Below are 72,089 nucleotides of genomic sequence, written 5' to 3' on the forward strand. Positions count from 1 at the left end.
TTTGTTTAATGCCTGTGTTCTCCCATTAGGGCAACAGACATTTATCTGCTCTGTTCCCAGTTGTATTCTTAACGCTTTGGAAAATGCATGGCAAATACTTCTTGCTGAGTGATTGAATGAATGAATCTACACATTACTTTTTCCCTGTTGTGGATTGGGAAATGTATGAGTAGAGCTGGATATCTCATTCAAAATAGGAGATGCTTCTTCACTCTCTCTTCCACTCACTGCACTGGCTCTGTCTAAGACACTTACATAACCCCTTATTTCCAATAGAACAATGAGCAGTCTCAGAAATTAAGGGATTCCATGTCACTGTCTCCACATTCTTTTTGGTCTGCCATTTACCTTGTCCTTTCTGCTTTTGGGTGAGCATGGGTCTGTGCCACTCTTATCTCAGAACATTCCGTCATTTTATGACTTAATTTGGGGTTTAGTCTTCCAGACACTGATCACTGGTCCATTTTGATTTTCTCTTTTCCCTCTCCTCCCTTCTCCTCTTCTTCCTTTCCTTCTGTTCTGTGCAGGAAATGAGCAAGGGGAGAAGAAAAGACATACATACATAATACTTTAAGAGTAAACAAACTTTAACCCACATAAATGGCAATGTAGATAAAATAAGCAAATTGATATAATAAGCAAATAATATAAAAGGCAAATTGCAACAAAAAGAAGGGCTGGGGACAGTGGTTCACGTCTGTAATCCCAGCACTTTGGGAGACCAAGGTAGGTGGATCACTAGGTCAGGAGTTTGAGACCAGCCTGGCCAACATGGTGAAACCCCGTCTCTACTAAAAATACAAAATACTAGCCGGGCATGGTGGCAGGGGCCTATAATCCCAGCTACTTGGGAGGCTGAGGCAAGAGAATTGCTTGAAACTAGGAGGAAGTGAGCCGAGACAGAACTACTATTGCACTCCAGCTCGGGCAACAGAGCAAGACTCTATCTCAAAAAACAAAAACAATAAAAAAAAAAGGAGAAGGGAAGAGACATATGTATTACACTCACCAGACTATGGAGGATTTACCACTAGATTGGGAAGCAACAGCCTGGGCTCCAGAGTCAACCACTCATCTTTGCACAGATGAGGAGAGGCCTTATGAAGCTTCAGCATGATCTGAGACCCTAGCCCTTTTTGTAACGAGTTGTTTGGCATGAGGCCCAGTCATGAGGGCCCTTCTCGACTAGGCTCAAGGAACACAAAAAGGTCAACTTGTTTTTTGCAATTGTCTGTTGTTTTTCAGTAACTAACATACAGGAATAGTTGGAAATAGAGATTTCTCCAAAACAGTGCTGAACGAACACCTCAAGGGGCTCACACAACCCGTTCCTGGACTTGGTGACAATTATTTGTGTCCATGTTCAATAGAGTTCAAATTTCATATTTAACTTTTCCTTCATACCTCCTCATCTTGCCCCTCCCTTCCCTCTCCTCCCCATCTCTTCCCTCTCCTTCCCATCTTTCCTCTCCCCTCCACATATCTTCCTCTCATTCCCTTCTCTCTTTCCTCTCCTTCCCTCCACTCCCACTTCCCTCCTCTCCTCTCCTCTCCCCTCCCTCCTCTTCCCTCCTCTCCTTTCTCTTTCTCTTTTCTTCCCTTCCCCTTTTCTCTATTTTTTCTCTCTTTGTGACTGGATTAGAGTTTGGTTAACCATCCTTTTGTTGTTAGAATTTAGATGATACAGAAAATAAGAAAAAGTAAAGAAATCCCATTAAGCCTTTTGAAAATCTTCAGTCAAGTCACATCATTCTCACCACACTGCTTCCTGAATTCTTTGTTTATTCTTTGGCATGCCAAATCTCTTTATAAGTTTAAAAGAAATTAAGCATTTAAGTGTTTTTTTTAATCACAGTAAATCAAACTTCTAGATCTATCATTGAGAGAATAGTATTATGAATCCCCATGTAGACAGAACCTCTAGTTCCCAGAGTCCTTGTTTGTTTTCTTTCTGCCCCTATATAATTAATGACTTTTTTTTTCTTTGTTTCAGAGAAAAACCAGTCTGAAAACAGGGCCTCTGCTGCTTTGAGTTCTGGAATACTGTTCTAAGAATATAGTAATACAATGGTGTGAAGGCAAATGCTTTTGATGTGCAGATGGCTGGTTTTGTTGACAGAGAAAAAAACAAAGCAAACAAAAAATGTGACTTTCACTGAGGCAGAACTTGAAGGAACTTACAGAGCAGATTATAAAAATTGTGAAAACTCTGGAACTGACTGATGCAGCCAAGTTCTCACAGCAGGAAAATGATGGTTCTGAGAGGCACCAGAGTGCTAGGCAACAGCTTGAGTGTTAAGGTTAGAGGCATAACGTGACTATTCAAGACGCACAACATGACTTCTAGATCCAGCTCACCCCTTGGTGTAAAATGTCAAGTGGGAGGGCACAGAAACCTAATCTCATTTAGGAGAATGTAAGAAAAACAGAACTTGAATCCTTGGAGCCTTGGAAAAAGCCTAGGGAGCCTGTAAGGCCCTCAAGGAAGTTCCATAGGCAGCACGGAGTTAGGATGCACTGTAGTAAGAAAGTCATAGGGAAGCAAAGAGCTGGCTCAGGTCACTTCTCACATGTCACTACCCACTGGAGAGAGATCCATAGTGCATTATTGCCACTGGCCCTCACGGAACATGGAAATCCTGAGCTTGGAGGAAGCCGGGAGTCAACATGAATGTACATTCAGAATGTGGACCTCAAGACTGGAGGCCACAGAAACATCTGATGGCATTATGGAGGATGACAATAAGCACATCAACATCCTCAACATCTGGATCTAATGAGAGCATCAACATGCTGAGGAAGTCTGCAGCAGAAGACAGCATGGGAGCCAGACAATTCCCCCTGACACCACAGGGCCACACAGTCTTCTTTCTCAAGTGTCCTCTTGAGATGTTGAAGAAGAGTATAGGAGAAACCCTGAGAAATAAGCACGCTTCTAAAATAGCATGTGGTTACCTGAAAGACACTGCTTTAAACCACAGGCTCACCCAGGAGGCTGAAAACTCTTCAAGGACTAGTGCTGGGTTTACTCAGTTTTGTGTCCCAAGCAGCTATTACAAACCAAGGTATTGAAGAGTATCTTAGTAAAGGACCATTGAGCAATGAATAAACAGTCTATATAAAAGCATCAACATTTATAGAAATTGACTAGAAGGAAAAGACTGAACTCACAGAGGAAATGATAAGGGGAGAAAGCAGATACCTCTCATTTGGTTCAAAAACAAATTGCACAAAAATGGGGCTCTCAGCCCTGTTCCAAATTACTTACTGTGAATGAGAACCCAAATTCAATTTAATGTAATAAGAATGAGCTGTAATTACAAAAGGAAGAAGAGGTAGAGGAGGGAAAAAAAGCAATTTGGGTCTGTTTTATTCAAGTATGTAGATGTCTCTGGGTACCATATAAAGATAAATGTTAATAACCTGTGTACATACAGTAAAGTGATTTTGTATTGATTTCATTAGAGGAGGAGTTGAATAATTAAATCTGGAAAGACCTGAAGAATTGATGAAGAAATTGATAAATGTCTTTGGATATAAAATGGTTGTCATATGGGAGAAGTCACAGATCTGTTTGAGTCTGCTCTAGGGAACAAGAAAAAGAACAGAGACAAGGAATTGCTAGAAGGAAGATTTCAGTTTGTAGAAGAAAGACCATTGGAACAGGATGCCTGAAAAAGAAGTGCACAAATATAGAGGTGAGAGCCCTATTCCAAATCAATTACTGTGAAAGAGAAACAAAAGTCAATTTAAAGTAATAAAGTTAAGCTCCCCATCACTGGAAGTATCTTGGGGGGTGCTGAATGCCTGTTTGTGGGAGGTTTGATGGTAGGAGATAAGTACAAAACCAGAAAATCTCTTTCAAAATTGGCAATTAATGGGTTCTCTCTCTGAGATGTTCATTCAGGCAAAACCAAGGAGAAGAACACCTGCAGGTATGCTTTGCCAGAGAGGTGCTAGGATGCAAGGAAGGACACAGGGATGGAAACATAGGCATCCATGGTGGATTAACTACAATCCTGCATGTCCCCCCATGTGTTTGCAACATTACTGTTGCTCCTCCCATGAAGAAACAGAATCTCTTTCCCTGCCTTTCCAATTTGGGCTGGCCACATGGCTTACTTTGGCCAATATAATGTCATACAAATGATTCTGTGTCCATTTGGGGTCTAGACATCAAAAGACTGTATGCATCTTTTCTTACACTCTTGGGATCATACCACTACCATGGAAACAAGCCTAGGCTAGCCACTTGGAGGGTGAGAGACCAGCTAGAGAAAAGCCCACTTATTTCAACTGCAAACATCCTAGATTTGCCAGTTGTCAGTTGACCTCCAAACAGGTGAGTGGGTCCAAATAGCAGCAGCTGCCTACCCAACTGAGGGCTGATTGTAGATGTATGAATAAACCCAACGAAGACCAGAAAAAATTTCCCAACTGACCAGTAGACTTGTGAGCAATATAAGTGCTTGTTGTATTAATCATTAAATTTTGGAGTGATTTGTTACACAGCAGTAACTAGCTCATATATCTTTGGAGACAGACAGACTTGCATCTCACCATTGTGTGAACTTCTTTAGCCTCTCAGCTTTGGTTACTTTATCTGTCAAATGTGGACAGATTAAATGGGACCCATTACATTTTTCGGGAGGATTAAATGCATAATTTATATTGAGTCATTTTCATAGTGCCCAATACATCGTTAACATTCAACAAATTTTGTGCATTGTTAGTATTTTTATGAGTGAGCTGGAGAAAATTACCACTGGGGAAGTAAAATCATCACTGGGGAATAAATTTCATATGACATTGCTTTCTTTCACACATCAAAAAGGTGAAATAGCTATATTCTGTATCTTTTTTTGATTGATGTGTTTATTTAGAGAGAAATCACTTTCTTTACACATCTGTGTCCTAGGCATATGTCCAAAGCAACACAAAGAACTTTAGATGATGACATACTGTCACCTCCTTTTGAACAAATGTGGCAGCCATGTACGTTCTTCATTGTAGGTTCTCTTGGGAAGGCTCTTTCTCTGCCTGGATGATGGTGTGTGTCAAAATTTAAAACTAGTCAGAGCCAAGGAAAGGACATGTTCTTGTAATTTTGAGGCCCTCCCAAGCAGAGGAACTATAGAGTACTCAAAAGGTCTTTTTATAAGAACACATTATAAGAAGGGAGGAAGGGAGGGAGAAAGGAGAAAATTACGGTCCATACACACAGTGGAATACTATGCAGCCTTAAAACATAAGGAAATTCTACAATATAGATAGCATGGATGAACCTTGAGAACATTATGCTAAATGAAATGAGCCAGTCACAGAAAGACAAATACCACATGATTCCATTTTTATGAGATATCCAAAATAGTTACATTTATAAAATCAAAAACTGGAATGGTGGTTGGTCAGGAGCTAAGGGGAAGGAGGAAATGGGAAGTTATTCATCAATGGGTATAAAGTTACAATTAAGCAAGATGAATAAACTCTAGATATCTGTTATATGACATTGTACCTATAGGCAACAGTGACTATATACTTAAAAATTGCTGAAGGCCTATCTCATGTTAAATGTTCTTATTATAATAAAGTTGAAAAAGGGACAATAAAATAGTGAAAAATAAACATAGAAGGTAACATGATAATATAAATAAAATGAAAACAAAGGTTTTAAATTCTGAAAAACCTGGATTTGAAATGTGGCTCAGATGTTTCCTGGCTCTGTGGCCTAGAATAAGGTATTTGAAACACTGTAAGCCTTCCTTTTCTCATTCATTAAATGGAGAGGAGAGTGCCTGTTCTGCATAATTCTCGATTTTTGAATGGTAAATGGTAAATGGCCAGTGAATTTGGCAGTATCTAAAGAAAAAAAAAGCAGAATTAAAGATAAGAAAAAAAATGAATGTTTTATTGGGGTATGATTTGTATGCATTTAGTGTACACAGGTGATAAGTTTAAATATATGCATACACTCATGAGACCATGGTCACAATCCCAAACCAAGTGCTAAACATACCCGTCACCTCTAAAAAGTTCCGTCTGTTATTTTGTCTTTGTTTTGTAGTAAGAACAAAACAAGATAAGATCTGCCTTCCTAAACGTACTTTAAAGTCCCCAGTACTTACTGTCAACTGTAGAGTAGATCACTAGAACTTACCTGTCTTACATCAGATTGAGCAACAACTCCCCGTGCAGGTCTGGCATAGAATAACAGAGTAACAACCCCATAAAGGGAACGACCATTCTTATGTCTTCCCTGAAACTTCTCTTCTCTAGGCTGAACCTCTTGGACATTCGTAGATATACATTGTTTATATTTTTCAATATAGTCTCACCATAACTGTGACAATGAGGTATGATATTGGAAACTATGGGTATCAGGACTCATAAGGAATGTGTGATGGCTGAATGGTTATGTGGCATAATTTGTGATATCTGCTTATATCACTGACTACCCTTATCTGAATATAGTCCTAATTAAAAATATGTATGTTTAAAATCTTGACTGGCATGCACAGTAGTGGCTTATTTCACTGAGAAAAGTGGTTTTCTTTTTTCTTAAAGTGGAGACCGCTGCTAGATAAACAATCCCAGTAAGAGATGAGTTTGACTTTGTAGAGTGGCTGGTGCCCAAGAGCTCTGCCTCTCTAACCAAAGGGCACACTTAAAAAACTTGCCTGATGCTGTGGTGGAGTTCCATGCAAAACAGAGGCTTACAAAGCTTACATGACCTAGACCAAGTCACAAAGTGAACAGGTGGAATTCTGAGGCCCAAGGGCTAATCATTCACTGCAAAGCAGGTCTAATTTCCAATTATATAATCCATGGTACTTTCTGAGCCAGAGAGAGCATTTGGAAGGACATGCACCCTATCTGAACCATGCATTCTATCCTTCAACCATCACTAAAATGTTGCTTGCAATTTTTCACTCTGATTAGTAATTTGTAGTTGTGGACTTCTCATTATCATATCTATCGTTGAGTTTTTTGAGAAACAGAGTCTCAAATGGAGACTTGCATGAAGAAAGTTCACTGGGTAGTGTCTTCGGGAACACCACTTATAAGAGAGTGAGGGAAACAGGATTGGGCAGAGGGAGAAGTTGAACTGTGAAGCAGATGCAGTTGATGACCAGCCTATTCCACAGGGAGCTCTAGAACTAGGGTGGCCCTGCAGAGTTTTCCGGAATTAGAGCAAAGGGCACCTCTACAATAACATTGGATTAGACTGACCCTGGGAAGGGAGTGTAGCTGTGAGCAAATAGCGGTCTTCAAATGAGGGCAATGCAATTAGCATCCAACACTCCCAGCAACTGGGGAAATTAGTGCCTTGGCTCCGAAGAGGCTTCTGAATGACACACCGGAGCATTTGCAGGTCTCTGTTCAAGGAAAATTAAAGATGCATTTGACACGCAGTTAATTTAAACAAAGAAAATCTGAAAGCATGAAACCAGTGCTATTCCCTAGAAGTCAGGAAAGGAGCATGATGACATGGAAATGACTTGAGATTATAAGTTAGACAGACATGGGATTCCATTTGGAATACTCCAGAATTATATTGTATTCCAAAATGAATATAATTTATCTTGGTATGGTTATGGAATAATTCTAAATTTCTTAGGTTCTCTGAGCACAAGCTTTTTCACTTATAAAATGATGATGTTAGCAATAATATCAGTTTCACAGCATATTTGCAATGATGTAATGAGAAAAATCACTTGCAGTACCAAGCACAGTGCCTGGCATATTGAAGGCACTTGATAGCTATTAGTTTTCTGTCACCTAAACAACAGTGAATAGGTTGTATGTATGTCATTCTTTATGCAGAACTCAAAGAGTAGAATGTACCAAATCTTTAAAGAATTCACAACTGGTTGAATGCAGAAAAATACAGGCAAAGAATGGGAAGAGAAATGCTGAGATGGAAGGAAACATGCTGTATGATGTGAGTGCAGACCTGAGAACTTGCAGAATAATTCAAGGAATGAGGGAGAGGAAAGAATCTGACCTGTATCCTGAACCATAAAGAGGGATGAGTGTGGTGACGGAGTCATGAGGGAGAAAATTCAGGGAGGGGTCTCTCAGGCTCAAAAGCATGAAGACAACAGAAAGCACAGCATGTGTGGGCATCTGCAGGTATTCAGTACATTTGCAGCATAATATGGGCAAAGAGTAGGCAGCTAAGGGAAAGCCTCATTTCAATACTCGTGGTATTGGCAGCTCCTAAGCCATCACTGTGGCTTGGGATCACTTGCTTTAAACTCACTAAGAAGCTTTAAAGAATGGAGGTGGTGGAAAGCATTCACAACCTGTTTAAATAGAGTCTACCTGGGGCTGAAAACCAGTTGGCATGGAGCTCACTTGTTCCACCTTGTTAACAGCCCTGGATTTCATGTTTAATGGCTTTAGCCAATTTAGTACAGTCTTGCTAAGGAGACCATGTTTCCTTTGGATGATCGGAGGAGTCACCCTTCCACAATGTATGGTGAAATAGAATCAAACTCCAGATGGGAATTCTGAGTTCACTGCAAGCCCAGGATGCTCACAGCAGAGTTAGCAGGAGCAGCCTCACAGAGGGGGATGCGCCTATCCTGAAAGGCTCTTGCCTGAGGCCAGATTTCATCCTTCACTTACCCAGCTCTGGCTGATTGGCTAGGGAGAAAGGTGCCCCATGGCCTGTCTATGACATGCTTTCCACTGTAAACTTTGTTTTTATTCTCTGTGAAAGAGTACTTTATGCCCTGAACTTTATGAATGTTAAAAAAAAAAAAAATTCATTTTCAGATGAAATTTTTCAAGCTTGGACTCAATCCAAGAGGATTTTAAAGAATTGGCAATTGGAAGTAAAATGTTCCAGGAGGCTTTCAGAAATGCAATGTTAACCAAAAAATAATTAAACTTCCAGAGTGCCTGGTTTGTAAGGTTCAATGAGGGTGGTGGGTTTACTTGTACACATACCTAATTCTGGTCCACTTCCACATTTCCTGAAACAGCATAATATTCTAGGCTTATACAGAACTTTATTTTTTCCAGAATTCCTTTTCTTAATTAGCTTCATTTTTAACATATTTTCACTGCGAAGTAGAGTGAAGAGACAAAGAAATTGACACACAGGCAAGTGAAGTGAATTGGCCAACGTGGCCAATATTTAGTGGGAAAAGTATAATCAGCGGACACAAGACACAGCTGGGGCTCATAGGCACTGCTGCTGTTGATCAGATGAATACCTGTGTCTTGATTACTTATGAATTCTTTGGCTTAACTTGCTCATCTGTAAAATAGGATAGTTGTAGTACACAGAATGATGTGTGAATCAAATAATCATGATTTAATCACCACTTTAATGGTGGTAAAATATCTATTTACAAGTTACTGTGTCACTTAAATGTTAAATAGTATTTAAATGCAATTAAACATCTAGTTAGAAATGTAAGTGTGAATTCAACCTGTCTTTTGGGTCTTGAGTAGGCATTACTGTTTCAAATGAATCACTATTAGCAATCATCAGTTTATCAGGGAATTGGTAGGTTCAATACATCTTTCAAGTTCTACAATGATTATAAGATCCATTCCAGAATTCCCTATGAACTCCTCAGTCACTTTTGCCCCTTGTCGAGTGGGGTGGAACAAGATCCATGTGGAATGTGCTGTTTTTTCTCCGCTTCCTGTGGAATGGCCTCTTATGTAACTGGAGTGACATTGTTTAACCCTCATGAACTGCATAGCTATTTGTTAGAGGATACAACTATAGAAAGACATCCAAGCCCTCGAGGACTCTGTATTCTCAAAGACATCAAAAGCAAAGCACACCTACTACTCTAAACATCTGCCAAATCATGTCTGTAACAAATATAAAACCCACCAAAAATCAAAACAATGGCTAACCATGCACACACAAAATATAAAATTTCCAGATGTACCATATCAAGGAACCAAGCACATAAACATAATGAACTTCCTATAAATAGAGTCTAGTTCTTTATCATTGTATGTCTCTAATACAAGGATTTTAAAGAGGAAGCAATGAAATTTGTATGTCTGTTTCCTATATTCTCAAGTAGACTATGGAAACTGGGGATATCTTACTCATTCCTATGCCTCCAAAACAGATGGATAGGGTGGAGCAATGCACTTAGTAAGCCCCTATTCAGTGCCAGGTGCTATACCAGATTCTTTACATTGATTATCTCCATTCATTCTTTGAAATAATCCTTAAATGGTAGATATTACCATCATGCTTGTTGACAGACAGGAAAATAGACTGGAGATGAGAAAAGTAACTTGCTCAAGGTCACATATATAGTAAATGGTAGAACCGTAATTCATGTTTGAATCTGTTTCCTATTATAGTTCTTTGCCTTTCATATAGTAATAATACAGTATTTAGTACGTAATATTTAGTTTTGCCTGATAAATAGTATGTGCTTACAATATGTTAAATTGTTAAATTGTCATATTACTAGGCCTAAAATAATGCTTGTATAAGATACAGCATTCTGAATACAAATAGTATTTAAATGCAATTCAACATCTAACAGAATTCTATAGAATTAATTCTTAATTAGGTACTAAGTCTTAGATATTGATAGTAATAGCCATGTACCAACTACCCATTCTGGAAGGGCCAGATGTAGCATAGTTATAAATTTAACTATAATAAGGGCTTTACACAAATTAATTTATTTAGCCTCTTGAGATAGACACTACTGTTATTTCTATCACCCTTATTTTACAAATTAGGAAAATGGGGCATGGAAAGTTTGTCAAAGCAGAGCTGAGATTCAACCTCAGAACTCAGGGAGCTCCAGTTTCTTTATGTGTGTGGCTCTCAAACCTGACTGCACTTTAGAATAACCTACAAATTTTCCATACTCTATAAAGCCTGGACCTGACTCTCACAGATTCCAATTCAATTGATCGGGGGTGAGGTAATGGCATTCATGTCTTTTGCAAGATGTTCATGTGATTCCGCTGTACAGCCAGGGCTGGGGAGCCCTGCACTAGAGTAGACCTGTGAATTCTGCTGTGCAGAAGCCTTGTTCCCTGTGCAAGCCAGAACTGAGTGTCTATCTATCAATAAGCCCACTCTTCTCATTGACTTCTACAAACCAGGCTTTCTGAAGTTTTAATATAAATTGAATTTACAAGACTACTATAAGAGTGATTGAACCCATCATTTGGAATGGAAAATGTATGTGGTTTAGATGTTAGGCACTTTGCTAGGAGTGTTGTGCAGCTCTATGAGGTAGGTAGTTTTACTATAGATTGGGTATGTCAAATAGGTTTCATCTCTCATCTCCACTAATCAGCCTCCCAACCTGGCTGAATACTGGAGCTCACAGCCTTGCAACTCACAGTGTGGTCTGTGGGCATTATCTGGGAGCTTGTTAGAAATGCAAAATCTCAGGTTCCCGGCCAACATTCACCTAATTAAGAGGTCAAATCTGCATTTCAACAAGGTGATTCCAATACACGTTAAAGTTTGAGAAGCACTGGTCTAGAACCATTTCTTTATCACATTCTGTGCTCCCATTGGAACAGGAATCAACAGGAAAATGTGCTCTGGTGAATGTGCTGTATCTGCCTGGGCAGAGGATGGACTCGTGCCACGGGAATCAGGCATTTATCAATTCAGCTTCATATACAGACCCAGAGGACACTGCAGAGAACATGTAATGTGTTCTCAATTTAGGCACTTGTCCTTCCTTACTAAACACTTGCTGATATCCTATACCTGCATGGGTAAGAGGTCCAGCTCATTTTGGTCTTGTTATTTATTTTCAGTAGGTCCAGCACTTCTCTTGACTTGCATTGTCCACACTGGCGAGGTGCTGCCAGCTCTCAAGGCTTGGGTTACCAATTACAAACCTTCTTGTCTTTGCTTCTTACAGAATAGCAGCATGGCGCTGCAGCTTAGGTGACCGACTGACCTGGTTTGCCTACAATGAAGGGGTTTCTGGTGATGTGGCAGAAGGCCTGGACAGTCTTGGAGAAACTGGAATGGATGGTCATCTTCATTGCAGCTCCTGTCTCTTTCATACATGTTGGGTCTGTGTTTGCTGTTTCTCGTAGGGCTACTTGCTTCTTTGTTAGATCTATATCCTGCTTTCTGTCAGCAAGCGATTATTCCCAGCCTTTTTTTTTTAATCAAAAAATATTACTTCCAATGTATAGTCCACATTAAAAATAAATACTCTATATCACATAAAAATGAATCCATACATCCTGTAGAGTACCTTTAAATGTCTCCTTTTCTCATCCCACTGACATGAGTTTCTAAGTTTCCATCCTTTAGTAAAGACGCATTTCTAAATTGGGTTTGTATCCTCAGTTACAAAGGATTCTAACAGCTAGTGTGTGACAGTGATCACACATACCATCAAGGGATGTGGCAGGCAGTTGTGGAATGTGCTGGTGCTGGCATTTTTATATGCCAATGGCTTTCATGGTCTAAATTGTTCTTATTTCTATTAATGCTTCAATTTTTGACAAACCTACAACCATAGAAACAAATAATAAATTTGTTTTTTGGGAATTATCCAGGATTCTTGGTTAAGTGGGGAATTCAGGCTTTGATAGCATAAATGATCATGGATACGTACTTTTCCTGGTGGCTCTAATCATAATGCTGAGCATGTGGTAGGCACAGAAATACTTACTCATTGACTGAATATAGCACATCACAATGTTGATTTTTTTCCAATATAATTTTAGAACTAGGCATATTGTATTCTATTACATTAGACTATATATCATTCTTAAATAGAAGCAGCCTTGCTAGATAACACATGTTGGAGGAGAGTCCCTTTTCCTTAGCCATCAGTGTTTCCATCTATGGAAAAGAAGTTCCACCATACTAACATTACTATCCTCTCTCCACCCCCTCCCTCACTTCTCCCCAAGGGAGAGGTGTTTAATATGGTTTCTGAGTTTGGAAAGAAAATTCAAGCATGTGTAACACCATTCCTTAGGTCCCATGACCCACTATCCACAAATGGCCTGCTCACAGAGTACATGCCTTCACCATTGTACCTGGCCATGCAGAAAATTGTATGAAACAGTTCTAGCTGAAGCCTCTAAAGCCTGAGATTTTCCTGCCTTGCCTAGTCCTGGTGGATATCTGTCTACTTCTGGGGTTTAGATTAGCATGTCCACATGCTGGAAGGTATAGCCCTCTTCTACAAAGGGAGGTTTTCTAGAATTAATGTAATATTTTTATCTTACATTTGCAGAAAGAGACAAAAAAATGTTATAGTTGAGTGATGGACAATTACCTCAAACAGCTAAGATTCAAATCCCTGCTGTATTACATACCAAGCTAGAGTTGAAGTGATTAAATGAGCTAATGTACAGAAAGCATTTGTAATGTTGCCTGGTACAAGGTAAATGCTCTACAAGTGTCTGATATTAATGTCAGCCCATTGTTTCCCTGTTCAGTTGGTTCAGAACATGTGCTGGCTCTGCCTCACACCTCAGTAACTGAGAGTTTTCCTTTATTTATTTATTTATTTATTTATTTATTTTTGGAGATGGAATATTGCTCTGTCACCCAGGCTGGAGTGCAATGGCATGATCTCGTCTCACTACAACCTCTGCCTCCCAGGTTCAAGCAATTCTCCTGTCTCAGCCTCCTGAGTAGCTAGGATTATAGGCATACATCACCACACCTGGTGAATTTTTGTATTTTTAATAGAGACAAGGTTTCATCATATTGGTCAGGCTGGTCTCGAACTCCTGACCTTGTGATCTGCCCACCTTGGCCTCCCAAAGTGCTGGGATTACAGGGTTGGGCCACCACACTTGGCAACTGAGATTTTTTTAAAGAATAACTTATAAACTCTTTTCAACTTCAAATTACTCTGTGATTAGGCTTATCTAATCTGGTGAAAGAACTTTGACAGTTCTTAGCACCAGAATTCTTTTTCCAATTGTAGAACTAATCATGTTCCTCTGTAATTCTTAATGAGTGCAGACCTCTTAGTGGGACTTCAAACTCTCACAGTCAGACTTCAGCATATGTTTCCAATCTTGTCTTTTATACACACTGTGCTATGGCGTGAGTCTACCATTGCTCATGGATCCTGAGTCACATGCAATCTTCACATTACACGGCTCTGCTCTTGCTGCTTGGAGGGCTTTCCCCCTTCTCTGCTTGTTAGATAAGAACCCATCCTTCATGGCCCAGCTCACAGGCCTACTCCTTTGTGAAACCTTTCCTTCTTACTCCCCATTCACGGAGGCCTCACTCTGTTGTGAAAGCAAAAGAACATCTCATTGCTGTTGTAACCCCTGCTTGCTTGAATTTTATGAAAATTACATGAACTCTGAGCTTCTCAAGGTCTTGGCAAGAGGTCATATTCTCTTTACTTTTGTATACTCATCCCACCCAGGCCCTGACACAGTGACTTGCTCTTCAATGTTTACGAGTCCATCAAGGAGTTCTGTTAAAGCCTTTTCCAAAATACCAATCAAACACACCTATCTCTTTCCATCTTCACTTGATCACCATTATCTCTGATGGGTCTACTGTGGAAACCTAAATTTTCTCTTTGCCTCTGTGATGGCCCCAACTTGGGTTATTCCCCATATGGCCATTGGAATAATGGACTTAAAATATAAATCGAATTAGGTTACCTCCCGACCTAACAATACCGAAACCTCAATTTTGACCTTTCTGCACCTGCCCCTCTGTCACACCTCATATTTTGTAATCCCGCATCTGCACCCTCACTCACTGAGTGGCTACCATTGCTCATGAACTCTATTGACACTTATTTCCTTTTTCCCTTTCAGTTTCTCAGACAGGCCAAACTTTTCTCCACTTCAGTCTCTTGCACACTCTGTTCCTTCTTCCCAAAATGCTCAGGGCTTAACTTTTTTTTAAGGGATAGGGTCTTGCTGTGTCTCCCAGGCTGGAGTGGGATGGCATGATCAAGGTTCACTGAAGCCTTGACCTCCTGGGTTCAAGGACTCCTCCTTCCTCAGCATCCTTGCTAGATAGGAGAGACCTCCCTGTGGTCCCTGTTGCTGGGACCACAGGCATGCACCACCACACTGAGCTAATTTTCATTACTTTTTTAAAAAAGACAGAGGTCTCACCATCTTGCCCAGGCTTGTCTAGAATCCCTCCCAAAGTGCTGGGATCACAGGCCATGAGCCACTGTACCTGGCCTCTTTTTTTTTTAATGACTTGATTTTATTGTCCTTTGAGTTTGAGATCACAAACCTCCTCCTAAGAAAAGACACCCTGATCTTCAACCTAAACTGAACACCCATTCTGTGTAATTCATTATACTGTGTAGTTGTACCCCTGAGAGCCTCACTGTTTTTTATCACTGCATTCATAACAATTGGTAACCTTTCTTCAATGTGGGTTTTCTGATGGTATTATCTGTTTTCTCCATTAGGCTAAAACTCCATGATGGCAGGAGTGAAGCCCGTCTTGTTATCATTGTGTCTTGAGAAATGAGCACACAGGATGCATGAGACAACTGTGCCCAGTAAAAAACAGTTCATAGATAGACTCTAAGGTCTTAAAAATTCTCCGAGCAGAAACAAGACCCAGAGATCCCCTGGTGAAAGTTCTTCATTTTAAAAAGGGGAAAGTCAAGATCCAGAATTTGTAATGAGTTCTCCTAATGCCCCAAGTCAGTGTCTGCCTAAAGTTCTCTGGTTTTTAGGGTATCCTTCATTAACATGTTCTCTTGCCTTAGGCTTGTTGAAACTGGGCAATAACTATAGATTGTTAACAAAGTAATATAGTAGGAAAATCAAATGCTTCCTACATAACCTTTCACTGAGAAATGAAGCCAAAGCCTAAGGAAATGCCATCTGACTAATTTCTAACCAATGCAAATCTTCTCTCTTAGTCACCCCTAACAAAAATGTCAGTGTTCTAGAAGCACAGTGAGAGCTGCCAAAGCCCAGGTTAGTTTCAAGTCAGTTTTTGAGATCTGCTCTACCTAAGGGTCTAGGATCTACTGCAGAGTGGAGCTGCACCCGTTTCTTGGGCAAATAGGGAAAACCCAGCACCTTCAACACTCTCTTTCTTCTATGCATTGGAGGGTTTTCTACCAATATCTGTGACATACTTGTTCATTGTTTGCCTTTATTCATGTCCTGGTTCTTTTCCTCTCCAAGCATCAATTCTGTCATCTCTAAAATAGAGTAATTGATATTCATGGTCTTTTTAGCCTTGGCATTCTTTGAACAGGATTCTCCAAACAGAAACAAGATCTAGAGAGTACCTGGTCCTGTTTCTGCTGTACAGAGTTAGTTCTCAACTTCAAAGGATAAATATGATTTGCTGAGCACGTTACTCAGGATCTACCATATATAGAAAACTAGATATTCACTTCAGCTCCTAATTGCACCCTCTGTTGTCCTGAGTAAGTATGAGATGCTGGTGAATCCTGGAGCTAACACTTTGTGTTTTCTGTTCCTTGGGACTTTGTTGTCTGCTAGACCATTTATTCAAAGGGGGAGGAGGATGTTCTCAAAGCCAATAATAAGGCTCATGGCATTGCACGGTATATTTGATGGCATGGAACTCTTTCGGATGACCAAGATTGCCCATCAAATGAGAAGGCACCAAAAGCACTCATTTATTTTAAAAATATACACAAAGCAGCCCTTTCTCATATGCATCGTTCTAGGTTCTGGGAAATAAGAAATCGTTCAAAAAAGATTACTGCCTTCTAAAAGGCATTGTTCTAAATTCTGAGAAATAAGAAATCATTAGAAAAAGATTCCTGCCTTCTACAAGTACATAGTCTAATGGTGAGATAGGCAGGTAAGCTATTACAATACAGTGAGATATGCACACGAGTAAAGCTGTTTTCCTTAGTGTGCTCAGAGTAAAGGGTATAACTAACTCCATCTGTGGGCTTCAGAAAGGACTTCTCAGAGGAGGATATTTGAACTAGCTCTTGAAGGATGACAGAGTTTGCTTCACAGAGAGAAAGGAGAGGACAACAGCAGGTAGTAAAGCAGCAACCCATAAAGGCACTGAGTCTAGGCCTGGTCTCCTTTGGAAATGATGAGAAATAAAAGAGAATTTTGTTGTGACATCAGTAAGGAAAAAGATAAAGGAGGGGAGAGTAGAGATGAGGCTGATGGGCAATTTGGAGGCAGATAGAGGAGAGTCTTAGATGCTGTGTTAAGAGTTCTGGACTTCATTCTACATGCAAACAGGGAGATCAGGACTTATGACAGGTGTGTGTGTCCTTTTATGTGCATGTTCGTGGAGATGATATAATCAGGTATGACTTTTAGATAATCCCTGGTGGCAAGGGAAGGGTGGAGAATGTGAATTAGAGAAGCCTGAGAGAATATGGCTGCTTGGGAACAGTGAACAATCTGGCAGCTGCATTGCTGATGGGTTATGTGGAGGTAAGTTTTGGAAAAGTGTTTAGGGCCAATCAATCAGTAGAGGACCATACATTCATACTAAAGGGTTTGTATCAATAAATAGAGCTAAAGAATCCTACACTTAGATTTTTTCCTATGGTTTACATGACAGTTATTAATGACTCTCCTTCTAGAAGCCTTGCCATCATAGTGAGCATCAAGAAAGGAATAATCTAAGGTGAAGACATGCTTTTTCTACAGGAGGCCAAGTTCCACATTCTGTGCATGCTTTTGGCTAAAGTCAGGTCATGCCTCCAGAAGTGCATGCTTGATTCTCTCAGACCCTATGGCTGTGACCAATCGCTTTCTTCTTAGAGCCTCCATTAGCCACCCAGGGAAAGGTAAGTGGCTTCATGTTTGGCCCCATCACTGCTGGGGACAAGCTCAACTGCATTCTCAAGGAGTAGATTAAATACAACTGAATTTGTGAATGCAACAAAGGACAAGAGAACCCGACTGGACCAGAGTAAAATCAGGACCTTTGGAGGCAAGAACTCATACATTTATAAATGAATACACATACTTTTTCTCTCCTCTTCCCACTGGCAGCATATCTGAATGCCCTGACACAGCAGTAGTGGGTCTTAATGCTTATGTTTGTCCACCCCTCTCGGCAGTGATTGATTTCATTTTTGGCTTGTTTTCACGACTCGAATGTGGGATCTTCAGAGGCCCTAATTCCTTGCAAGTTCCATTTGAGGGTGGAAGAGCTAGAACAAGCTATAACCGGTAGACAGCTCAGTGACTCAGGAGCTTAAGCATTTAACTAATTAGTAAGAAAAAATATGGTGAAGATTTGTAGTTAATAAGAAGGAAAGAAGAATCACTGGGACTAGAATTATGCAAGCTTTTGTTTCTTTTAGGGACTATATCAGAATTATGGGAGAAGAAAGTCTACCTTTTACCTTTGAGGAATTTTCAAAGCATATATTTTTTTTTTTTTGCTTTGTCTGTGACTGACAATGGGAACAATTTCAACACCTCAGAAAAATGCCTAATCATTTCCTCTTGTGAAATCTGGGTGCTTCTGAATGAAGCCATGTTAGGAATGTGGACTTCCATCCATGAAAGTCAATGGTCAGTCTCATTTTTGGCCAAAGGCTGTTACTAAGTTGTAGTACCAGTGAGCAAAATGGCAAGCATCCTGTGACCGACATGTGTCTTTGCAAGGCAGGGAAATCGTATAATTAAGAGCATTGCTTTTCATCAGATGGGCTTAGATCCTAACACTGACTCCTTCTGGTTACAGGATAGTCCTCTCAGAACTTCAGTTTTCATATCTCTAAGATGAGGCTAATTATACCTACTTCCTAGTGGGGGTACCAAGGATAAAGTAACAACACATGAACGTTCTGTAGCCTTGATTTTCTTACCTAGAAAATTAGGCTAGAAATACCTCTATCCTTGGGATATTTGAAACAAAAGGACAAACATATGATGAGTCTGAGTGATCAATACATTGTGGCTTTTGTGATTACTATTCTGAAACATGGGTGTGGCCTAAATACTTTTCTGTCCTCTCCACCTAGCAAAATGACAACCAGACTTACAGATATGCCAACAAGCTAGTGTTTAATAAGGGTGCTTGATGGTAAATGATGCTTTTTTTCTGACATCTGCATTTTCTTTTAACTTGATGCTTTTAAATGCATCATTGGATAAGTGTTGACTGTTCCCATTCACAAGAAGAGGCCTGGAATCTAAGCATGAAGGACCTGTCCTGATGTTGAGAAGTGTGGATAAATTTATCTGTAAAGTTAGCTTCTTTTCTTGCTTGTCTTAAGGTTCCTTTTTTTTTTTTTTTTTTTTGAGATGGAGTCTTGCTCTGTTTCCCAGGCTAGAGTGCAGTGGTGCAGTGGCACAATCTCAGCTCACTGCAACCTCTGCTTCCCAGGTTCAAGCAATTCTGCTGCCTCAGCCTCCCAAGTGGCTATACATGGGACTATAGGTGTGTGCCACCATGCCTGGCTAATTTTTTTTTTTTTTTTGTATTTTTAGGACAGATGCATTTTTGCCATATTGTCCAGGCTAGTCTTGAACTCTTGGCCTCATGATCCACTTGCCTTAGCTTCCCAAAGTGATGGGATTACAGGTGTGTGCCACTGCATCCGCCTTAGGGTGGCTTTTTCTTTTTCTTCCCTTCCTCCCTCTATCCCTTTGTTCCTTTTACTCTACCATGCCTACTCCAAAAATAAACAATAGACTAGATCTACTCCCAAACCAGATGCAGGAGGAAGAAACCATCATTTATTAAATGGCATCTGTACACCAGGCTTTATATCAGGCACACCCTCCACCATACCTAGAGGTATGTATTTTCCCAGAAAAGATAAACAAGTTGCCTAAAGTCACACATCACATTACTAGCAAGCAAATGTGAGATTCAGACAAAACACTGCCCACTCCTGAAATCCATATGCCTATTTCTTCACGTTTCCCTATGAAACTGGTCAAGGTGAGGAGTGGGGTGTGTGCATGTGTGTGTGTGTTTGCACTTGGAAAATTCCAAGTATCACTTCTCTATAGACACTAGACTTGTTCTTTAGCTATGGCCTCGTCCCTTATCCCAAACTCTATCTTGACCCTCAGTTCCTACATTTGCAAAAGTAAAAAAAACTTTAAGGTCCACCAGCTTTTACTAACCTCCCCCTTGCTCTGATAGCAGTGTAATAATTTTTGTATCCTTCCCAGTGGGGTTTCAGTCTTTTCATCTGCTAAGACCATCTGCTAATTCATTAAACATGGTGCCTGACAGCATGGCTGGTACCCTGCAAATGTCTACGTGATGAATAAATGAATGAATGAATGAATGAATGAGAAAATGACCAATACTGGCTGCCCCAGGCCAACTATACCTTGGCTTCGGCTTGTCATTCTAGATTTGTGATACTGGCTTCTAGCAGAAGCTCAGAGTCCCTTTTTTGTTCTTTTGTTTCTTTAATTTACTCCCCCTGGCCCTCCACCAAGATGGGGAGAACGGCTTGTCTGAGCATTCAGGTTTGAGGGTGCTAACTGGATAGCAGCCAATTAGAATTAGATCCACAAGGATTTAATGAGACTTTTTGTTGTAGATTTGGATATTGCTTTCAAATTGTACAGGCTCAAAATCCAAGGGAAATATAATAGTTTTATGGCTCTGCCCTGCTTTAATTTGAGGCAAGTTGGCAATACCCTGTCTAGGAAAAAGGAATCTTCCATGTAGTCCTGTCTCTTACTGAGTTCTACTTGGGCTTTTAGCAAACAATTCAGACAATATATATTATTTTTATTTGTCCTCAATGATTTAATGGTAAGATGTCATTATGGACAAGAGCAGGATTCAGATACTTAGGTGTTCTTGGCCAAATATTACATCACTCTGCACTGGCATCCCAAGCTCACCAACACCTTTAGCAGGACCTTCTTGTATCAATAGCAATTCTCAATGTTCTACCTGATTGCTTGGAATCCATGAGGTAGCCATGTTCTTCATATCTAGCTCCCCATCTTATTTTTGTTGAGATGGTGTTAAGACTATTTGTGAGGCTTCTGGGGAAGAGGAGTAAGGTACTCATCCCATTGACTGGATAATTTGGGTCTCAAATTGAGTAATCATTACATATTTTGACCACTTCCTAGGAGAACTTCCTGGAATTTGCGCCATGTCCACTGCACTTTTTTTGCGCAGATATCTAGGTTGGAGAAACATACTACTAGAGAAATCTATTTGTTTTCTTAGTACTCATGATGTGGTTCCTGAGAATTGCTGATGGACCAAATTAATCTTGGCCAGGTACCTGGCTGGAATCCAAAAATTCCCCAAGGCTTCTTGAGGTTTAGGATCATCATTCTTAATAAACACACTAAGGGAGAAACCATGGTGAGTTTACACCAAATACTGTGGATCTGGCCCAGGGTACATGAAGAAGTCCTTCACTGACGTCATTTACATGACAGATTCTCTATAATCATTTAATTTGTTATAGGTCTAGGATTTTTAGTCCCACTTCCCTAAATGATTGAACATGTATGATTCCCATTTCAATCATATTACCTGAATGAGCAAAAATAGCTCTAGGCTGATTAATCCATTCTAGTTGCCAAGGACAAGGAAAAAAAAAAATCAGCAGGACGCTTAAACTATTTTAGGGCAACTTCAAGCCATAGTCATTGAAGTTCTGGCAGACTGTGAGATATTTTACGTTCTGATAAGGGATAAAAATTCTTGCCTCAAATGGCTCCCATCACACTAAGATCTTGCAACAATAACACTACTGATTTAGACATTAATCTTAAGTATCCAGGGAGCCCTAAAACATTGTATTCCACTAGCAAGGACCATGGTAATTGCCACGTAAATCCCCTCCATAATGTGGCCCTTATTATGACCAGCTAGCCAAGGCTTGCTTTTAAATCATACCAATTGAACAGAGCCTTGTAGAAACCCTATCACCTACACATACCTCTGCTTCTTTTCATTAACCTGTTATCCTCTTTACAAATGGGATTCTTCACCCACTCCCTTCTTCTAGATTAGCAATGCCCTGTTAAGTAAACGAACATGAAATTCAAAGGGAAACAGAAGCAATAATCATTACCAGCTGCCGTGTTAAGCATTGCAAAAACGCTCACGATTCACAGAGAAAAATCCATGCTGTTCTTTGAAGGCATTCAAGCCTTAATAGCTAGCTGGATGAATGTTTAACTTCTAGGCCAGGTACTACTCTGTTCCAACAATAAGTCCTGTACATTGGGAAAGGTGCTGAGACATGAACTTTGGTCTTCTCTGCAATCCATCTGGAACATTCAGTGACAACATCAACTTTGAAGTTGCACTGACCTGGCCGGCCCTGCCACTCACCAGGTTGGGTAAGTTATTCACTCTTTATTCATTCATTCAATTCATGGAGATTTTGTGTCATACACTTGCTAGAGACAACCTATATATACATTAAAAAATCAGTAAAATAATGGAAACTGAAAGAGTAATTTAACCAGAATCGGAAGGTCAAGGAGAGCCTCCTGGAGGAAACAATATCTAAGATAAAACATGGAAAATTAGGAATATCAGGCCAGATTTTCTCTTCTGTGAAATGGGCCTGATGCTCTCTTGAAAAGCAGTTGTGACATTAACTCAGATGATTTTCTTAAAATGGACAATGGCTTTGGACTTAAATTTGGCATTTGACAAATATTAAAGTTTTTGTCTGGTTCTAAAATTTATGTTTGTGCCCCAGAACCTAAAGTACAATAAATAAATTAAAAAAAAAGAAAATTGTTTTTTATTTTATACAACTAGAAAAGATTATAAAATATAAAGAAGGAAAAAAAGTAAAAAAAAACACTCATATCTCATATCCTAAAGATCTTTACTTTCTGTTAATACTTTAACTCACATATTTTCAAACACCATGTTTCTTTCTTAAATTTTGGGGTTACCCTTTTCATGTAGTTTGGACCCTTATTTTTTAAAGTTAATTGTGCATGTTAAGTTTCCTCCCATATCATCAGTAATTGTAAATATTGTTTTCAGTGGCTATGTGTTACATCATATGGATTTATTATAATTTAAACATTCACCTATTTCTAGTAATTAAGGCTGTTTTCAATTTGTAGCCATTAAAAATCCAATTTTTGACTATTATAAATCATGCTTAAATGAACATCTTTGTGCCTATTTTTTGATTATTTCCTTAGACTAGCTTCCCAAAATTGGAATGACTGGGTCATAGGCTATGAATATTTTTGAGGCTCTGCAGTCATATTGCCAAGTTCTCTTCCAAAGGGGTTATAACAATTTACTTTCTGACGAAGAGTGAATGAGTGGGCCTGTCTCTCCATATGCTGCCAGCTAGATTGAAGTTACTATTATGGTTATTCTTATTACCATGTGCCATTCAGTCCTCAGGGATGTATCAGGTTTTAAAAATTCAACTTAGAATCTTTTTTTTTTTCTTCTGAATTTAAAAGCAGGACTGGTACATTATAGCTACTTGGAAAATAGAGAATAAAGCAAAACAAAAGCATGAATAATCTCATTGATCAAAAATAACCACTCAATATTTTGATATGTTTATGACATAGAGATGTATTCTTTTTATGTTTAATGTTATATGTTTTAAAATTTACATGTCTGCATGTCATTAACATTCTTTTTTAAATGCCATTATAAACAATTGCCTACATAACCATTGTTCTAATAGATCAATTTCCGTTTTCTCTCCCTAGCTACAGGGATGTTATGAATTAAACATCTGTATCAAACTGTTTAGACTAGGATTTCTCAACCTTGGCACATTTTGGGTTGGGTAATTGCTTGTATTGAGGGTGCTGTTCTGTGTGTTGTTGGATATTTAGAAACATATCAGACTTCTAATCATTAGATGCCTATAGCACCCTCCCACCTACCCCCAAAATTGTGACAATCAAACATATTTGCAGACATTATCAAATGTCCCCTGGGAGACAAACTCACCCCAGGTAGACAGCCAGTGTCCTAGACCTACCACCTTTTGCTGCTCCGAGTTGTCTGTCAGCTTGAACTTCAACAACCCTGGCAATGGCACACTGCAACCAGCTGACACAGCGCATGCAAACTTTGGACAGCTCCATTTAAAGAGCTCCCCCTTACACGGATCTAAATCTTTTCCGAACTTCTTAGCCACTATCACTACTGTCACTTGCATGAACTACTTAGTCATATATTGCATTAAATATATGTACATATATATATATATACAGAAATATTTTGTCTTTTACACCTATCTTTTAAACACTAAAAGACTGCTAACACCTGCAAGTTAATGAGCCTCTTTATTTTTCCCCCATTAACCAGATATGCCTTAAAGTCCCCTCTCAGCTTGGTTGTTATCTACTGAATATGTGTGTCTCTTTTTGTCCACTACCCTCCCTTTTGTATGGTATGAAGAACTGAATTATTTATTAAAGTACGAACTAAGTAGAGCAGAACAGAGCAAAGTCAGGTTTTTCTGCTTCTATCTCACTCTACAGACTATGAACCTTATGAAATTGCCTTTATTCAACATTTTTTATCTACCAAAATGAAAACTTTATGTTCTTAAAATCTAATATATGTCAAACACCAAATTTAGTTTTTTGAAGACTGTATCACATCAAGAAGTCATATTCATTTCGTATTTTTATTTTCAACACGACTGTAAGACTTTGACAAACATCTCCCCAATTTTGGCTTGTCTGATTAATCTAAGGAGAGTCATGGGACACATTATTAATGACCTTGTACTCCATGGAAACTAGATAGAAATATAGAGTGAATAAGTAGGAGAGAACCCACAAAACCAGTTGTTTTCACATCTTCTTTTCATAGGTAGTGAAGTGAGGGGTAAAGTACTTGCCCAAGTTTCACAGCTAGTTACTTCTAGTAAGACTCTATCAGAAGCCTGATTTTCAGACTGCTGATGTGTCCAAGGACATCAAGAGGAACAATGGGCTGGCTTAAGAAAAGAAAATGTGTACACACATGTGTATATCCTGTTAGTGCAGAGGGAGAGCTAGACAGAGCAAGGAAATTCAGATTGGAAAACAGTGGCATCTGCAAAGACAGAGAATGAATGAAAACTTCAGACAATTAGCTAACACAGTTATAATGACAGTAGCTAAAATCAATGAAATATATTTGACTGAGTGAATCTGAATGGCAAAAGGAATGGGTCAATTGCATACTGCTACATCCAAGTGTTTGGGTTTTCCCTTTCAATGCTGCCACTTTAAATTGATCCCATTAATTGACTGCGGTGGGGGGTGGGGCGTTGGAAAGACACTAGTTGTTGCTACTCCAGATCTCTAAGTAAATTAATCCCAGTCACATGAGCCTCATTTATTTTCCTTCTCTTCTACTTCTCCTTTTATGTTTCTCAAGCCGGTCAAAGCTCTATCCCACTAGAAACAGAGAATCATTTCTAAAATACTGAATAAATTGAACCCAAAAGTCACCATCAGCAGCAAATTTAGAAATTAATACTAATAATTTTTTTAAATTCTTCCTATTTTGGTTATTTTTAGTTTCCCAAGCCCCTATTGAACTTGATAAATGGACAGTATAAATAAACAGTGTGTATATTGCTCAAGACACTTGTGATTACCTAGGCACACTTATCTCTACCTCCCTGCAGCCTTTTCCCTGTCAACTCATAAACTTCATATTTGCTTTGTGACTCAGCATACCTGCGACAATAACTATATGGCTCTTTATAGATATCAACAGGATGTTTGATTTAGGTTAGCCATGAATAAATACTGATACCACTAATCCTAAAAATCACTAGTATGATAAAAATAAATATCTGACCTTGCAGTGAGTGAGTAATTAGACATGAATTACCTTTGTCTTTTTGATAATGATGCAAAGCAGAATGGCAGAGTGAGGGGACATCCTGTATTTATGTGCCGCCACCACAATGGGTAATTAAGTGCAGTTGAATAGTTTAAGGTCAAGCTGTGGTCCCTGCCCTTGATTTGCTGCTTTTGATAGTACAGCTGAAACTGAAAGGGTAAACAGCAATGCCCTCCAATGGTGAGGAGTTTTAGAGTCAGTGAGAAAAACTGGCCTCAAACCTCGGCTCTAACTAGCCCAGCTGGTTGTCTTGAATGAAAATGAGATGAATTGTGAACATGGAATAAACGGTAAGAGATACACATAGTAGAAATTAATATTATTGCTTTTCTATAGTGACATTTCTGATTCCATTTAAAATAAATGGTTCCTAGCTGTTTAAAGGGTTGGGCACCTTTTTAAAAATGTGACAGAGACTATGGTGCTTTCCAGAGGAAAAAGCACAGACACCCACACACCCCACATATACACACATCCACACACACACACACATCCCAACATGAACATACCCACATATGAGATTCCAGAATCTTGTTAGAACTTGGGCAAACCTATCTACAGCAGGGCTCCATGAAACCGAGATTAAAAAAACTCTTCATGAAAGATGTGTTGGAGGTAAAAATGCCCTTTGTACTATCTAACACTGTACCTAGAGGAAAAAGCTTCAGATTCATTTTCTCTCATCAAATGTTTCAGTATTTTCAAGTCCTTTCCCAATTAAAAACGGAGGCTGAGGAAAAGCAAACAACTTGCTCAAGTTCAGGATCAGCTTCACAGCTGTCTGCTCTGTGGGGCTGCACAGGTCCTGCATTTACTTAGAATGACTTGTGTTTGGTTCAATTTTCTGCAGTCATCAACTCAAAATTTTGAACGGTGGGTGCTACACTTTCATTTTGCACTGCGTTTTACAAATCATGGAGTCATGAAGGTCATCCTGCCTATGGCCACGCAGCTTATGAATTTCAAAACAGAACTTCAGTCTCTCCCACAGCATGCACTTGCCTCTTTCCCTTTTCCATTTTTCCAGATCACCCTCATTCTCACTTCATATGATGTAAATTCAGTATAAATTGTATATATTTATTGCTTGAATGTCTTCTGTCAGCAGAATGCCAACTTCATGAGGACAAGATTTGATTTCTGCTGCATCCCACACCTGGTACAGTGTCTAGCACATGATCAGCCCTCTATAAATATGTGTTGAATACATGAATGAATTCAATCCAGGCATACGTAACACTGGTTCATCAACACTCATAACCACTGTCCTATAGTTCCTTATCATGACCTAATACTGCACAGTAACATAATTCAGAATTCTCTGGGGGTCAACCAATAGACATGACTCTTCTAAAATAAGAATCTGTGGTTTTGATTGGAGAAAAATTAGGAGACACTTTTATTAAAGAAGAATTTTGATATTTGCTGTCACACTAGATTATTGGAATAATAATGGGAAGGAAATAAATCTACAACTTCTTGAATGCCTACTCTCTACTAGGAGTAAAAAACATACCCCTAGTAAAACATACTAGCGATATTAGGGGTATGTTTTAGTACTAGGTAGCTAGTACTACTACTAGTGTTTAATTAAATTTATTTAATTAAATAAATTGTTCTTCAGCACTCTAGATAGATATGCTTTCATATCTCTATCTTATACAAAAGAAAACTGAGACTCAGAGGAGCTCACTCCTCACCCAAGCTTCCTCAGCCAACAAGTGGTGAATATGTGAACCAGCCATCAGCAGTGATGATGATGATTAATTATAGCTAAAAGACATCAATCTTAATAACCTGCAGAACTCATATTTTCATGAAAATAAAAGAATATTTCTCATTTATAGTGCTATTCAGGTTTATAAACCAGTTTTCCCACCATCTGATGGCTGCTTTTTTGCAGGATTTTGTTTTCTTTGGCGATATTGTAGGGAAAAGAGTCAAGAGGTAAACTAAAGCCGGTCACTCATTTCCTCACGTACTCACTGGCTTAGCACAGGTTCTGTGCTAGCCACTTGTGGGGGATACCGGAGTGAATCAGACACTATCTTGTCCTCAAGGATGTCCTCTGCTTCCTGTTGGCAACACAGCATTTAGTCATTCCATAAACACCCTCTTAGCATCTACCCTGTGCCTGGCAGAGGGCTTACTGATGAATGGAACACCGCCCTTGTCCTCAGGGGGCTCCCAGTCTGGCAGTGGGGAGTCCCTGGCTTCCAAGTAATAGAAAGGTCAATCTGCAGAAGCTACTTGTAAGTTGCATGAGAATGGCATAGTATGTCTTACTCCAGCTGTATTTCCAGTGCCCAGCACAGGTGTTGGCATATACTAGATGCCCAAAAACTACTGATATGCCCCAGTGGGGTGGACATTTGGAAGAGAGGTAGTATCAGAGCAGTGATTTTGAGCCTTTATGGATAAAAACTATAGAAGAGGAATGAGTATTTGAGGGGAAAAGGATCTTCATGAACAAAAGACTAGACAGGCTAAAATGTGTGTTAGAACAGTGCAGTTCAGTTGGTTATGGGTTACCCATGCAGTGGAGGGTGTGGGGTACAGAGGAGGAAGTAGTGTAAGGTTGGGTAGGGCAGGTTGTAAAGGTTTTGTGTGCTTGGCTAGTGAAAAATAAAAGGTAGGAGAAGCTAATTATCTAGAGCCAAGACTGCAAATGGAAGACCTTAGAGACCTGATCTAATCAATAGACCTATCTTTTTTTTTTTTCCTGGAACATAGTTGAAAGTGTTTGTATTTGACTCTCTTTGCCACACACCTCGCTACTCCCTATTGCTTATAGGACCTCTTCAAATATTTTTGTGAACTGCCTGCCTTAGTGACAGCAATTGACAAAGAATGACCAAATGAAGACTTTTACATAGGCAAAGCTCACTAAAACTCATTTTGAGAAAATACAACCATGTCACTAAAGGGTTTGTGCTGGGTGTGGTGGCTCACACCTGTAATCCCAGCACTTTGGGAGGCTGAAGAGGGAGGATTGCTTGAGTCCAGGAGTTCCAGACAAGCCTGGGCAACATGGTGAGACTCCATCTCTACAAAAAATATAAAAAAATAGCAGGGCTTGGTGGTGTAGGCCTTTAGTCCCAGATACTTGGGAGGCTGAGGCAGGAGGATTGCTTGAGCCTGAGAGATCAAGGTTGCAGTGAGCCATGATGACACCACCGCATTCCGGCCTGGGCAACAGAGTGAGACCCTGTCTTGAAAAAGAGTTTGGGGTTGAAGTGAGAGAAGCAAAAGCAAACAAAGGGTTAATTTGAAATTGAAATTTGGGACCTATTGTAGGGAGAGAAACAGGAAGTCAGGGGATTTGTATTCCATCCAGATGTGAGGTGGACAGGAAGAGGGAAGCAACGCTCAGAAAGATAATAGGTTCCATTCTCTGCCCTCTGTCTGGGGCCAGGGTTGGGGTTGGTGGCTGGAGTGGGGTGGGTCATCTGGCCTTCTGAGTAAAGGATGAGGAAGCTTAGTGACCTGAGCATCATGTTTGCTCAGTTCCTCACTTGCCTGAGACATCCTCATGCTTATCAAATGAGCAATGCTTTACAAAGTCTAATATTCAGTGTTGGTCTGGTTAGAGATAAATGAGCAATTTCATCCACAGCTCTGGGAGCAAATTGGTGAAGCATTTGAGGCTTCTAAGAGTACTTTCTAAGAGTATTTTTTAAAAATTCAACTTCCAAAGATATACCCTATAAAAATCACTTGAAATGAAGACAAAAATCTAAGCTATACCCATGTTTATCACAATATGCAAAATAGTAAGAAAACTGGAAAACATCTAAATGTCAATGGTCATGCAAATATTGCTTCATTCATAAAATGAGATAATAAACAACCATTTCGAGCAAAATACTATGTAGATTATTCAATAATCCAAAAATTTTTTATGATATAACATGAAGTAAAAAGAACATATACACAGTTGCATATCTGATGTGATACACATAGGAAAAATATTCTCAATTCCATATGCCAGGTGGTGGCAAACTATGGCCAACAGGGCAAATCCATCCTGCCACCTGTTTTTGTAAACACCTTGGAACATGGCCACACTCATTCTTCATGTATTGTTTAGGGTTGCTTTTGCATTACAGCAGCAGAACTGAACACGTGCAACAGATACCCTAGGTCCTCAAAGTGCAAAATATCTGCCATCTAGCTCTTTAGAGAAAAAGTGTGCTGTCCTGTGCTATGTGCCAAAATATTAATGGTAATTTTCATAATTGCAGAATGATATTTTTGAAAAGCATTGTCATATTTATCTTTTATTTTCTTAATGGGTATGTATTATTTTTATCCTGCATAAGCAAAGGCTATTTAAAAATATCTGGCTACAAATGAAAACAAAACTGCCCAGTATGATCTTGCTCAGTTTCGAGTTCAGGTGTGCAAAGCGGGGCCGTTGTGCTTACGTTTCTCTGAGATTCAGGAAGTCCCAAAGCTAAGCCCCAGGGGTCATGATCTGCTACACGTTTATAGTAAGTTCTTCAAAAGTGGGTGTGGAAAGAGGGAGCCCTATGTTTTCCATAGCTATAGGCTTGGCTACAATGCAGATTTTATGTCCATGCTGATCAGCTGGGGAGACATGTGTGATAATAGAAAGAGAATTATCCTCTACTGCCAGAGACCTCAGCCTGGTCCCTGGAGCTGATCTTTGGACCAGAAGAAGATGGCTGAACACCTCTGGGCCTTAGTTACCAGGTTCCCAAATTTACATCAGAACCCATCACCTGCTACTAGGCAGAAGCTGACTCAGATATCCTCTTGACCTTTCCTCCAGCTCCTAACTCTGGAATTCCATGATGCATCAATATCATCTAATCAGATTTCAGTGAGGATCTTGCTCACTTGCCATTCAGAATTAATGAAATGCAGGGATGCAGCCAATATGATCAAAAGAGAGCCCCTCTCTCCCTTAGGAAACTCACACAGAGCACATCATGCTAGCTGGTGATCGGTGAGAACTATATTCCCATGTGAGACAGCACCTACCATTTCCTCTCTCTCCCCCAACCCTTATTTCCTCCAGTGGCTTTGTTTTTTTGTGTGGTAAATGGCCTGTGATGTACACCATTCTATGTGCTGTTAGAAGAAATTTGGTATCTGTGGGAAAGAAACAGCCCTATTTGCTATGCTTCAGTCACCAAGAAAAAGTACTAAAATAGCTAAACAGTCCGTTCACAAGAAAAAATATTCAAATGGATATTTTTCTTTTAGATCATAGTTCTGGTTTCTGTTTTCAGTGGGGATTTCATAGGGGAAAATATTTCACCCTGAGAGCTGGACATTTTGAGACATAAAAGGCAAGGACGCCCACATATCTCTTCATTGTCATAATTTCCCAGTTAGGTTCAGAAAGGATTCCTTGCATGCAAAGATGATTTTTTAAGTGTCATGTGCAGGTTATTCCTTTCTAAGTACAGGATGTGGTGAATAAGAAAGCTGATTCTAAATAACCTTCTTAGAGAGAAGGAAAAAGAATGCTGTCTGAAATAACTCTTCTGTTTGACTGCTTAAATTTTCCTTTTCTTAGATAAATATGTTCTGATAGGTGATTTTGTTGTCCACAGCTCTGTATGTCTAAGAGTTTTCTACTAAAATCCCCTGAAAACTGGGAGAAGACCATATTTTTAATTCTATTTCACAATATTCCAGTCAAATGAAGGTGGTTGAGAAAGGTCATCCATCTTCCCTCCCCACCTTCTCACTGCCCTGAGACTTACATGTTGTCCGCAGCTCCATCTGGAGCATTGCAGCTACTGTCAACCTTGACGCTCTTTCTGAAAAAACACTGGATGGGTATCAGAACTATTTGCTTAAGGACATTCCCACCCGAGCCGCACAGGAAAACTTGCCTTATGATTTTGGATGCACAGATTTGATTTGACTAAACGTGGTAACTAGAGAATTACTCAATTTATTCCCATTTTCAACTCTAAATCATCACATTGTCTCAAATCCAAAGCACACAACAGACCAGCCTGGCCAACATCGTGAAATCCTGCCTCTACTAACAATACAAAAATTAGTCGGTGTGGTGACAGGCACCTGTAATCCAAGTTACTTAGGAGGCTGATGCAGGTGAATCCCTTGAACCTGGGAGGTGGAGGTTACAGTGAGCAGCGATCACACCACTGCACTCCAGGCTGGGCCACAAACAAACAAAAAACAAAGCGCACACAGAGACTGGGGTCCTCTTTGGCAACTGAGAAGATGGCTATGCAAGTCCCAACTGGCAAGTGCTAACTTTTCATCCTTACTTCTGCCAGTGTCTCTTCACCCCTTCCCAATCACACTGGGAGGCAGGAGGATGCCAACAATAGCACTGGCATCACACTGTCAGGGTGTAATAGGAACTGTTACAATTCTGAGATTCTGTATAAGCACTGTTAGAATGCCTTCTGCCTAGAATGCCTTCTTCTCTCTTCTTTCACTACATGCTCCAGTCAAATACAGATGGTTGAGAAGTGCTACCACCGAAGTGCTTTGAGATTTTGGAGTCAGACTACTTGAAATTGAATCCTGGCCCTCCCATCAGAGACTGGACTTATTTTAGGCAAGTTATGGAACCAATTTTACTCTCAGTTCCTTACCATAAAATGGGTCTAATGAGAGTATCTACCACACAGAATTTTGAAGAAAACTAAATGAGATAAAGACCTTTAAGGCAGGGGTCCCTAATCCTGGGGACACAGACAGGTAGCAATTTGTGCCCTGTTAGAAACTGGGCCACACAGCAGGAGATGAGCAGTGGGTGAGTGAGTGAAACTTCATCTGTATTTACAGCTGCTTCCCATCACTCACGTTACTGCCTGAGCTCTGTCTCCTGTCAGATCAGTGGTGATATTAGATTTTCATAGGAGCATAAACCCTATTTTGAACTGTGCATGCAAGAGACCTAGGTTGTGGGCTCCTTATGAGAATCTAATGCCTGATGATGTGTCACTGTCTCCCATCATCCCTAGATGGGGCCATCTAGTTGCAGAAAAACAGGCTCAAGGCTCCCACTGATTCTACATTATGATGGGTTATATAATTATTTCATTATATATTACAATGTAATAATAATAGAAATAAAGTGCATGGTAAAGTACTGTGCTTAAATCATCCACAAACCATCCCAGTCCATGGAAAAATTGTCTTCCACAAAACTGGTCCCTGGTACCAAAAAGTTTTGGGACCACTGCTTTAAAGCCTTTGCATAGTGATTAGAATTCAGGGAAAAAAATGACGCAGCTAGTTGTTGCAATCACTATATTGGTGAGTTTCAAAAGGAAAAGAATTCTGTTCCATTTATGCTTGAGCCTTGAGTTGCTAACCAAGCCTGACACAAAATTATTGTTGAAGGGATGTGTGATCCCTAATTGAAATGAGGCCACTTAAGAGAATTATGGATCAACCCTAAGCAAGGAGAAAGCCACATCTTAATGATTACAAGTATTGCAGGCAAGGTGTGGATGGCCGTTTGAATTCAAGCAGATTAGGACCTGGGATGAGAAAGGAGGTGTGTATGTGACTTGATTTTTGAACTTCAGCTCATCATCTGGAAGAAGGCTGAGTATTCTGTGCACTCACATGGTAGCTAACGCCTACACCCCATCCACCCACAATTCTTTCTGTAGGAAATCTCCCTAGAACACTTTGTGATATTGGATATTACTTTCATATTCTGCTGTGTATCTTAATTCAACCAAATTGTAATAATCTGATATTGATTTCTTTTAATATGAATATAATTATATTCATACTTAGTCTTGGCATGCTTGCTCAGTGTCTCTCTCTCTCTCTCTTTCCTTCCCACTATCCTCTCTCTTTCCTTCCCACTATCCTCTCTCTTTCCCAAGAGGCTTGGAGAGCAGGCATCACCATGCCTATTTAACAGCTGGGGGTCCCTTGACTACCAGGTCCTGGGGTAGGAATCTGATGTGTTTTCCCCACTGTGCTAGGCAGATTACATCAGTGCCAAATTCACAGGAGGGGCGCCCCCTGTTGGTCAATTGAGGAATTGGTGTTTGAGGTAGATCTCAAGATGGGAAGTGTGAGGAGGGGGGCAGAAAGAAGCTCTTGCTCCACAAGCCCCAAGGACCTCAGTCCTCCCTGCTGTCTCCAGCCTCCAGCTCTTACCCAGACTATCTGTGTCCTTCTCTCCACCACAGTCCCTTGGAATCTGCACAAAATATAAAATAAAGGAATTCCTCCCTACTTCTCTTTCCACATTATGACCAAATGGTTTTATACTATCATTGAACGGTGTACAAAACATGCCACCTTTTAATCTATTCATTTATTTAACAAATACTTTGGAGTGTTTACCATGTGTCAAGTGCAGTTCTAATAGACATAAGCTGTGAGGTTATGCTTATCTGATTCTCACAGCAACTGCCTTCGAGATATGAATTGGTATATTCATTTGACAGATGAGGAAATTGAATTCATTTAGTGAGAAAGGCGGAGCTGGAATTCAGGGTTACTTGCTTCTCCTGCACTAAGCACGGGGCCACACTAGAAGAAAACGCATGAGGAAGACAAAAGTGAGCAGGTAGGGGAGAAGATATTAAGTATAGGTCTATCAGTTCTTCTTAAAACTATTTATAAAAGAGGGGGATGGGTAGTGGATGAGAAAGACAAATGGATTTATGCCCTTCACTCCAGGTTTTCCCCCATCCCCTCCTGTTTTAAACGCCTGCTCATTTTTTGGCTACCTTTCAAGCTCTAGGAAACACTCTGGAATTCCAGGCTGGGAGGGGTTTCCGTTGCAGATCTGGCTATTGTAACTTTACAAGAAACTGCTCAATACTTCCTCTCACCAGTGACAAACCACAGTTTTCTGAATGAACTTCATATTCATTAAATAGTTAACCCTTCACCTTTCTGACTCACATTTTTCATGTTATTAGTCATCTTTCGGAGTAAAGTAAAATCTAGAACAGCATTTATGCACACGCTCCCCCACCCACATACATACATAATACAAACAGACCACACATGTCCACATCCTTATGCACAAACACTAAGAAACACATGCATACACAAACATACATGTACACAAAATTTAAAAGATAGCTATCTACATTCACTATACATGTAAATACCCTTACACACACCTGCCTGCTCCCCTACCTGCTCACTTTTGTCTTCCTCATGCGTTTTCTTCTAGTGTGGCCCAGTGCTTAGTGCAGGAGAAGACTCTGTCTTCTGTTTCTTTAGTCCATTTGCCTATCCGTGTAATATGCACTGTGTTAATCATTGTAGTTGTGTAGTACGTCTCAAAATCTGACAGTGTAATTCTTCCTGTTTCTTTCTTCTGTAAATTTTCTTTAGCTCTTTTAGGTCCTTTGCATTTGGATATAAACTTCAGAATCAGGTTGTCTATTCCAACAACAACAACAAAATGAAACTTTCAGAAAGTTTAATTGAAATTGTATTGAATCCACAGACAATTTTGGAGTAAATCGCATCTTGGCAATACTGAGTCCAACCATTACCAGGTAAGTCTCTCCATTTACTTAAATATTAAGTTTTTTTTAACAATGGCTTCTGGCCAGGCACGTGGCTCACGCCTGTAATCCCAGTACTTTGGGAGGACAAGGCGGGCGGATCACCAGGTCAGGAGTTCAAGACCAGCCTGATCAACATGGTAAAACCCCGTCTCTACTGAAAAAAAATACAAAAAAAAAAAAATAGCCAGGTGTGGTGGCACTTTCCTGTAGTCCCACCTACGCAGGAGGCTGAGGCAGGAGAATCGCTTGAACCTGGGAGGCAGAGGGTGCAGTGAGCCAAGATCATGTCACTGCACTCCAGCCTGGGAGATAGGGTGAGGCTCCATCTAAAAAAAAAAAAAAAAAAAAAAAGGCTTCCAATTTCCAGTATGGAGGTCTTGGAAACTATAATTTACATGAACTTCTAATTCTATATTTTTTGGTGTTATTATAAACATTGTTGTTTTAAAAGTTGTCTTCAAATTTTTGTTGTCAGTGCATAGAAATACAGTTATGAATAACCTCTGTGTATTAACTGTATCCAGTGATCTTGCTAGATTCACTGATAAGTCTGATAATTTGTAGATTCTCTGGAATTTTCTTTGTACAAAATCATATCCTTTCTGAATAAGATAGTTTTACTTCTTCATTTTTAATATCTGTGCCTTTTATTTTGCTTGCCTAATTCACTAGCTAGGACTTCTCTAAAGTTGGCTAAAAGTAGTGATGGGGAGGAATAATAAGACAGGTATAGTTTGAAGGTGAGAAAAATATGGTATGAAATATAGAAACTGAAGGGACCAAATCCAATATCTCAAGTCCTATATATGGCTCTAGGAGAAAGAACGCTGTCTCTTGAGCAGTTTTGGTGAGGCAGATTCTGTGGTTGTATTAACAAACCTCTGTTACCCAGAACTGAGTTAATGATTCTTATGGGTTTTCTTTTTTTTCTCTAGTGACCTACTTGACTCCATGATCCAGCCTGTGAAGGAGTAACTGTTGACAGACTATCTCAGAATCACTTTTCCTACAACCCTCTTCTGTCCAAGCAATTTCCACGAATACCCTCCTTTTTGTTGTTGTTGTTCACTCATTAGACAGCTGTTTATTAATGGCTGCTATGTGCTAGGCACTTTAGTAGGCACTGGGAAATAAATTGACAAAATAGATGCAACTCTATCTTTGCTGAGCTTATTATCTTCTGATTTTCAGTGGAAACTCATAGAAAACCTTCATTTGTGGATTTGAAAAAAAAGCTATCTAATTTTTGATATCATTGGAAGTCTGGAGTTATTTATATCACTGGAGGTCTGGAGTTATTTGATGTTAGGATTAGTGCACAAAATGTTATTAAAGACACACGATTTCTATCTGCCCTCTCTACCATCCTCAGGCTGTTGGCTTTGAATATCTTAAGACCACTATGGCTACTATATTTATAAACGTTGTAACTTCCTACCAAAATATTCCAAAAAATGAGAAAGTGAAATGGCAGCTTTTTCTTTTTATATTTGCCTGTTTTCTCTAAATGTAAAATCATTTCTAGAGGTTCTCTTGAAGACCTTCTCTATGTTTCAATTGCAGGAATTTTACCACATGGTCACCCTTAGCTATGTGAAGGGCAGAAAACATGAGTGTCTGGCACAGAGATGTGGATTTACCATGGTCGACTTAGAATAGCCACAGTGAGTCCGCTAGAGCTATTTATATTGTCACCCCAAACCAAACTGGGGTGCTATTAGCAATGGGAAAAAAAAGGAAGGCCAGGCGCAGTGGCTTAAGCATGTAATCCCAGCACTTTGGGAGGCCGAGGTGGGTGGGTCACTTGAGGTCAGAAGTTTGCAACTAGTCTGGCCAACATGGTGAAACCCGGTCGCTACAAAAATGCAAAAATTAGCTGTGCATGATGGCAGTGTCTGTGATCCCAGTTACTTGGGAGTCTGAAGCAGGAGAATTTTTGAACCTGAGAGGTAGAGGTTGCAGCGACCTGAGATTGTGCCATTGCACTCCAGCCTGAGTGACAGGGTGAGATTCTTCTCAAAAAGTTAAAAAAAAAAGAAAAGAAAAATAAATAAAAAAGGAAATGGCCAATAGATAAGCAGTGAGCTCCATAACTGTAGAAATCACTCTTGTTTTGTTCAACGCTCTATGCCCAGGTCCGAGCCTAATGCCTGGGACACAAAAAGTACTTTAAAAATTATTGAATTAATGGTTGGTAATTGGTAAATATATATTTAATACATAAATGATAAATGAATGACTAATAAATGAATTAAAAAGTATAACCTTTTACTCATTGTTCATGATTCAAACTGGGGGATATTCAAAGGTTTAAGAAGCCCTTTGGGATTTAAACAAGAGCTTGCATCAATTGCTAAAAAAAATATTATCCTAGAATAACGCAAATACATCAAAACTGCTTTTTTGGATGTGTAAGTTTCTTTCAGATTTTCCACAGTTTATAAATTTACTGGTATCTTCTCTACATCTTACACATTCTAGAAACAAGGAATTCATCATGCTCATGTATGTATGTATGTATGTATGTATGTATGTATGTACGTACGTATTTATTATGTCACCCAGGCTGGAGGGCAGTGGTGCAATCTCAATTCATTGAAAGGTTTGCCTCGCAGGCTCAAGTGATTATCATGCCTCAGCCTCCTGAGTAGCTGGGATTACAGGAACCCACCACCATGCCCGATTAATTTTTGTATTGTCAGTAGAGACAGGGTTTCACCACGTTGGCCAGGCTCATCTCGAACTCCTGACCTCAAGTGATCCACCTGCCTCGGCCTCCCAAAGTGCTGGAATTACAGGTGTGAGCCACCATACCTGGCCCATTATGCTTATTCAAATGCTTATTTATTCATTCATACATTTATCCATTCATAAAACAAATATCTAATGTAGCTATTCTGGGCTAGGAAGTGTGCTACTGCATGACTTGGTGTCTGAGGACATTCTCCTACCTTGTACACATTTCTCTTCCTAGCTTATGCCACAAATTCCAACGTATATTGTAAGACTCACTCAAGTATCTCTACCTCAATGAAAACTTCTACTTTCATGAACAGAGAGAGTGGTTTTTCCTTCCTTCTGTAGTCACAATACACTTTACTTACACCTCCGTAAGAATTTTTGAACTTTCCTCTAACTTCATGATTAACTCTCATGTTTTTCTCCTTCATTAGACTATGACTCCTTGATGATAGGAACTTGTAATAATCACATTTTTGTATTCTATTTTAGTATCTGGCATCGTTCTTGACATAGATAGCAGTTGCTTATTGACAGCTTGCTTCTTCAGTGAATGAATAAATTAATAAAGGGACATGTGATGTTCAGTGATCCATTTTGCAGATAAGAAAACTGAGGCAGACAGAGACGTTAGCAAGCCAGAGGCCTTGGGGGACCACTGAGATCGTTTAACTCTTACTCTAGATGTATTCTCCAGAACCCACATACTTTTAGTGAGTCCCTTTGTCCATGTTCTGCCACTGTCACTTCTAAGGAAGGTGTATCATCCCAAATGGGGTGGTATCTTATTGGTGGACCCAAACCTGCAGTGTTCGCCACCTCACCTAGATGAGTACCTGTGCATAGCAATCTGCACATTCATCTTTTCCACTTTCTGAAGGTGTTATCTTTTTATAGGTAGCACCTGCATAACAAGGGGGCCAACCTGGGGAGCAGAAGAGGGCATTTTCACATTCTGAACGTAGATAAGTATCACTAGCTTTTCCCTGCTAGCAGTAATGGCCTCAAAAGTTCCCACTTAAGAGAAAAAGGCAAAACAGTCTGCCAAAGTGAGGGAAAAGTTAGAGCAAACCTCGCTTTGACCAAGACCCTGTGTCTCCCTTCTGGAAATTCACACTTTCAGACAAATATTAAATGTCTGCCATTCTATTACGCACAGGGCCTGGCACATCTAGAAACGCAGCACACTCTAGTCCTTCTTTCTTCCTCTGACTCCAGGTTCTAAACTAGAAAAATCCCCACTTGAGTCCGAGATTTGCTGTTTGAACTAGTTTATTTCCGATATTAACCATGCTGTGTAGGGCTGTGGCAGTGTTTTGCTATTTCTAGGGCACGTTGACCTGATTCTTTTTGCACAGGGACTGTCTTACCCTTTGCCCACTTCATAGAAGTGAGGACTGAGATAGAGGAAGATTAAGTAACCTTTTATTCAAGAAATATTTGTTCCACATTCCCAAAACATTTATTAAATACTAGTGCTTAATGATAGAATAAATTTCACCATAAGGATAAACCAGTATTCTGGACTCAGCCAACTTGGGAGACCCTAGGAGGCCTGTTTGAGAAAGTGACATTTAAACTGAGGCTTGGCTGTGGGTGCATATCCAGTAAGTGACCGAATTGGGATTTGAACTCATGCCTGCTTGACTCTAAAGATGGTGCTTTTGGCTTGGTACTCTGCTCTCTCTCTAGACAAACTCTGGTCCAAAATCATTAAAGCTAATTTCAATCCCTGCCCAACTGGAATTGTCATGTTATGACAAATGGCTCTATGGTCTCAGATGCCCAGCAGACCCATTAGTGGAATTCTATGTGCTAGACCTGGGCAAAATGCCAGAGCCTTACACACCCGTCATATTTGGTCTGGCAAAGGTCTTCAATAAAGAGAAGTAGTTACAGCAATGAAAAGCAACAGGTCCAGCAACACCATAAGAACAAAATAATGAATTCCCCTAAAATATAATAAACAATTTATAGAATATCCACCTACACAATCAATGATTGGCTGAAACAGAAGAGATTTTAGTCTTCTAGCCTTCTTTATTTGTAGATGTCGAGCCTCAGAGAAGTTACATATCTAATTAGTGTCACTCAGGTAGAAAACAACAGAATTAGGATTAGAACTTAGTGCTTATGACTCCCAGAGAAGGGAAAAGACATGGAAGTCCCAAAACATTGCCGTGAACTCACATCTGACACTGAATTGAGAGTCTGCTATATACTCCCTGTGTGACCAGAGCCCTGCAGAGCCCATGAGATTACCAATCATAGACCCTTGATCCACATGAGGCATTTTACCTCTTGCTGTTTGACTTGGTGCCCCATGTTTATTCAGGAATATTCCAAACAGGGTACATCTATTCATTTTACATGTTGAGCACAGATCATTAGGAGACAAATTAAATAAAAACATCATCAAGTCTCATTTATTGTTTAACTTACACTGAGCAATATTTAATAACTAGAATATCAAGAGAGTCCAAAGTGTTTGCCCATCCCCTCAAGACCAATGTAATGGAATCTTATGCTTATTGCCTGCTCAGGGTAGTGGCAATTCAGGATACAGAGGGAAGAAATAAAGAGGGAGAGGTAAGACACAGGATGCACAGAAATCACAGATGCCAAACACTTACCCTTCTTTGCCACCACATTTGACTCACATGGTGGACATGGACAACGCAAGGCTTTCCTGTTTTTTTCAGTGACCTGTGAGAAACAGGTATCTTGATTCAAATCCCAGCTTAGCCAACATAGAGTTTGGTAACACTGGGCAAGTCTACTAAACTCTCTGTACTCCAGCTTCCTCATTATTAAAACGGGGGAAATAATAGTGCCTACATCATAGGATCATTGTGAGAATTAAGTAAAATAATTTACCTGCGCTTTAAAATCCACACTATATTAGTTAAAAATGCTGCTCTTATTATTCTTTTTCTCTACCTTAGGCTACAAACTCTAAGAGGACAGGTTGGGCTGTTTTCTTCATAAAAAAGCATTACAGGAGCAGTACTTAGAACTAGGAGCTTTTCAATGGCCTGCCTGAAATCTGAAAAAATAGGTACATTTTTCCAAAATGTGAAAAAAATCCAATAATTAAAAGTTAATAGATGTGAATAAAGTACTGCAATATGTAATATCAAGGTCCACTTAACTCTTAGTTGTTTATATATAAATATAGGGAAGTTTAAATTGCAAAATCTTATAGAAAATGTGGTATTAAAACTCAAAAGTATAATTCTTTCATATATATACTTAAAAGTACATATTTTTTAGGGGCACATGTGCAGGTTTGTTACATAGGGAAACTCATGTCACAGGGCTTTCCCGTACAGATCCTTTCATCAGCCAGGTATTAAACCTGGTACCCATTAGTTATTTTTCCTGATCCTCCCCCTTCTCCCACCCTCCACCCTCAGGTAGGCCTCAGTGTCTTTTGTTTCCCTCTATGTGTTCATGAATTCTCATCATTTAGCTCCCACTTACAAATGAGAACATGCGGTATTTGGTTTTCTGTTCCCGCCTTAGTTTGCTAAGGAAGGCAGCGTGGCAATTTCTCAAAGGCCTAAAAGCAGAACTACCATTCAACCCAGCAATTCCATTACTGGTTATGTACTCAGATATTTTTTTGGCAAGACAAAGCTGCAACCAGGACATCTGGTCTCCCAGAAACTGCTGCTGTTTTGTTGTTTTTTCTTTTTCCCCAGTTATTCAGGCCAAAACCTGGACCATCCTGGGCACTGCTCTCTCCTGCCCACCCTTTCCCATATGCAGAGTTTCATCACTTCTCTCTGTTTCCACTGTTAACTCCCTGGTCCAAACCAATGTACCTCTTTTCAGGATTATTGCCACAGTACCCTCGCTGGTTCTCTGCCCTCAGTCTTACTCTGAATGGTCCAGTTAAAACCTGAGTTAGATCATCTCATCCTCATCTCAAAGCTTTCTCGTGGCTCCTCTGCTCTCTCAGGAAAAATCTAAATTCTAGATGACCCAAAAAGCCCTCGTCTCAGCTGGGCTCAGTGGCTCACGCCTGTAATCCCAGCACTTTGGGAGGCTGAGGCGGGCAGATCATGAGGTCAGGAGTTCGAGACCAGTCTGACTAACATGGTGAAACTCTGTCTCTACTAAAAATACAAAACTTAGCCAGGCATGGTGGCAGGCACCTGTAATTCCAACTACTCAGGAGGCTGAGGCAGGAGAATCTCTTGAACCTGGGAGGCACAGGTTGTAGTGGGCCAAGGTCATGCCACTGTACTTCAGCCTGGGTGACAGAGCAAGACTTCATTAAAAAAAAAAAAAAAAAAAGCCCTTGCCTCTTACTGTTTATCTGACCTAATTTACTACCACTTGTTTCTTTGATCATTCTGTTCCTGCCACACTGACCTCCTTACCACTCCTCAAATACGCCAACCACAACCCCCCCCCCACTTCCCAGGACTTTGAACTGGCTGGTCCCCCTTCCTGGAATGCCTTTTCCCAGATATCAGCTTGGCCAGCTCCCTCCTCTCCTCCAAGTGTCTGCTCAAACATGACCTGAGTAGGAGCTGTCTTAACAGCCTACTGGTATTGCAGTCCCTCTCATAATACTTCCCACCCACTTCCCTGATATGTCTTTCCACATACCATGCAATATCTGCTGAGATAATGTATAATTCACTTATTTTCTTTATTGTTATTTTAAAGAGAGCAGTGTGTTTTGTGTTTGTTTTGTTTTGTTTTTTGAGACAGAGTCTTGCTCTGCTGCCAGGCTGGAGTGCAGTGGCGCAATGTCAGCTCACTGCAATCTCTGCGTCCTGGATTCAAGCAATTCTCCTGCCTCAGCCTCCTGAGTAGCTGGGACTACAGGCACGGGCCACCACACCCAGCTAATTATTGTATTTTTGGTAGAGAAGGGGTTTCACCATGTTGGCCAGGCTGGTCTCAAACTCTTGACCTCATGATCCACCCACCTCTGCATCCCAAAGTGCTGGGATTACCAGCATGAGCCCCCAAAGCCTGGCTTTGTGTTTTATTTAATGCCGGAATATTTGATGGCTAAAAGAGTGCCTAGCACACAGTAGGTGCTCAATATATACTTGTTGAATAAATGTGTCAATGTTTGATGTACATACATTTTATTGTGTTTGGCTTGCTGCCAGCGCTTCCTCGGAATACAGGAGTGCTTCATGAAACGTCCACTAAAGGTCGTAAAATATTCCACCGAAATCATAAGATATTTTGAGTTTTCTTACCTTTATTTTTATAGCAGCTCCTGGAATTTAGCCTGCATCAGACACTCTGTAAGTTGACCCTGTTTATCTATTCAGCTTTACTTCTCCCTTCTCTCTGCTTTGTATTTGATTCTCTAGTACTTTCAACTGACTGTAATCTGACCAGACTCCAGATTATCTTATGCCTCTTTGCTTTTGTTCATCTATTACTTCTCTCTGTAATTCCTTGCCCTTCCTTAATTTTTCTGGCCAATTCTCACTCTTTAGGACTCAAGGGTTTCTCCCTAGGAGACTTCCATGAGCCTCATGTTGATTTACATGGCCCCAATTATCTGTTCTTTGTAGTCATTCATGCATTTATCTAGTTCAGTATTTGCCATACTACATGGAAATTGTTTCCTCGTGTGCCCATCTCTCCCCCTAGACTGCAAACTCCTAGAGAAGGGCCCAACAATGAGTTCTGAGGAAGAAGGCAGAGCAATGATGGAAGGCTTCTTAAAGAGGTATCTTCCAAGAGGAGCCCCACTCCCTTTCATGAAGACTCATGCTTTTACACGCAGACTATCTAGGAATATATCTAATGTAGTCATGGAAAGAACAGGGGACTTGAGTACCAGGCTGACATGAGTTTGAATCCTGGCTCCCTATTGACCAGGCTGACATGAGTTTGAATCCTGGCTCCCTATTGACCAGACATGTGTCTTGAAAAACTCTCTGAGCCCCAGTGTTGTCATCTGCATAGTGGGAATAACAACATTGCACTACATATATAAGGTATCCAATATAGTAAGTGTCCAATACATGCTGATTTCTTCACCCTCTTCCATCCCTGGGAAAGAAGTAAAATCATCTACTTTTGGTGCCCATTCATTCCCCCTCAGCTGGAAGCATGAGGTGCATAGCTGCCTGACCTGGGGGAAGGGCTGCAAGCAGTAGGTGTTGTTAGATGTGGTGGGGCTTGTTGACTTCCTCCAAGGGGCCCAGCTAACACCTGCCTGTTCCTTGATAGTCAGGTTCAACTTTTACTTAGCACCACAGGAAGTTGGCTGAACATTAACTGAAGTCTCTCTCAAACAGGAGACATCTTTGCCGGGTCCCTGTCCTTCCTAGCCTCATTCCTGCTCTCCCCTGTGAGCAGGCTGCCCTCCCTTCTCCCCCCAGCACTATTGATGGGCAAGAGTACTCAGAACTACTACCTCTCGGGCCATGTCATGTGCCAGGAGCTGCACCCAGGACTTTAATACAGCAGTCAGCTCCCACTGAATGTTCATAGTCACCCCAGGATAAAGAAGGGATGCTATGATCATTTTCTACTTTGCTGTGATCAGGCTCTGTGAGCTCGAGTTACCCCTTCCCAGTCTCCGCTAGTAGAAGTCATATATCAGTCCTATTGGTCTGTTACAAGGATTCAGAGTTCATAATCATAGGGCTTCACTTACAGGCACAAGGTTTTTTCATAGTTTTCTAAGTATTTCTTTCAGCAAGAATGGAGAAAGTCAAAGAGGGCAAAGGTGAGGGGAGAATATGCCATTTCCTTTTATGTCCTTTGCTCTTATAACCTTTGGCTTTAGTTTCCTTATTGTGTCTGTGAGGATGAAACTAGTGATCAGAGTGGTCCAAAATGGATTTGATGAATCTGATTCCAGTGACACAAGATGAATTGGGTATATTTTTCCCTAAAGATAGAGAGACAATATAACATAGTCTTTAATGGACTCGGGAGCCAATTTTCTTAGGTTCATTCTCTTTTCTTTCACGTGTTGATTTTCAATGAACATCTTGTGTCCAAATTCCATCTTAGTGTTTTATTTTCAAAAAATTTAATTTGAGAATGTTAGCTGTATAAATTTGTTCTTTTAAAAAATTCTTTACTAATTGAAATTATTTCCATCTATGCTATTCCACTGAAACCATCCTTAATATGCACTTAATAACTTCATCATATGTTAATGTTTACTTATCAATTTTTACCTTCTTGGTTTTCCAGCTGTATTTAATGTGGTTGACCATTCATTCTTTGAAATTCTCTTCCACTGGCTACTACAATATCACAAACTTTGTCTCTTTCTTCAGTCTCTGTCTTCTCCACAGTCTTCTCTTCCTTTTATATACCTTTGAAAGTTAATGTTTCCTAGAGATATTTTCTTAACTCACTTCTCTACTGATTCTATGTACTTTTCTTGCTCCAACTCTTCTAATTTTACCCATCTCGATGATTCTATAATTTGTATTTTCTGTTTTGATCTCTTTTCAATCTCCGAGACGTAAATATCCAAATGCCTGATGCATAGTGCTTTCTTTTTTACTCCAAAGCTCTCAAAGGCAACATGTTCAAGAGGAATCTGTCATCAGTCTCCCTACATGTAAGCTTCCCCTTGTGTTCAAGCTAGAGACTTAAGAGTCTTCTTGATCTCTTCTTCTCCCTATCTTCTCCATAATCAATCACCAAGTCATGTGGATTTTGTTTCTAAATATGTTAACTTCTTTTTTCTCTCACTTTATCTCCCTTACTTTGAGGTATCTCAGACCCTCAACCTCTCTCACATAGACTTTGACAATAACCATCTTATATCAGTCAACCTGACCAATAGGCCACCTGTGCTTCATGTAGAATCTGGACAATGTAGAGCACTGAGATGCTCACACTGGTCGTGCATGTATAAGTTGGCATGACTTCCAGGGAAACCGAAGACTTATATAGCCTTTGGCCCAGTAATATATACCAGAACACATGAAAGAAACTCTAGCATGTGTACACAATGATATACACACAAAAATGTTCACAATGGCACTATTTTTAGTAGCAAAATTATGGAAACAACATAAGTGTTTATCCATAACAGAATGGACAAATAAGCCATGGCATATTCATTCAATGAAAATATGATAGTCAAAATGAATGATCTAAAGAGATATTATTGGCAATCTTATAAAAGACTGAGTTTAAAAGAGCAGTTTGTGAAAAAGTTTAATCATTTGATATTATTTAATAAGAAGTTTCAAAACATGCAGTCAATTGTATGTATTATTTATGCATAGAGGCAAATTCAGCAATAGTATTAAACCATGCCTGGGAATGATAAGTATCAAAGTCAGAAAGTGGTGACCCTTGGGAAGAGACATATGCATCAGCAGTGGGGCATATAGGATGTTTCCACCATATCTGTAACGTTTCTTTAAAAAATTTGAATCAAGCATGGCAAAGTATGACATTTGATTAAGCAGGATAGTGAATGCATATCTGTTACTTATATTGTTCTTTATAATTTTCTCTATGCTAAAGCATTTTGTAATTGAAAAAAATCTAACAGTATTACTCTCATGCTTAAAATATGCCAATGACCTCCAGTTGCCTACCAGGGAGCATCCACATTCTTTAATGGAAAGCCCTTTCTCACTTGGAACTTGACAACTTGGATTGGACATTTGCAGTTTTATTTCTAAGAACTATTCCCTGTTGTCAGTGGAGCCTGATTTCTACTTGGGTATCTATGTGGTTTAGGAAAACTGACCCCAAAATCCAATTCTAGATTTGGAGCATGTGACCTTGGCTTAATCAGTTAGCACATTTCTTTCCCCTCACCTCAGGGAATAATCATATGAACTAAGCCAGTTTCAACAGAGCAAACCTCATGTTTCTAATGAGAAACCCAGAACAAAATGCTGTATTTTTCTTTATTTTTTTTTTTATTAGGCCAGCTCCTGTATCAATTAAAATACAAAACAAAACTAAAAAATATAGAAAGGCTGAAACACAAAAGCTCTGCCCACTGCAGTATGTAGCTGCTAAGGTTGCTGTTATTTATTGGCATCAAGCAGGTGTTCCAGGAAAGAACAGAGAAGATGTGTCTGGGAGCCCTTATGTGTACGTCTGCAAGTGGCAGATATCACTACTACACACATGCCATTGTCTGGAACTGAGTTGCGTGGATACACCTAATTGTAAAAAAGGCTGGGAAATATAGAGAATTGTGCCAGGAAGAAGAGAAAATTCATTTATGGAAGACGTAGCTAATTTCTCACAGGCATGAAACGAGAAGTGTTTAGCTAATTCAAGCTCATAGCAGCCATCATTTCCCCTAAGACAGCTTAGACTAATATTGAAATAGAAACCATGAGGAAAGGAGTGATACTGACACTGACCGTGTCTTTGAGGACATGTACTTATGGTACACAACATGAATTTATTGAGGACCTGCCCTAATACAGGTCCTCTTTACTAGACAGCAAAGAGAACTGATATTCTCTTCCTTCTTGCCTGCCTGGAGCCTATACTCTGGAGGGGATAGAGCTAGCAGACCAGACCAAACTGGAAATCTGCTGTGTCTCTATATATTTTAGTGATGTGAGCCAATATATCCCGTGATTGCCCAAAGTAGTTTGTTCTGTATATTTTGTTGCTTTAAATTGAACACATTCTTATGTACAGTTGCTGTCTTCTCATCTCTAACCAAGCAAAATAGCTTGTTCTCTGTATGCAGGGACATATGACGTTTTCCCCTTGGCTTTGTGCATATCTTCACCTCAATTTAAAATACCTTCCTATCCCTGCTCAAAGTCACACAGCTTAATAATGGTAGACATAGAATTTAAATTACTGCCATAATAGGCCTTTTAAACAATGCCTTCTTCTCTTCATTCTTTCCTGCTTAGAATGGGTATTCTTTCTGGTGCATCATGTAAGGGAATGGAACTACATGCATGTAATAATGAGAATATTTATATGTATTTATGGCTATTACAAAAAAAAGATTCTAACATTCTAGAGGAAAATTTATTTCATTTTGAGAAAAGCATAATTTTATTTACTTATTTATGCAAATTTATGGGGTACCTGAGAAAATGTGTTACATGTATTTACTGTGTAGTGACCCAGTCAGGATATTCATGGTGTCCATCACTTGAGTATATTACATTTGTGTTAAGTATAATCATCTTACTTCAGGGGAACATTTTAAAAACTGTTCTGTAGAGATACTCCTTGAATTAAGTTTTCAATTCTGAAACATCAGATCAGCTAGGAATTTGGCAAAAATGCAAGTTCTCAGATGGTAAATGAGACCCCTTGAATCAGAATTCCTGGAGTGGAGCCCACACATTTGTATTTTAAAACCTTTACAACGATACTTATGTACATGCTCAAGCTTGAAAACCACTTTCTTAGGACAACCAGATTTGTGAGTAACCTTGTTTCATGAAACTGTTTAGGAAACACTGATTTAATTGCAACAAAAGCCAAAATAGACAAATAGGATCTAATTAAACTCTAGAGCTTCTGCACAGCAAAGGAAACAATCATTAGAGTGAACCAGCAACCAACAGCATGGGAAAAAGTTTTACAATCTACCCATCTGACAAAGGGCTAATATCCAGAATCTACAAAGAACTAAAACAGATTTACAAGAAAGAAACAAACAAACCTATTCAAAAGTGGGCAAAGGATATGAACAGACAATTTTCAAAAGAAGACATATATGAGGCCAACAAACATGTGAAAACATGCTCATCATCACTTGTCATTAGAGAAATGCAAATCAAAACCACATTGAGATTCCATCTCACACCAGTTAGAATGGCGATCATTAAAAAATCTGGAGACAACAGATGCTGGAGAGGATGTGGAGAAATAGGAACACTCTATGACACTGTTGGTGGGAGTGCCAACTAGTGCAACCATTGTGGAAGACAGTATGGCAATTCCTCAAGTACCTAGAAATAGAAATTCCATTTGACCCAGCAATCCCATTGCTGGGTATATACCCAAAGAATTATAAAATGTTCTATTATAAAGACACATGCACATGTCTGTTCATTGTGGCACTGTTTACAGTAGCAAAGACCTGGAACCAACCCAAATGTCCATCAACAATAAAGAAAATGTGGCACATATACACCCTGGAATACTACACAACCATAAAAAATGATGAGTTCGTGTCCTTCATAGGGATATGGATGAATCTGGAAACCATCATTTTCTGCAAACTGACACAAGAACAGAAAACCAAACACCACATGGTATCACTCATAGGTGGGTATTGAACAATTAGAACACATGGACACAGGGAGGGGAGCATTACACACTGCAGTCAGGTGGTGGGGACTAGGGGAGGGACAACGGGGGGTGGGGAGGGATAAAGTGGGGAGAAATATCAGATATAGGTGATGGGGGGAGGAAAGCAGCAAAACACCTTGCCATGTCTGTACCTATGCAACAACCCTGCATGATCTGCACATGCACCCCAGAACCTAAAGTGCAATAAAAAAAATAAAAAATAAAATAAAATAAAAATAAAAACCTAATCAGGTTTTTATTGCTTGCAGGGCTTTCAAAACGCAATAGGCTACTGTGCATTGTTAATTTCTAAGAGGAAGATGCTTATGTCTCCACTGAATATCTTTCCACCATGAAGTACTCTTCTTCCCCTACTTTTTAAAGTAAAACAATTATTAACACCTGGCAGAAGTAGGAAGAGAGCTTACAGCTTAGAAAAAGTTGACCTAAAATAACGACTAATTTTCATATGTTATTTATTTGTCATCATGCTTATCTTTCTCTCTCCAAGTTGTATGTTTCATCTCAGTGATCACTGATTGAGCTTCATATTTCATATCTGCCCGTGGCCTAATGTTTGTTTACAGAATGAACTCAATGAGTATTGTTAAGTGAGTAGGATTTAATTTATTTGATAAATAGATAACCTTAAGTTTAAAACTGTGGATTTCACATAAGGACATTTACTTAATATTGTTAAACTGTAATTAATTTTTAATACTATTTATGTACTCATAATAAAGAACAGGATATTTGGAGAAGGAAGGCAGTACCATTTCTGGTTCTTAGTCTTACCAACTTATTATCATGAGTAAATAACCTCTCTGTGGCTCAGTACCTTCCTCTGTAAAATGGCAACATAGTGATGTTCACTTCAGAGAACTGATTTGTAAAAGGGCTGGATGAGGTTATGAGAATGTTTTGCGCCGGGCGCGGTGGCTCAAGCCTGTAATCCCAGCACTTTGGGAGGCCAAGGCAGGTGAATCACAAGGTCAAGAGATCGAGACCATCCTGGTCAACATGGTGAAACCCCATCTCTACTAAAAATACAAAAAATTAGCTGGGCATGGTGGCGCATGCCCGTAATCCCAGCTACTCAGGAGGCTGAGGCAGGAGAATTGCCTGAACCCAGGAGGCGGAGGTTGCAGTGAGCCGAGATCGCGCCATTGCATTCCAGCCTGGGTAACAAGAACGAAACTCTGTCTCAAAAAAAAAAAAAAAAAAAAAAAAAAAAAAAGAAAGAAAAGAAAAAGAGAATGTTTTGCAAAATGACATAGAAAGGTTAATTGCAAACTTCATTTGAATCTTCAATTATTTGAGATAGGTCATGCTGTGAATCAACTATGAAGTGCAGAAATTGTCAAGATTAAATATTTCTTTCCAAAGAGCTGAGAGAAGGGGCTGCTTGTTTGTTTCTTTAGTTTTGGAAAGATGCCAGGATGGGCTCATTTTGGGGTTCTCCTCTCATTTGTTCCTTTTACTTTTCCTTTAGTTTCTCCATTCATTAGGATACAGTACTGCAAAGCTTTATGGCATTTTTATTTTGTGGGAGATGAATCTGAATAAAGAATTACAGTTGAATCATTGCTAAGTTTGATGAATGAGCAGCAAAGAACTTTTCAAGATGCCATTTTTTAAGTTTTTACAAAAATGATTGGCTTTCAGTGGTTGCCTCTAAGGAGTTTTAATTTTGAATAATGCATAGACAAATGTACACACACAAATCATTCAGTGTCCACGTCTAAGGGAAATAAACGTGCCTGTGGAGTGAAACTCTACCTTTCTACATCACCAGCTTCCTGGTAGAGCAGAGTTTTTCTTTGTTCAAAGTCTAAGCATTGAATAATTTCTTTTTAGTAGGTAGTTTTAAGACTAGGGAGTATACATTTAAAATGCTGAAACTCAGTTAAGGAATAATCGAATACTATTTTCGACTGAAAGTCAGTTGAGAAATTTATTTCCAGTGATGTGTAAAGGAAAATCAACTGCAGTAATGAGGGAGATGATTTTGCTGATAACTACAACAAATATTTACTACCGACCTGCTATGCACCATGAACTGTGCTAAATGTTTTATACATATAACTTTATTTTGTTCTCCAACAACCTATTACATAGAAATTGTTATTATTCCCATTTTCTAGATTAATAAATTGGTTTAGAGGGGGTCATATAGGTGAAACAACTCACTCAATGTCACAAGTTGTTATGTGGTGAAACTTGCACGATCAGTACAAGGTCCTGGTCTTCCACTCATTGAGTGGTACTAGTCAAGATCTATAAGTTCTTCTGGTCTTAGTTTTTCTAGCTGTGAAGTGAGAATGATTAGGACTAGTCACAGAATATTAGAGGGCATGTGAAAAAGAAACATTGCCTATTTAAAGAGCATGAAAAACTCGGGTTGTAAAATTTTCTCGTGGATAGCTTATTCCTATTCTTTTAGATAACACTAACAAAGTTGACCTGAGAATTGGAGTGCCTGGGACAGAACCTTGTTGGTATCACCTGTTTACTGTATGACATCAGTCAAGTTATTAACTTTTTGTTCCTCATTTGTGAAATATAGTTAATGGATGTGTGTTTGCATGTGTATGTATCCCAACTTAAAATAGTTCAACTTTTCAACTTACAATTTTTCAACTTTATGATGGGTTTATCAGGACATAACCCCATTGTAAGTCGAGGGACGTTTGTGTATATATACATATTTATTTGTGTGTGTGTGTCTGTGTGTGTCTGTGTCTGTGTCTGCCTGCCTGTCCTTCTGCCTGTCTGAGAACAGTACTGGCACAAAAGTGCTTATTACACTTCACTCATTGTTATTAATATTACTATTGTTGCACTTTTCCCTTGAAGGCACACTTTAGATGTGAGCTCAGAAGAAGAAACTGGCAAGGACAGCAAAGAACAGGAGAACATTCTAGCTTCCTTGATAGCATTCAAGGTGCTGTCCTAAGTGAGTTTTCCTCAAGCAAGAGATGTGCTGCCTCTTTTATGCTTTGTTTTTACTACTTGCCTACTCTGTTTACACCTTCCAAGCAAGGACCAATCAGCAAAACACTAAGAGAGTCACTGTCGTGAGGATGATTATGAACTGGCTGAGTCCTTGAAATGTTTATTATTTATGTTTTTAAGGACAGATAATTAAAGGCCCATGAGCATCTGGTCTCTCTCTCAATTCTAAAAGTGGAGTCTTACAGAAATCCACATAGCACTTGGGGTTGTGCACTTGCTTCTAAAGGTTGTCTTAATAAATCAGTGCCCTGGTGTACTTCCTGGGATTTCATGACCATGTGAAATCTCTTAGTCTTTCGAATTTACATTTTCCTGAGTTTGCATGTTTTTGTTGCATCTGCTTTGTTACCAATGTACCATGTCCTTATACATTTGGACTGCATTTACTGAGGCTTGGAATGGTTTCTCAGAAATGCAACATTAAAAACCCGGGGTACGACACTGAGACGTGGAAAGAGCTTCCCTTCTAAGCTCTTCGGGCATGCTGAGAATTAGTCTAGAAAATGATTTTTTCCTCAATTTTCAAAGATAGCAACCTATATAGAATCAGATAATTACATGTAAGAATTTATTAAAGAAACTATCTTGATTGCTAGAAATCCAATCTGGTAGTGTGGAGAGGGCTGCAGTGACTTGCTGCAGCAGAAGTGCTATGGAAATATTTACTAAATACCTTCTGCGTACTGACCATTGAGTGAAGCACTTTCATATCCCTTGTAACATGTGGCTTAGTCTAAGATAATACTTGAATGTAATTCTAACAAATGGATAACCGTGGAATTATCATCATTTTTCAGAGGAAACACCAGAGACGGTAAGAAACTGGGCCCAGAACGTTAAACAGAGTAGACCTGTTTAACTGTTCTGGGCCCAGTTTCTTACGGTCTCTGGTGTTTCCTCTGAAAAATGATGATAATTCCTAATCTGCTACTATGCAACAAATCACCCCAAACTTTAGTGGCTTCAAACAACAAACATTTATTATCTCACTGCTTCTGGCACATAGGAAGAACTGCATAAGTGATTGTTATTCTTGCAAATTATGTTCCTTTCATTGAAACTGTATATCACTAAGTTGGAATGTGATACATAGAATCATGGAAGGTAAAGTCATAGAACAATAATTCAGCCATGTTCATTATTCTAAGTGCTTTACATATATGAAGTCAACTACATTTCACAAGCCTGATGATGTCGATATTAGGATTATCCCCATTTTAGAGAGAGAGAAATTTAGAGAGACATTAAATCTTGCTCAAGTTTAGAAAACAATAAACAAAGCAAGAAGTCAAACCCAGGTAGTCTGGTTGCAGATATTATGTTCTTAACCTCCATTTCATACAGCCTCGGGGCTGGATTAGGAAAGAGCCTGTGTACCATGCCTCATACTTCTTTATCCAGAGAGTAACTCAGAGTGATTGAAAAATATATAATCAGAAAAATGGTTCTTACCACTCTGCAGAGCAAAGAGTGCAGAGATGGGAGACAGACTGGAATAACACAGTACTTTGAAACCGGCATGAAAGCTGTTCTAGCAGGAAGTTAAGCATCATATTAGGAAGTGATGGAAAGAAATACTCAAGAATAACGTTATCTTATTGAAAGTCTGCTGGGCATGGTGGCTTGTGCCTGTAATCCCAGCACTTTAGGAGGATCATGAGGTCAGGAAGTCAAGACCAGCCTGACCAACGTGGTGAAACCTCATCTCTACTAAAAATACAAAAATTATCTGGGCGTGGTGGCTCACATCTGTAATCCCACATACTCAGGAGGCTGAGGCAGGAGAATTGCTTGAACCCAGGAAGTAGAGGTTGCAATGAGCCGAGATCGCACCACTACCCTCCAGCCTAGGCAACAGAGCGAGACTCTGTCTCAAAAAAAAAGAAAAAGAGAAAGTTTTAATTTTTCTTCTGTCAGATACCATTTACTGAAGTCCACCTTCCACTTCTTTCTTCATATATATGTCTCTATATAGACATACAATTTCCTAGCTTCTCTTGCAGTTAACTGTGGTCATGAGCTTTGGGCAGTGAAATGTGAATGGATGTGATATGGCCACTCCATGTGGGTTTCTCTGTGTCATTTCCCCTTCTAGCTGACTGGGATGGCACCCTCCAGACAGACAGCGATGCCACGTGTTCAAGATGGCAGAATCACTATCAGCTTCAATTCCTGAATGACTGCAGAGCAAAATTTCCTACCTGCAACATATAGTCTATTTGCAACCTCCCTGGACTGTTAAATAATGATATATTAAAATATTTGTTGTGTTGAGCCATCCCAAGTTTGATCTATTTGTCATTACAATCTATCCTACTAATATATTTCTGATCAAAATAATGCTAGAATCATGAGATTATAGTCCAGAGTTTTTTTTTTTTTTTTTTTTTTTTTTTTTTTGAGACAGAATCTCACTGTCTCCCAGGCTGGGGTGCAGTGGCATAATATCAGCTTACTGCAACCTTCACTCCTGGGCTCAGGTGATCCTCTCTCCGTAGCCTCCCTGAATAGCTGGGACCACAGGTGTGCATCACCATACTCGGCTAATTATTTTGTATTTTTTTGCAGAGATGGGGTTTTACCACATTGCCCAAGCTGGTTTCAAACTCCTCGACTTAAGAGATCTACCCACCTTGGCCTCCCAAAATGCTGAAATTACACATGTGAGCCATAGTAATAGTTCCTAGCCATAGTCCAGAGATATTTCAAAAACTTTAGTGTGAGTTATTTCTCTTTGCTATAATGCTTATGCTTTTTGAAATCCTTTTCTGCCATACCATGCTTTCTGGGAAGTCATTTTGGACAGACATATCACAGGATGGAGAAATTAAAGAGAGAGAGAATGCATTAAAAAAAAGTAGCGCCAGGCGCGGTGGCTCACGCCTGTAATCCCAACACTTTGGGAGGCCGAGGTGGGTGGATCACGATGTCAAGAGATCGAGACCATCCTGGTCAACATGATGAAACCCCATCTCCACTAAAAATACAAAAAATTAGCTGGGCACGGTGGTGCGTGCCTGTAATCTCAGCTACTCAGGAGGTTGAGGCAGGAGAATTGCCTGAACCCAGGAGGCGGAGGTTGTGGTGAGCCGAGATCGTGCCATTGCACTCCAGCCTGGGTAACAAGAGTGAAACTCTGTCTCAAAAAAAAAAAAAAAAAAACAAGTAGCATTTTATATTTCAGAAATTACAAAAGATGTCTGCCCCAGCAGAAATAGAATGGTGGGCAGTCATTTGTAACCCACTGAACATGAGTTTCTAAAATTTAAGTGTTTTTAACTTACCAAAGTCAACTTATCTGATGAAGTTAGCACAGTGATTACTCCAAATATGTGAAATCCAAATTTCAAACACAATAGCAGGAAATTGGAAATGGGTAGGTATATTTCTGATTGTCAAAGAGTACAAAGTAAAGAGGGGCCCCTGAAGATTGACACCACTGGAGAAACAGAAGAAAAAAAACTGTCCTTTCAAAGAGCAGTCAACCTCAAACTTACTATTAATGACTATATTTCATTTCAGTCTACTCCAGTGATTTTGTTTCCCACAGACTGTGGAATGTAAGCCTTTTTGGACACTGACAGATTTTCCAGCACGAAAAATATCAGGGGATTAACTGACAAATCATGGGTATTTTTGACAAGATAGATTAGCCCTAGAAGTTTTCTCCACCTGAGAAAAAAAGATACCTGCCACCTAAGGGTTACAAAGACTATTGGCAGCTAACCTCAGGCTCCTGTCTTTCTTTACCACTTTACCTTTGCCCTGTTTTTATTAAGTTCTGGGATACATGTGCAAAACGTGCAGGTTTGTTACATAGGTATACATGTGCCATGGTGGTTTGCTGCACCCATCAACCCATCATCCAAGTTTTAAGCCCCAAATGCATTAGGTGTTTGTCCTAATGTTCTCCCTCCCCTTGGTCAGGCCCCAGTATATGAGTTGCCCTCCCTGTGTCTATATGTTCTTAATGTTCAACTCCCACCTATGAGTGGGGACATGCAGTGTTTAGTTTTCTGTTCCTGTGTTAGTTTGCTGAGAATTAGTTCCAGTGTCATCCAAGTCCCTGCTAAGGACATGAAACCATTGTTTTTTATGGCTGCATAGTATTCCATGGTGTATATGCATGACATTTTCTTTATCCCGTCTATCATTGACTTGGCATTTGGGTTGGTTCCAAGTCTTTGCTATTGTAATTAGTGATGCAATAAACATATATGTGCATGGGTCTTTGTAGCAGAATGATTTATAATCCTCTAGGTATGTACCCAGTAATGAAATTGCTGGGTCAAAGAGCATTTCTGGTTCTAGATCCCTGAAGAATCACCACACTGTCTTCCACAATGGTTGAACTAATTTACACTCTCACTAACAGTGTAAAAGCATTCCTGTTTCTCCACAGCCTCATTAGCATCTGTTTCCTGACTTCTTAATAATTACCATTCTAACTGGCATGAGGTGGTATCTCATTGTGGGTTCAATTTGCATTTCTCTAATGACCAGTGATGATGAGCTTTTTTTCATATGTTTGTTGGCCATATACACGTCTCCTTTTGAGAAGTGTCTGTTTATATACTTTGCCCACTTTTTTGAGGGCTTTTATTTTCTTGTAGATTTGTTTAAGTTCCTTGTAGATTCTGGGTCTTAGATCTTTGTCAGATGAGCAGATTGCAAAATTTTTCTCCCAATCTGTAGATTGCCTGTTCACTCTGATGTTAGTTTCTTTTTCTGAGCAGAAGCTCTTTAGTTTAATTAGATCAAATTTGTCAATTTTGTTTTTGTTTCAATTGCTTTTGGTGTTTTCGTCATGAAGTCTTTGCCCATGTCTATGCCCTGAATGGTATTGCCTAGGTTTTCTTCTGGGATTTTTATGGTTTTGGGTTTTACATTTAAGTCTTTAATTCATCTTGAGTTAATTTTTTTATAAGGAATAAGGAGGGGGTCCAGTTTCAGTTTTCGGTATATGGCTAGCCAATTTTCCCAGCACCATTTATTAAATAGAAAGTCTGTTCCCTATTGCTTGTTTTGTCAGGTTTGTCAAAGATCAGATGCTTGTAGATGTGTGGTATAATTTCTGAGGTCTCTGTTCCATTCCATTGGTCTATATATCTGTTTTGTTACCAGTACCATGCTGTTTTGGCTACTGTAGCCTTGTAGTATAGTTTGAAGTCCGATAGCATGATGCCTGCAGCTTTGTTCCTTTTGCTTAGCATTGTCTTGGGCTCTTTTTTGGTTCCATATGACATTTAAAGTAGCTTTTTCTAATCTGGGAAGAAAGTCAATGGTAACTTGATGGGAATAGCATTGAATTTATAAATTACTTTGCTCTGTCCCTGTTTGTACATACATGACTGATAATGGTTTGGCTGTGTGCCCACCCAAATCTCATCTTAAATTCCCACATGTTGTGGGAGAAACCCAGTGGAGGGCAATTGAATCATGGGGGCAAGTCTTTCCCATGCTGTTCTCATGACAGTGAGTAAGTCTCATGAGATCTGATGGTTTTAAAAAGAAGGGTTTCCCTTCACAAGTTCTTTCTCTTTGTCTTCTGCCATCCATGTAAGACGTGACTTACTCCTTTTTGCCTTCTGCCATGATTGTGAGGCTTCCTCAATCACATGGAACTGTAAGTCCAATTAAGCTTTTCTTTTGTAAATGGCCCAGTCTCAGGTATGTCTTTATCAGCAGTGTGAAAATAGAGTAATACAGTAAATTGGTACTGGGAGTAGTGTGCTGCTAACTAGTTAACAGGCAGAGGTTGGAAGAGTTTAGAGAGCTCAAAATAAGACAGGAAAATGCAGGAAAGTTTGGAACTTCCTAGAAACTTATTGAATGGCTTTGACAAAAATGCTGATAGTGATATGAACAATAAGGTTCAGGCTGAAATGATCTCAGATGGAGATGAGGAACTTTGTGGGAACTGGAGTAAATGTGACTCTTGTTATGTTTTAGCAAAGAGACTGCCACCATTTTTCCCTTGCCCTAGAAATCTGTGGAACTTTGAACTTGAGAGAGATGAGTTAGGGTGTATGGTGAAAGAAATTTCTAAGCAGCAAAGCATTCAAGATGTGACTTGGGTGCTGTTAAAAGTATTCAATTTTACAAGGGAAGTAGAGCATAAAAGTTTGGAAAATTTGTAGCCTGACAATGTGATAGAAAAGAAAATCTTATTTTCTGAGGAGAAATTCAAGCTGGCTGTAGAAATTTGCATAAGTAACAAGGATCCAAACGTTAATCCCCAAAAAAATGGGGAAAATGTTTCCAGAGCATGTCAGAGGTCTTCATTGTGGCCCCTCCTATCACAGACCTGGAGGTCTCAGAGGAAAAAGTGGTTTTGTAACCCAGAACCAGGTTACTCATGCTGTGTGCAGCCTAGGGACTTGGTGTCCTGCGTTCCACCCATTCCAGACATGGCTGAAAGGGACCAATACAGAGCTTGGCCTGTGGCTTCAGAGGGTGCAAGCCTCAAGCCATGGCAGCTTCCACTTGGTGTTGAGCCTGCCAGTACACAGAAGTCAAGAATTTGGGTTTAGAAACCCCTGTGTGGATTTCACCAGATGTACGGAAACGCCTGGTTTTCTGAGCAAAAGTTTACTGCAAGGGCAGGGGACTCATGGAGAACATCTGCCAGGGCAGTGCAGAAGGAGCCCCCACATAGAGTTCCTACTGGGGCACTGCCTATAGAGCTGTAAGAAGAGGGCCACCAGATTCCAAACCCCAGAATGGCAGATCCACTGACAGCTTGCACTATGCACCTGACAAGCTGCAGACACTCAACACAAGTACATGAAAGCAGCTGGAAGAGAGGCTATACCCTGCAAAGCCACAGGGGTGGAGACCAAAACCAAAGGAACTGACCTCTTGCATCACTGTGACCTGGATGTGAGACATGGAGTCAAATGAGATCATTTTGGAACTTTAACATTTGACTCCCTTGCTGGATTTTGGACATGCGTGGGACCTGTAGCCCCTTTTCTTGGCCCATTTCTCCCATTTGGAATGGCTGTTTTTACACAATGCCTGTACCCACATTGTGTCTAGAAATTAATTAACCTGCTTTTGATTTTATAGGCTCATTGGTGAAAGGGACTTGACTTGCCTGAAATGAGACTTTGGACTGTGGACTTTTGAGTTAATTCTGAAATGAATTAAGACTTTGGGGGACTGTTGAAAAGGCATAATTGGTTTTAAAATGTGAGGACATGAGATTTGAGGAAGGGCAATGGGTGGAATGACATTGTTTGGCTGTGTCCCCATCCAAATCTCATCTTGAATTCCAGTGTGTTGTGGGAGAGACCCAATAGGTAGTCACTGAATCATGAGGGCAAGTCTTTCCCATGCTGTTCTTGTGATAGTGAATAAGTGCCATAAGATCTGATGGTTTTAAAAAGAGGAGTTTTCCTCCACAAATTCTCTCTCCTTTCCTGCTGCCATCTATGGAAGACGTGACTTGCTCCTCCTTGCCTCCCACCATGATTATGAGGCTTCCCCAGTCAGTTGGAACTGTAAGTCCAATTAAACTCCTTTCTTTTATAAATTGCCTCATCTAAGGTAGGTCTTTATCAGCAGTGTGAAAATGGACTAATAGAATGACACAGAGTAGTCAGAACAGTGCTTATAAATGTGCCAGTGTTAATCAACATAGGAGTTTACGATTTCCTGTTTTTCTGTGATTTCTCATATACTAAAAATATGTGAAGGTAAAATATACAATTTTCATTCAAAATTAACTGATTAACCTCATATTGCTTCCAAGGGCATTTATTGGCGCCTACTATGTGTGAATCCCTCCTATTTCACTTGCTTATGTAAAAGATGATTAGTAAAGTGGTTATGTAACTTAATGTAGGTCGTGCAGTAGGAAGTTACAGACTAACTTTCTAAACTGCTTTACTTCCAGCTTAGTTTCACATTCATGTGTTCAGTCAACAAGCACTTACAGAATCCTGATGTTGGGCCCAAATCTGTGGTAAACACTGAAGATACAGACCTTGTCCCTGCCTTCACAGAGCTCACAGTTCAGGAGAAAAACCAGATTGAATCAAATAACCACACAAAAATTTTCTTATAAAATGAAATCAATGCTACAAGGAAAATAAATAGGGTGATTTGGGCGCATATAATAGGATTTTACCATATCTAGTGATTCAGAGTAATGTCCTCCTATAGAAGAGATGTGGGAACTGCCATGTGAAGTAGCAGCATTAGTTAGCCAGGTGTGGCTGATAAAAGATCACCAACTTATCCAGAAAGAGGTAGGATTGCTTTCCCCATGCATTAAATCTGGACTGGCCTTGACTTTCAGTGTGCAACAGATAAAATGGAAGTTTCTGCTCTTGCTCCTTGGGACTTTGTTCTGAGAATGCCAATTGAAAATGTCTAGTCTAGTCTACTAAAGTATGAGAGGCTGGTAGAAAAGAGAAAAACTGTTCCAGCTGAGTCTCCTGAGTCCAACCAGCTGACAGCCTGCAGCAACTGTGTGCAAGGCCATCTTAGATTACGCCGGCCCATACAGATGCCAAATACCTGTAGCTGTAAAAGAGATTCCAGACAATAATAGAAGAACCAGAGGATTCAAGACGGCGTGGTAAGAACAACCCAGGATTGCAGCTCTCAGTGAATGTGCAGAGGGGGAGTCAAAGCTGCATTTCCAGATGGATCTTTGTTGCCCACAGAACGGGGAAATTCCCAGGTGCAGGAGAGACACAGGACGCCAGCACAGCTGTTTTGGCTGGTGTGGCCACTTTGGCTGGTGCCGCAGTGCAGCGGCACTCCGCAACACTCTGTACAAAATGCACTGGTCTGGGTGCCCTGTTAAACCGGCAATCTGAGACATGGGAGGGCAGATTAGCATATCCATCTGATTAAACGGGACTTGGAGAGTGAGCCAGACCAGGAGATTCATGGGAAGCAGCGTTTGAGCCAGCTCAGTAGGTCACTGCATGGGAAATCACACAGATCCCGGTGCCCTAACAGCAGGCGACTGAAATACCTGGGAGAGAGTCAACCATTCAACTTAAAAAAAAAAAAAATGGCGCTCTGATGCAGGGAGCCAGATGAGCAGGCTTGGTGGGTTTCACACCCACAGGGACAAACAAAACGGCAATTTGAAACACTCCGGGTGGATAGTTTTACTGCGGGCACAGCTGAACTCAGGACAGTGCAGCTCAGTCGGGGAGGGGCGTCTGCCATTACCGAGGCAATCAGCCCCTACTGAGGTACACTCCCATTGCTGACCCAGCCTGCCATTGCTGAGGCAACCCGCCATAACAGAGAGACTCCGCCAAAGGCCAGAGCCCGTGGCAGCAGGGCGGAGACCACGGCAGCAGGGCAAAGCCCGCAGCAACAGGGCAGACCCCACACCAGCAGGGCGGAGCTTCGGCAGGCAAATAGTGACTAGTCTGCCTCCTAGCTGGGCAGGACAGTGCAACAGACACTCATAAAGAAAGCCCCAACTCCCCGAGACAGAGCATCTGAGGAAAAAAAGGGATTTTGTGAGTTCTGCTGCAGCAGACTTAAACGTAGCAGCCTAACAGCCCTGAATGAACAACGGAGCTCACAGCTCAGCACTTGAGCTCCTATAAAGTACAGACTGTCTCCTCAAGCAGCTCCCTGACCCCTGTATATTCAAAGAGTCACCTCAAAACGGACTGATCAGACTGACATTTGGCAGGCATTATTCTGGGACAAAGATAGCAGAAGAAGAAACTGGTAGCATCCCTCACTGTTCTGCAGCTGCTACAGGTGTACCCCAGGCAAGCAGGGCCTGGAGTGGACCTCAGCAGTTGTACAGCAGAGGGGCTAGATTAGTAGAAGGAAAACCAAGTAACAGAAGTACTTCATCATCAACAATCTGGGCGTCCACTCAGAGACCCAATTGAAAAGTCAGCAACTACTCAGACAACAGGTGGATAAATCCACAAAGATGGGAAGAAACCAGCGCAAAAAGGAGAAAAACAACCAAAACCAGAATACCTCGCCTCCTAGAAAGGACCCAAACTCCTCACCAGCAAGGGAACAAAGCTGGACGGAGAATGACTGTGACGAAATGACGGAATTAGACTTCAGAAGGTGGATAATGAGAAACTTCTGTGAGCTAAAAGAACATGTATTAAATCAATGCAAAGAAACTAAGGAACTTGAAAAAAGATATGGGGAAATGATAACAAGAATGGATAACTTAGAGAGGAATATGAATGAATTGAAGGAGCTGAAAAACATAACACAAGAACTTCGCAAAGCATGCACAAGTTTCAACAGCCGAATTGACCAAGCAGAAGAAATAATATCAGAAGTCGAAGATCAACTCAATGAAATAAAACAAGAAACCAAGATTAAAGAAAAGCGCAAAAAGGAATGAACAAAATCTCCAAGAAATGTGGACTATGTGAAGAGACCTAACCTACGTTTGATAGGTGTACCAGAATGTGATGAAGAGAATGAATCCAAGCCGGAAAATACTCTTCAGAATATTGTCCAGGAAAATTTCCTCAACCTAGCAAGGCCAACACTCAAATCCAGGAAACACAGAGAACACCACAAAGATATTCCTCAAGAACAGCAACCCCAAGACACATAATCATCAGATTCACCAGGGTTGAAATGAGGGAGAAAATACTAAGGGCAGCCAGAGAGAAAGGTCGGGTCACCCACAAAGGGAAGCCCATCAGACTCATAGCAGATCTCTCGGCAGAAACTCTACAAGCCAGAAGAGAGTGGGGGCCAATATTCAACATCCTTAAAGAAAAGAACTTTCAACCCAGAATTTCATATCCAGCCAAACTGAGCTTCAGAAGTGAAGGAAAAATAAAATTCTTTGTGAACAAGCAAGTACTCAGAGATTTTGTCACCACCAGGCCTGCTTTACAAGAGCTCCTGAAAGAGGCACTACACATAGAAAGGAACAACCAGTACCAGATGTTCCAAAAACATACCAAATGCTAAAGAGCATCAACAAAATGAAGAATCTGCATCAACTAATGGGCAAAACAGCCAGCTAGCATCGAAATGGCAGTATCAAATTCACACATAACAATATTAACCCTAAATGTAAATGGGCTAAATGCACCAATCAAAAGACACAGACTGGCAAATTGGATAAAAAACCACAAATACCAAGCAAATGGAGAGCAAAAAAAAAAAGCAGGAGTTGCAATTCTCGTCTCTGATACAATAGATCTTTAAAGCAACAAAGATCAAAAGAGACAAAGAAGGTCATTACATAATGGTAAAAGGATTGATACAACAAGAAGAGCTAATGATCCTAAATATATATGGACCCATTACAGGAGCACCCAGATACATAAGGCAAATTCTTAATGACTTACAAAGAGACTTAGACTCCCACACAATAATAGTGGGAGACTTTAACACTCCACTGTCAATATTACACAGATCAACCAGACAGAAAATTAACAAGGATATCCAGGGCTTGAACTCAGACCTGGAACAAGCAAACCTGATAGACATTTACAGAACTCTCCACCCAAAATCCACAGAATATACATTCTTCTCAGCACCACATCACACCTACTCTAAAATTGACCACATAATTGGAAGTAAAGCACTCCTCAGCAAATGCAAAACAACTGAAATCATAACAAACAGTCTCTCAGACCATAGTGCAATCAAGTTGGAACTCAGAATTCAGAAACTAACCCAGAACCACACAGCTTCATGGAAACTGAACAACTGGCTCTTGAATGTTGACTGGATAAACAATGAAATGAAGGCAGAAATAAAGAAGTTCTTCGAAACCAATGAGAACGAAGACACAACATGACAGAATCTCTGGGACACATTTAAAGCAGTCTCTAGAGGAAAATATATAGCAATAAGTGCCCATATGAGAAGAGTGGAGAGATCCAAAATTGACACTCTATCGTTAAAATTGAAAGAGCTAGAGGAGCAAGATCAAAAAAACTCCAAACCTAGCCTAAGATCAGAGCAGAACTGAAGGAGATAGAGACACGAAAAACCTTTCAAAAAATCAATAAATCCAAGAGCTAGTTTTTTGCAAAGATCAACAAAATAGACAGACCACTAGCCAGATTGATTAAAGAGAAAAGAGAGAACAACCAAATAGATGCAATAAAAAACGATAAAGGGGAAATCACCACAGATTCCACAGAAATTCAAACCATCATCAGAGAATATTACAAACAACTCTATGCACATAAACTAGTAAACCTGGAAGAAATTAATAAATTCCTGGACTCCTGTGTCCTCCCAAGCCTAAACCAGGAGGAAGCCGAAACTATGAATAGACCAATAACAAGGTCTGAAGTCGAGGCAGCAATTAAGAGCCTATGACAAAAAAAAGCCCAGGCCCAGATGAGTTCACAGCTGAATTCTACCAAACACACAAAAAGAAGCTGGTACCATTCCTTCTGAAACTATTCCAAATAATCCAAAAAGAGGGAATCCTTCCCAAATCATTTTATGAGACCAACATCATCCTGTTACCAAAACCCTGCAGAGACCCAACAAGAAAAGAAAACTTCAGGCCAATATCCATGATGAACATAGATTCAAAAATCTTCAATAAAATATTGTCAAGCCGATTGCAACAACAAATCAAAAACTTATTCATCATCATCAAGTAGGATTCATCCCGGGGAAGCAAGGCTCATTCAACATACACAAGTCTATAAATGTAATTCACCACATAAACAGAACCAAAAACAAAGACCACATGATTATCTCAATTGATGCAGAGAAGGCATTTGACAAAATTCAACAGATCTTTATGCTAAAAACCCTCAATAAACTTGGTATTAATGGAATATATCTCAAAGTAATAAAAGCTATTTATGACAAACCAACAACCAATATCATAGTGAATGGGCAAAAACTGGAAGCCTTCCCTTTGAAATCTGGCACTAGACAAGGATGCCCTCTTTCACCACTCCTATTCAATATAGTACTGGAAGTTCTAGCCAGAGCAATCAGGCAAGAAAAAGAAATAAAGGGTATTCAAATAGGAAAGGTGGAAGACAAATTGTCTCTATTTGCAGATGACATGATAGTATACCTAGAAGACCCCATCGCCTCAGCCCAAAAACTCCTGAAATTTATAAGCAACTTCAGCAAAGTCTCAGGATATAAAAATCAATGTGCAAAAATCACAAGCATTCCTATACACCAATAACAGACTTAAAGAGAGCCAAATCAAGAACGAACTGCCATTCACAATTGCTACAAAGTGAATAAAATACCTAGGAATACAACTCACAAGGAACATAAGGGACCTCTTCAAGGAGAACTACAAACCACTGCTCAACAAAATCAGAGAGGACAGAAACAGATGGAGAAACATTCCATGTTCATGGTTAGGAAGAATTAATATAGTGAAAATGGCTATACTGCCCAAAGTAATTTACAGAATCAACGCTATCCCCATCAAGCTACCATTGACTTTCTTCACAGAACTGGAAAAAACCACCATGAACTTTATATGGAACCAAAAGAGAGCCTGCATAGCCAAGTCAAATCTAAGCAAAAAGAACACAGTGGGGGGCATCACCCTACCAGAATTCAAACTACAATACAAGGCTACAGTAATCAAAACAGCATGGTACTGGTACCAAAACAGAGATATAGACCAATGGAACAGAACAGAGGCATCGGAGGCAACACAACATATCTACAACCATAAAATATTTGATAAACCTGACAAAAACAAGCAATGGGGAAAGGATTCTCTGTTTAATAAATGGTGTTGGGAAAACTGGCTAGCAATGTGCAGAAAGCAGAAATTGGACCCCTTCCTGACACCTTACACTAAAATTAACTCCAGATGGATTAAAGACTTAAACATAAGACCTGGCACCATAAAAACCCTAGAAAGAAATCTAGGAAAACCATTCAGGACATAGGTGTAGGCAAGGACTTCATGACCAAAACACCAAAAGCATTGGCAACAAAAGCCAAAATAGACAAATGGGACCTAATGAAACTCCACAGCTTCTGCACAGCAAAAGAAACAGTCACTAGAGTGAATCGGCAACCAACAGAATGGGAAAAAATGTTTGCAGTGTACCCATCTGACAAAGGGCTGATATCCAGAATTTACAAAGAACTCAAACAGATTTACAGGAAAAAAACAAACAAGCCCATTCAAAAATGGGCAAAGGATATGAACAGACACTTTACAAAAGAAGACATACATCAGACCAACAAACATATGAAAAAATGCTCATCATCACTGGTCATTAGAGAGATGCAAATCAAAACCACATTGAGATACCATCTCACACCAGTTAGAATGGCGATCATTAAAAAATCTGGAGACAACAGATGCTGGAGAGGATGTGGAGAAATAGGAACACTTTTACACTGTTGGTGGGAGTGTAAATTAGTTCAACCATTGTGGAAGACAGTGTGGCGATTCCTCAAGGACCTAGAAATAGAAATTCCATTTGACCCAGCAATCCCATTACTGGGCATCTATCCAAAGGACTATAAATTGTTCTACTATAAGGCCACTTGCACATGAATGTTCATTGCAGCACTGTTTACAATAGCAAAGACCTGGAACCAACCCAAATGCCCATCGATGAGAGACTGGATTGGGAAAATGTGGCACATATACACCATGGAATATTATGCAGCAATCAAAAATGATAAGTTAGTGTCATTTGTAGGGACCTGGATGAATCTGGAGAACATTATTCTCAGCCAAGTGACACAAGAACAGAAAATGAAATACCACATATTCTCACTCATAGGCAGGTGATGAAAAGAGAACACATGGACACAGGAAAGGGAGTACTACACACTGGGGTCTAATGGGGGAAATAGGGGAGGGACAGTGGGGAGGGGGATCTGGGGAGGGATAGCCTGGGGAGAAATCCCAAATGTGGTTGAAGAGGAGGAAGGCAGCAAAACACACTGCCATGTGTGTACCTATGCAACTGTCTTGCATGTTCAGCACGTGTACTCCAAAACCTAAAATGCAATAAAAAAAAATAACAGAAGAACCATCCTGGGATCCCAGCCCAAATTGCTGGCCATAGAACCACAAGCTAATAAGACAGCTGTGGTTATAAGATATTGACTTTGGGGTAGCATGTTACATGGCAGTCAGTTACTGATACCCTGAGAGAAGTATGGAAGGTGGGACTAAATTCTTAGAAGAAGTAAAGATAAATACAAAGGTCCTGAGGAGGGAAGAATAAACTTTTAGGGAACTGAAAGAAGGATGACAAGATAGAAGACTTCAGAGGGCTAGACAAGCCCCAAGTCTAAAAGCAGTGTCTAAGAATCTGTCAAAAACCTCATCTTTCTTTGTTGTTGTTTGGAACAAAATCTTTCTCTATTGCCTAGGCTGCAGTAGTGCAGTGGCACAATTATAGCTCACTTCAGCCTTGACCTCCTGGGCTCAGGCAGTCAGCCTCCTGAGTAGCTGGGACTACAGGTGTGCACCACCATGCCCAGTGAATTTTTTCTTTTATTTTTTGTAGAGACAGCATCTTACCATGTTTTCCAGGCTGGTTTCAAACTTCTGGGCTCAAGCAATCCTCCTGCTTCAGCCTCCCAAACTGCTGGGATTATAGGCATGAGCTAGCATGCTTGGCTCTGAGCTCAATTTTATCTTCAAAAGAAAGTCATTGTAGAGATTTTGAGCTCGGAAGTGGCATGAATAGACTTGCACATGTGCATATTTTGTTTTTTCATCAGACGTAAACTTACCATGGAACGGACCTACATTAGGCACATATAAGTAGAAGCTCAGTAAATCCTATTTTACTCTTTGACTAATTAGATCATGAAGAAACCCAGAAGGTAAAACCGAAACAGCTCAGGTGTCTGGGGGAAGTTCAAAAGTAGAGGACACTGTGAACCAGACACCATGACTGACCTCAGTTTGAAACTACTGTGGTAGTGTGTTTCACGGCTGAAAAAGTCACCCTTTCTACCAAAATTTTCCATTGAAAATTCGTCTTTGACCCATTTAACTTCTAATCAGCTGACCTTCTGCCTTTTTTGCATTTGAAGTAGGGTTTCTTTTACTAGGCCAGCTGGTAAACAGGGAGAAAACACAGGGAAAGTCAGATGAATCATCGAGTGGAGTTTCCGTCTCTAAACCTGTAAAGTATTAGTGAAAATTCCTACTGCTGAATCAATTACAACTGCAAGCTTAAAATCTGGGTAGAGTACAACTGTTAATGCTTTGGCCCTTGGCCTTAGAGGTTTGTTAGGTTTGAAAAGAAGGAAAGGTCTCTACTCTTGTTCTTGAATCCAGTTCATGAATCAAGGGAGATCCTTGGCCGTCTGATGGCCGCCATTCTGTTTCTTAAACAATTTGAAGGCAGCAAGGCATCACTGAAGATTTGAAGTCCTATGGTCAAGTTTAAATCCATGCTATGTTATTTAAAACTTGTATGATCTTGTGCTAATTAATCAGTTTTTGCTTCAGTTTCTGAAATGGTAAGGGGCACAGGGATAATACAGTCCGCTTACCATACGGGTGAAGACGTAGGGGAGGATGAAATCCAATGTGTTTACACAAAATGTAAATAGAAAGCTCCTCCACAGTAAGCTGCCACTAAAGCTAATTTACTTTCCATTACTCTTCAATAATGGAAAGAGTAATTTTTCATTACTGAAGGATAGATGCTGATGGCATTTTTTTTTGTTTTGTATATTTTATATATGCTTGCATTTTGTATATATCTTTGCTGCATATTTGCTTAATTTTAAATAGGAAAATTATCTTTTCCTGGCCTATGTTTCAACCTTCTCTTTACTCCAGTTCAATGATTTCAACATTGATTGGACTTTGGAACGTAAACAAAAATATCAATGCCTATTTTCATTTGCAAAGATTCTAGTGCAATTGGTCTGACTTATAGGTTGGGTGTTGGGATTAATTTAATAAAATAATCTTTTGTAAATAATTTTGTGCACAAATCCATTGAAATACAGATGATTTTGAGAAGGATAAATACCCCTAGAACACATTGCTGACCTAGATTGAAAACCAATGCTATTTTCACTACATTCTGCACACAGAATGACATAATAAAACTTTTTAAAAAATGTTTTTAGTCAATATGGCAACTGAATACACTTCTGGCCACCTTATGGGTAAAATGGCTTTATTGCTTATTAAATGAGCACACTTAGGTATCGCCTATGGGAAACCAGCGTTGAACCAAAGTATGCTCTGTGGTGACCAGGGAGTTGTGGAAAATAAAAATAGAAGTAATGCATTCAAATTACCGGGGTGGTGACCCTGTGGTGTCTCATGTGTGTCATATTATCTCACATGATGTGACTTTTGTCACTTTATATGATTAGGGTTCTCCATTTCACATAAAAACTAATTCTTCAATTAGGGTATGCTGCCACCAGGTGGCAATGAGGGCCTCATTGTGGTCACTATCTTTGAATAATAATTGTCCATACATTCATTCATTCATTCATGGCAACTTGAGAAGGTTGATATGCCTTTTAACTCGCTATCTCTTAAAATTCAAAACATAAATTTTAATACTGAAACTGAACTTCTATAGCTAATTATAGTTTTAGTAATAATAAAGATTGTATACACAGGGTGTGCAAGGATAGCTGCACATGTATGCGAAACTCTGCATGTCTACATGTATGAATGGTTTCAGATAAATTAAAGTTGAAGATAAAAATATGTATCTTTTTCACTATCCCTTATTAATTACTAGTCACAGCAAAATCATACATGCTTATTTCTATTCTTCTATGGTCAAATTTTGCTGTAGTATCTTTATGAGATTGAGTATTATTGTGTAATTTCAACCAACTTGATGGTTGTTGGTTTGAAATTATGAGATTGAATATTACTGTACTATTGAGTGCTACTGTACTATCATCTTTATGAGACTGAATACTATTGTATAATTTCAGACCAACTTGATTTTCAAATTCAATCACAGGATTAGCAAACTCTCTAGCAATGTGTATTTCTAATTAAGGACTTATTAATATATTTGCTTTCCCATATCTTGTTAATGATTTCATCAACTTTAGCTCCTAATAAGTTATCTTTTATTTCTTTCACATTGAAGAACTGAGAGGACAATAACGTAGCTTTGTTTTATTACTGTGTTTGTTGAGTCCTCATGACCAATGTCTTCTAACCAGAAGAAAGAAATTTTCTTTTGTCCACAGAACAGGGAAACATCAAGATGATATAGTCATGAGCTATATATGACTTGAAAGTTATGCACAATGATTCTCCTCTATCAGATGAACATGACTTTAATATCATCCTAAGTTTTAACAGATTATCTTTAGCATAAAGAATTTAGTAAGAAGCAAATAAGATGTTATTTTTATAATATATTGTAGTTCAGAAAGAGAAATTGATAGTGCCTTTGTGCTTCCCCTATGCCTTTTTAAAGAAAAAGTTCCAGTAATTACCCCTGCCACCCCGTCTTCCCTGTTGATATCACCCATGCCAGGAGACACTGTAGGGAGCCACAACAAATTAAATTTTGTGTGATCAAAGAAAGCCCCATCTCTGGGTTGAGCATGAGACATTTTCTCTGCCTCTGAGGTGACTGATTCAAATTCTGACCAACTGAGCCACTTTCTGCCAATTACTGCTTACGAAAACTAACCACATCCTCTCTTTTATAAATGTGAAACAAAAACATGGAAGGGCCATTTAGCCCAACGTATCTACACAGACCAAAGCTGATGTCTACACAGCCAAAAGTAAGAAAACATGGGCTGAGAGACATAGTGCTGCTGAGATACCATTTATCTTTCTATCTTGAGCTTCCTTGTATCTTGGAAGAGTTTGCCATGACTTTAAAGAATCTATAAATCTCAGGAATCTCTTCGGCTAGGCTGGCCCAGACATACTTCTTTTAAGATGATCTTTTTGAAGGCATTTTCATGCAAATTTTAAATCAACGCTGATAGCATTATCAGACAGTAAATATTTGTGGTTTTAATCTTCATGATTTTGACTCTTTGGAAAAGATCTTGAAGATCCATGAAAATTTTTTCAAAGTGTTATCAAACCTCATCTCTAAAAAATGTTGTGGTGGCCACTCAACATGTGTCTGTCCTTTCTTTTTCTACATTCATCTCCCAGTCAAATGACATGACTTAAGATGCCAAAAATGTTTATCATTTTCCGAAATTATTATTTGGCTAGTTAATTCTCACATCTTTATTTTACCTTTCTTGTTTCTGCCATGTTTTCTCAATGATTTGCAATCTCTTCTGAAGCGGGGCTTCAGATCTTGATACTCTGCATCTCATCGTTCCTGATTCAAAGTTAGGTACTCTAAGCCTTCCACAAAGCTTCTGTTTATTCAGTTAATTCATTAATTTTTCTACTTCATTCATTTATTCATGCAATAGATATTTATTGAGTATGTATTTTGTTTCACTCTTCTCTTTTTGTTGATACCTGACTGCATATTTATGAAGTTCATGTGATATTTTGATGCATGCATGTAATATATAATGATCAAAAAGGCATAACTAGGATATCCATCATCTCAAATGTTTATCATTTCTTTGTATGGAAAACATTCCAAATCTTATCTTCTAGCTATTTTGAAATATATAATAAATTATTATTAACTATAATCACCCTATTATTAACTATAATTTGATAGGAATTATGCTATCAAACCCTAAAACTTATTCTTCTTAACAGTATTTTTATACTCATCAACCAACCTCTTTATTGCCTCCCGTACCAGCTTTGGTAAGCACCATTTTACTTTCTACTTCCATGAGAGCAGCTTTTTTTAGCTCCTATATATAAGTGAGAACATACAATAGTTGTCTTGGTATGCCTG

The 72,089-nt window shown here is 39.6% G+C and overlaps 2 long non-coding RNA genes across 2 annotated transcripts; both read left to right on the forward strand.

Annotated features, from left to right (window-relative positions):
- The first annotated feature begins 22,132 nt into the window (after window positions 1–22,132).
- On the forward strand, window positions 22,133–37,321 carry LOC103788629 (uncharacterized). The gene is made up of 3 exons (XR_614601.4): window positions 22,133–22,254; window positions 35,096–35,262; window positions 36,210–37,321. It is a non-coding gene; the product is annotated as an uncharacterized LOC103788629 (long non-coding RNA).
- Window positions 37,322–43,264: 5,943 nt separating this feature from the next.
- On the forward strand, window positions 43,265–52,228 carry LOC128929912 (uncharacterized). Its single transcript, XR_008477224.2, has 3 exons — window positions 43,265–43,723; window positions 51,716–51,786; window positions 52,129–52,228. It is a non-coding gene; the product is annotated as an uncharacterized LOC128929912 (long non-coding RNA).
- The last annotated feature ends 19,861 nt before the right edge of the window (window positions 52,229–72,089 follow it).

This window comes from Callithrix jacchus, chromosome 16, assembly GCF_049354715.1.
Source record: "Callithrix jacchus isolate 240 chromosome 16, calJac240_pri, whole genome shotgun sequence".
Lineage (NCBI taxonomy): Eukaryota > Metazoa > Chordata > Mammalia > Primates > Cebidae > Callithrix > Callithrix jacchus.